Here is a 72,089-nt window from a genome sequence, read left to right as displayed (position 1 = left end):
CAATCAGAGATCGTTTGCCGGTGCCTCCCATAGAGTTCCCGACAAGGGTGTAGTCGCCAACACAAATAGGGAAGAGTAGTTGAAGCTCTTACCCTCGTACCGCTTCCTGTGCTTCTCTTACTTGCAGCTCAGCCCTTAGCATGAACCAAGCTCTGATACCATGAAAAGATACAAGGGAGAAGAGAGCTTGAGCTCTTGCAAGCACACACACACTCACAAAACCCTAAAAGAGAACACACAAGGTGAGAGGCTTAAAATCTTCTTCTTTTTCACACAACACTCAACACACCATATACAAAGATAAGAGTACACACAATATGAAAAGGTACTCAACCAAATACATACTAGGGTTCTCTATAGTGTGAACCCAACTAAATGAGCTGGCGCTATAACTATGCCAGTCTCTAGAATGGCTCTCACACTGTCATTCCACTAGCCGCATATCACCCATGATCTCACCAACCATGCCAGTGGTGTAAGTGTGGGACCTATCCCCCAGGCAGGTCATCATTGTCCACCGCCTCACTAGATGAGCTCGATATCTCAACAACATATACTAGAACCTTGTATAAGCTAATTGCCTTCAAAAAGCTAAATAAGGTATTAGTGAGGGCACCCTACTTGAAATATCCTAACTGGGATCTAATTTTCCATGTGCATATTGATGTGTCCATATTTTCTATTAGACCACATTAACACAATTTTAGGAGCACCACATAAACTTCCATATGACCTTAGTCGTCCTCGATTCAATGACATTGAATACAAATACATCACCACTAATGAGAGATGTTTTTTTCTAAAAGAGGGACTTCTATTAAGTATGAAAAATATACAAAAAGAGATATTAAACCAAATAAATCTCAAATAATTAGATGCCTTATGCTACTAACAAGGTCCCATATGAGTGGTAGTGAACAAGATGCCATGATCCCACTCTCTCATAAACTAGCCACCCTCGTGATCCCAAGTGGCCATGAGGGTGTAGATTATATCACTCCAAATCTTATAAAACAAATAAATCTCAAATAATTAGATGCCTTATGCTACTAACAAGGTCCCATATGAGTGGTAGTGAACAAGATGCCATGATCCCACTCTCTCATAAACTAGCCACCCTCGTGATCCCAAGTGGCCATGAGGGTGTAGATTATATCACTCCAAATCTTATAAATGCATTGTGTATTAAAAAAAAAGGTGCCCTTAATGGTCTTAGTGCATCTAGCCTTCCAAATGTACTAGGCTATAATGTTAGCAATAATTTCCCTTGCACTGTCCAAACTTTGTGCACTTTATGCAAGTGGAACGAATCTTGACTCTGATAGGTCTTGAAGACAACACCACCAAGAAACTCCATGTCTAATCATAATGTCCCAAGTTTGTGTTGTTCCCCTCAAATCTCTAAGTTTTGAGCATAATTTTGTCAACCAAATAATAGCTCTAAAAGAAATATAAGCATCCCTCCTCATCTGTAACATGTCATCTTCAATAATACTACATGCCCATGAATTTATGATCTTTTGTGATGTAAAAATATCAACAATTTTAATAAGCCAGTTGTTTCCACTTAGAATCCTAGAATTCTGAGTCCAAATTCAGAATCTGCGTGCGATTTCACCCTAATATAGGTTTTTATAGCATTCAAAACGGACACTAGATCAAGCCTATACGTAAATTTTTAGTTATTTTCAATTAAAATACGACAAACTTAAACCTTAATAAATGCACGACCGAGTGTCTAATTGACAAATGGTTAGCACTCCTATGACCAAGGAGATACCCCCGACACTTTCACTGAAGAAAAATTTCTGCACCGCCAGGTGCTCCAGCATACATATCGAGGCAGACGCCCCAAATTAGGGGTCCTTGCCCCAAAAAGATATCATACACACACTCAGGCACCTGCACAAGGACCAAAGGCTGACCGCCCTAGTGTACGGTCCACATAGACCACCACGTGGATGCCCATGCTGCCTCTAACCCAGATGGTACATGCATACCATAGCTTTTGCCCACGCATAGGCACCACTCCTTTCCCCAAGCTCATGCAAACCATAGGCCGGTGTACTTTCACTGTACACCGTCCTTTGCACCCACACTTTGCTCTCCTTTTTCCTACACTCGTACCTGTACCTATATAAACTCCCCCAGCACCTCGTGGTCGAGAGACCCCAGCACACTACTGTACCCGTACTTGTCATTCTACCAGCGTCTGCACCTAGCTCGCCGCACGGTATTGAACCACCATATTGTACCCACCGACAGCCTTCCAGCAAGCCATTTTCACCCATCTCCAAGTAAGACCTCTACAGGATATTTCTTGCCTCCTCTCACCCTTGAAGCTAGAGTGTCCTTAGCTGCTCTCTCCTCCCCCCTCCCCCCCACCCCAATTAGCGGTGACTTTAGTAAGGGATTTTAGTCTCTTAGAGGTGATTCACGCCTAGGGGGTTTTTTGCTCATAACTTGAGCAAACGAGCTCCAAATTGTGATCCTACTGAAGCATTGGATTCTTGGCATCACGATCTACAAGAAAGCGGGCAGAATGGCTCCTTCATGAAAGCACCAAAATATCACCTCGAGAGATGCGCACATCAACGAGACTCAGGAAGTTGCTCCAGATGCTCCCCCATCTCTCCCCTTGGGAGTCCCACAAAGAAATAATGACCAGGTTAGCTTGGTCATCGTTTAAAAGAAGATTTTTATTTATTATTAATCTTTAATGTTAACTTTAAAGACATTAAGAAAGAGATGCTATTCTTCTTTATACCAAAAATTCGCGATGAAATTGTTGTTTTCTTAAGGAAAGTGATGAAATCTGTCATGTTCTAAAATCCATTTTGTAAAGTGTTATCTTGATTGAGTTAAGAAGTATAGGTATATTCTTCTCCACCTCAATGCTAATCCTGTTTCCATGCTTGTGTAGCCGAGCGACGATGTTAGCAAGGCCCAGAGTCGACCCAAGGTATCCCTCATACCATTGGGAGAATAAGATTTCGCCAATGGAGGCGAATACTATGGTGCTGTGCCTAGTTCTGCAGGCCCAGGCTAGTGCGGTGAATAAGCCCTTCCTAGCACGTAGACATCCCTCTATGAGGAGTGGGAGGATCAAGCAATGGAGCCTGAGAGGGCAACAGGCCAGCCTTAGTCCTCGCCCAACTGCCAATGATGAGGTGTATGGTCCCATAGGGATTGCCTAGTCCGTAGAGGCTGGAAGGCCAAATTCTAGATCATCGGTAGTAAAGAGCGTGGATTTAGCTATGAATAATTTTGAACATTGTACCTATTTTTTTAATACTTGTTTGTAAACGTTGTGTATTATTGATAAAGATTGTTTAAGCGAACCATGTGTAAGGCTTTTAATTAAGGAACTTGTTTATTTATGTCAAACAATGTGGTAGGATTAATTAGAAAATAAATTGATGCGTGGGTTGGGTGGAAAGTGGGAGGATGGGATGCCCTGACGGTAACATCCTACGGATGGGTGGACTCGATTATTCAGGTAACTTTCTAATAAATTAATTAAAGCGCTATGTTCGATAAATAAATCCCTCGGTAACCCTACTCTAGAGGACTAGGTCAGCGGCTATGCCTTGCATAGATAAGGAAAAAATGGTTGTTTCTAGAAGTCAAGAATAGAGGTTGCCCAAATTAAAGTCGAGAATAGAGGTTTCCCAAATTAAAGTCGATCACTCTATGAGTAGTTTGATTTTAGAAACCCTTTAAAAATACCAGGCTCCCCCTATGAGATAGAACTAGGTCATACCTACTAATCGTATCCTTGTATCTTACATGTTCAAGGTGTCGATAAGTAGGAAACTATCCTAAGACTTAGTAGACTATCTTAAAGGTTTCCCCTATGTAGGAAGCGGGGGACCTTCCAAGTGGTATCAGAGCCGATCTTAGTTCCTAGGACTTGTTAATAGAGATTGTTTTGGAACATATGTTTTAGCTAATGCTGATTTATAAATTAATTTACTAGAATAATTTGAATTAGTGATTGAATGATTGTAGGAAGCGGGTGACGCCTACTCAAGATTCTTAGTCTTCTAGTGCATTTTCCAGACGGCATGTCTCTCTCCAAATTTCGAATTCCGTGATACTATAGTGCAGATACATGAGAGATTGTCCCTCCCTCATACCTCTCATATCCAAAGAGAGTGGGGTAGAGATCACCTTTGGAATCGCAGGCCGAGGTATTTTTTCATCAGGGCAGACCGAACTGGGAACATCACCACCAATTTAAAGCGGATTCGTTGGATCCAAAAATTGAAGATGGTCCATTCATTTTGGTTCATGGGTACTCCCAGGCTTGACAGTTTTGTAACCATAGATGGGAATAGATGGGAATCATATACCACAGGACCACTAGGTATATGACCAAGTAATGCAGGTCTTACCGCCACCGACAGGGTAGCCATTTTGGGACACATCCCAATCCAGAGTCTACCACCCTTACCGTCAGACTTTCATTTCTTAGAGACTACGGTGGAACTCCCATATTTCACCTATGTGAACCGCTCCAGTCTCATGTCTAGTTGAGCCTATGATTTTTCTTTTACGATAAATAAGACTAATTATATTAGTCTCAAACCTTTGTAATAAAACTTGTCCTTGTAAATATTTGATAAATAAAATGATTTCAAAAGTTTTACTTTTAAAAGCATGAGCGTAATGTAAATTATGAGTCTTGTAATCCTAAAATTTAATCGATAAATAACCAAGACGATCAACCTCCACTCCCCAATGCATTGTATATGAACGTCCAAGAGAAGAAGTTCCTGCTTAAGCAAATGCAACCTCCCTCCTTTAAGGGGGAAGGTTCAAAGATTGAGAAGGATGTTGAAGTTTGGATCAAAGCAATGGACGATTATTTCTTAACTTCTGGTACTGGAGCGGAAAACCAGTCCATGCTTGCACGATTTCGACTCACCGGGGATACTAAGCTCTGGTGGAAACAATGGTTCCGTGACAAAGAATTCACTAAACACTCCCAAACCTAGGAGGATATCAACAAGTAGGCTATGAAGGAACGATATCTCCCACCTTCTCATGAATCCATCGAGATGAATGAATTTTTAGTCTCAAGCAGTTCAGCTTAACTTTGGAAGAGTACTATTCTAAATTCATCACTCTTCGGAAGTATGCCCCGGCCATGACGACTTCTCAGCAAGTGGCTCATTTTTGCCAAGGCTTGAATGAACCCTTGGATTCCCACCTCGAAGCAGTGAGACCAAGGACATATTGCAAGATGTTCTTATACGAGCAAAGCCTCTTGTGAAAGAACTAAATTCTAGTAAAGCCAAGCCTTAGAAGAGATCTTACCCCAAAGCAAACCCTAAAGATCAACCTTACAAGAAGCCCCAATAGAATGCTCCCTACTACAATCGAGGGCAGCAAGCCAATTCTTTTGTTCCCCACTCATATGCTACTTCTTCTAGAGAGGCCCCTCTCTGTTTTGAATGCAATGAACCAAGACACTTCAGGGTCAACTATACCAAGCTAGTATCATCTCTACCTGAAAGTGGTAGATCGAATCAAGGCCGTGGAAAGGTGAAAGGGGTGGTGGACATGGCAGAGCCCGCATAACAGTTGCTTGCACTACCTGTGCTATAAGCGAAGAACCAACTCTAGAGCTAGCTGAAGAAGAACATGCCACACAGTCCATGTGGTAGTAGAACACCAAGGTCCAAATCAACAATTTGGTGTTATTCAAACCCTAGCCACTCATCACAATAAGGCATTCCAGATCTGTGGCAATACCCATTCATTTTTTTCTCCAAGGTGTTTACAAAAATCAAACTTGAGTCAAAAACTAGCTAGAAGAATGGAACTAGCTAGTGTGGGAAGGAAGTAGTATCTCAACATTATGTAGGAAACCTTGAATTCGAATTGGGTAGTGAGCAAACGTGTGGTCATTTTACAGTCCTACCATTAGGAATTTATGATGGGATCCTTGGAATTGACTAATTAAGTGCAAACAATGCTAGTATTCATTGTAGCTAGGGGGAGCATCACTTTTAGAAATGGGCATGGCCAAGTAATATCGGTTCAAGGAAAGACCGGTAAACCTAAGTGTAGAGTGGTCAAGGTAAAGTATCTTCTCAAAGGAGCACGTAAGGAACAACATATTTTCCTAGTTAAACTTAACAAAGCTACTGAACCTAGTAAAGAAACGAATTCCTCTTGGCTTCAAGAATTCTCTGACATCTTTCCTGAGACGAGTTCATAGGTTGCCACCTCCTTGAGAAGTCAATCATGAAATTGAGGTGATCCCTAGTGCTCAACCTATCTCAAAAACCCCCTATAAAGTGTCTCTTCCTAAAGCCATTGAACTTAAAGAGCAACTTTCCCAACTCATTGAGCAACTTTCCCAACTCATTGAGCAATTATTTGTACGTCCCAACAGCTCTCCTTGGGGAGCACCCGTTCTTTTCCAAAAAAAGAAGAACCGTACTCTTCGACTCTGCACCGAGGTTAAATCAAGTCACCGCCGTCAAGAATAAGTATCCTATCCCTCACATCGACGAGCTTCTTGATAGACTTCATGGAGCTAATTTTTTCTCAAAAATAGACTTAAGGTCTGGTTATTATCAGATTAGAGTCAAGGAAGCAGATATACCAAAACAGCTTTCAATACCCGTTATGGCCACTATGAGTTTACTATAATGTTATTCGGGTTAACCAATGCTCCTACAACCTTCAACCGCCTTATGCAAGATATATTCTGTCCATGAATTTGTGCTTGTTTTCTTTGATGACATCTTAGTATACTCCAAGTCGGTTGAAGAGCATGAGGAGCATGTGCGTAGAGTTCTGTAATTGCTACGTAGACTTAAACTCTATGCCAAGAAGAGCAAATGTACCTTCTTTACTCATCAGATTGAGTATCTTGGATTCATTGTCTTCCAAGATGGTATCTCGGTAGATCTCGTCAAGGTCAAGGATATATTGGAATGGCCACCTCCTAAATCAGCTCGCAAAATTCGTGGATTTTTGGGAATCACGGGATGGTACAGAATTTTCATCAAAAATTATTCCTTGGTAGCTGCACCCTTGACGGATCTTCTTAAGAAGGATTGCAAAATAGCGTGGTTGCCAATCCATTAAGTCAGCTTTGATAAGCTGAAAGCCATTATTACCTCAGTGCCAGTCCTGAAACTTCTTGATTTTACCAAGGAATTTGAGGTTGTTACTGATGCCAGTAGTCTAGCACTTGGTGGTGTCTTAGGACAAGAAGGGATACCAGTGGCTTATACTTCTCAAAAGCTAAAGAAATATGAAGCAAATTATCCCACCCATGATTTAGAGCTCTTAGCAGTTGTTCATTGACTCAAATTATGGAGACATTATCATATTAGAATTTTGAGTCCAAATTCAGAATTTGTGCGTAAGTTTACCGTAATATAGGATTTTACAGAATTTAAAACGGACACTGGATCGAGCCTATACGTAAATTTTTAGTTATTTTCAATTAAAATACGGCAAACTTAAACCTTAATAAATGCACGACCGGATGTCCGATTGATAAATGGTCAGCACCAGGGAGATACCCCCGACATTTTCGTCTCAAAAAAAAAATTGCACTGTCGGGCGCTTCGGCACGCATATCGAGGCCAGTGCCCCAAATTGGGGTCCCTGCCCCAAAAAGATGTCATACACACATGCGAGTCTAGATGTAGAAATATAATAATAATCTCTTAATATTGTCATTAAGTTGGAAATTCTTATAGATAAATCTAGTTATCTAAGGTGACATGATAAGGGTTCAACAAGTTTCTAGTAAAGTTAACTGGAGTTCAAGGTCTTAGACTTCAATACAATTATCACTATCTCAGAAAGTGTTTAGATAGAATACAAGGCCACTAAATAGTGAATGGGTCAAATTCATCATCACTTTGTTAAATCCTACGTGGCAAAAATAGATGGGTTATATAGGTCTAAGTCTAAGATAGACTTTCTTGGGATCAAATGTTCAAAAATAGTATATACATCTGGTCAATACTATATGCTTTTAGAGAAGTAAGAGATCAAAAATCACTAATAAACAATATAGGAAGGGATAGAAAGCCCTCTGGTCATTGTGCTATAAATTCAAAAATGCCTTGTAAAATCAATTATACTATGTGTAAAGGCCCAATATAGTTCCTAAGACTAACACAAGTAGAACTCTAAAAGGTCAGTAGAAATATAACCAAACAATAGTGAAAATTTAACCTCAAATATTCAAAAAGAATTAATATAGAGAAAAAAGGGATTTGGATGCCCCTCGATCATGTCGCAAAATCTATTAACTTTCTCTTGAATAGGTTGGTGGTTAACTCCTTGAAACTGTGAATTGAGCCTATATCTGTTAAGTATTCCATTGGGTGGCCTTAAACTATGTGTAGGCTAGGCCCAAGCTATAAAAATACTAAAATATGCACAAAAATAGCTTCTTTTGTGCATTAAATGTATATATTTTATCTTGAATAATAAGAGCTTACATAAGGTTTTCCATAGAAATGATAATTTAAGAGAAAAATAGAAATTTGAATAATAAGATCTTGCATATGGTTTTCCATAGAAATGATAAGATCTTGCATATGGTTTTCCATAGAAATGATAATTTAAGAGAAAAATAAAGAAATATGAATGTGAGAATATAAATGCAAGAATGGAAAATTTTCCCTTATCTCTCACTCGAAGTGATGAAAGAAATTTGATGCCTTGTCTTGAGTCGAGAAAGCCTTTCAATATGCCGTGATTTGTGCAAGGCTGACAAACAAGAGGGGTGATAAAATACTAATCCAAGTCAAATGGTACAACTTGCGATAGTGTCAATCAAAAAATAATTGAGTCATAGGTAGAGGAGTAAAAGGTTATGTTTTCTCGGATGCCATAGAGAGACGGATGAGAAACATGGAAATCGGTGATATTTCCTTCATTTTGTGAGTTCCCAAAACTTTGCGTAGAAACCTTCTCCTCTTTTGTTGGCCTCCCACTTGTGAAAAGGTAAGATTACTTGGGTTCAAAATAATAAATATATTTGATATTGAAACCTTAAACCTTGTGTTAATCCCAAAATTATGATTAAGAAAACAAAAACTTACCTGCGAATAAAAACAAAATTGGCACCTTTTGCTTAGGGGATTGGGCTCCCTACCGCTCAATCACCAAATCCTCATGTCTTTGCTCACCAAATCCGCATGTCTTTGAAAAAAACAAATTTGGCACATTTTGCTTAGGGGATTGGGCTCCCAAATCCTCATGTCTTTGCATATATGAGATCTCCAAGACATTGTTAAACACCCTATGTAATCAGATCTTGAAGAGGCTCCTTGCTGGTCACCAAATCCTCATGTCTTTACATCAATGAGACCTCTAAGGTATTGCTAAACACCCTATGTAATAAGATCTTGAAGAGATGCTCTATAACAAATTTTGTTATGATGAATGATAGGTGTCATTATCTTGAAAGGAAACATCATGTATTAAACTTATAGAAGTGTTGAGCGAAGCTTTTTGCATCGTTTTATCCAAAGGTCCTTCCCTTTCCTTCTCCTTTGTTTAAGGGTCTTCCTTGTTCCTTGTAACACTTCTTATCCTTTTCCTTTTCTCAAACGGGACCCTTTAATCTTCTTGAAGGGAATAATCAAAAACTCATGAAATATATCAAATATTAAAACAACTACTTGAATTAAATTGAACATTAAAGCATATGACAAAAGATAAGGCAAGAGAAAGAAAAACATCACCATCAACACCATGCTGGGTGCAATCTTCCCCCCCCCCTGTGCGTGGCCTTTCCCCACACAAGAGTATTTTTATTATTAGCTTTTCCATCAAAAATAGGCCATAGCCCCCAAAAATATACAAAGTGTGCTTTTAGAGAGCACAACACTCTTCCTCAACAAAAATAGAGTGTCCCAAAAATATGGGCTAGGGTAAAGCCTTTAGGCTTTAATAAATTCAACATCATAAATGTATCTTTCCTAAAGTTCAAAATGGAAAAATCAACTACTAAGGTTACAAGCTATGCTTGTAAAAATAAATGTGATGCACATAAGAAACATTCTCCTCAACATTATTTATCAATCCTCGTAATCTTCTTGATCTGAAAATATAAGCCCAATTAATAATTAAATTAATCCCACAAATATTAAACAGGCACAAACCATAACCAACTCATGACTACCAGGCGTAAGTACTTCCAGGGATCACCCTGCCAATACAAACCTAATTGAAATAATCATAGACGGCCCCAAGCATCTGTCATATACCGCACATATTAATATTTATAGTGGTGTCACCCACGATATTAACCTAGCCGGCATGATGCAAGAGTAACCTAGGCGTCCCCAAATTACTCAAGAGAAAAAAATAATATTCTTAACGAGGACTTAAAATATATTCTCATAACATCCCTCTTGCTTGAGTTTGCAATTGTCCTCAATTGCAGGTTTGCTGGGTTTGAAAAGAACGAAGGATCTCAGGATAAGCTCGAAAAAATTTCTCGGGCATCCATTTTGCATCTTATTGAGGATAGTTTTTTGAATGTCAAAAGATATTTGATTAACATGGATCATAACATTTTCCTTCTCCTTAGTTCAAGGGTCTCCCTTGTTCCTTATCCTTTTCCCTTACATTTGCCAAGATTTATTTCCCCTTGAAATTGGCCAAAGCTCTGATACCACTATCAGGATCTTGGTAGCAGAAGTCTCTTACACTTACTTTTAAAATTATAATTTCACAACATGTGAAAATAAATCAATCAGAAATCACATAAAAGCGTGAAAAAAATTAATGCAAGACAAAGAATTGGGTGCCATCTAGTGCTATCTCCTCCCCCCCACCCCCCAACGTGAGGGACTCGACTTCCCACATGCGGGTATTTTTTATGTCTTCCAAAAATAGTCCAAGGATCCATAATTAGATTTTCTTACAAAATCGGGCTTTATGAAAATAGCCATAAGCCTTGTGCCATAAATAATTGCACTCTTATGTGCATAAAATATAAGATGCCCCAACTGTACATCCATATAAATTTATGCCTCAAAAAACCCTTGATCCTATTGCTAAAGAATCTAAGGAAGGAATGGGTGACTGATATAATAACAAAATGTCATCATGTGGCTAAATATATGAAGAAACTCCACATGATGTCACAAATGATAAATATGTGCTATGCACAACCCTGCACTCGTAGGATGCCCTATCGAATCCATGATAAAAAATAAGATGCCTCCATGAATATATAAATGTAGGTGGGTTGGTGATTATTCCTCCTATATAAATCTAAAATTATGGAAAATGGGGTGAATGCCAATCATGTTTAGCAATTGGCCAAGTGTAGATTATCCCCTATTTTTTCCTTAAAAATGGGGTGAATGCCAATCATACTGCTCATCAACAATGGCAATCATGTTAGAAACATACAATGAATTAGACTCACAATCAATCCCAATGTGACATCATAAAATAGGCACAAACATAAACACTAATAACACTAGATTAGTATGTAACACACGGAATCACTTTCAATACCAATAATACTAGCATGGTCCCAAATGTGCATACACCAATAAAGCTAGCCCATTAGTATTTAATATGGAATCACCCATGATACCAACGCCCGCATGGTGCAATGTTATTTCAAGTGTCCCCAATCTACCAGAGAAGGATCTAGCCAACACTATGGTCCTTTATATGCATTCATAAACACAAGGATCACTACCCATACTTTTGGCACCCACCGCTTGATTCTCATCTCGAAGTTAACATTACTTTTAGAGGGTCTCGCTCAACACAACAAACAACATTTCGACCCTGGTAATGCGTGTTCATGTAAACATGTCAAAACCCAATCTCCTTCATATATGAAATAAGTTTAATTATATCCATCACAAGCAGCTTAGGTCTTTGACAAGGGTTTATAGGACCCGAAAGACCTAGGTTCACATGTCCATATATGAAATAATTTTAATTATGACCATCACAAGTAGCTTAAGTTTTTGACAAGGGTTTATAGGACCCAAAAGACCTAGGTCCACACATCTGAGTTTTCTCTAAATATCAATAAAATTTGTGCGGTTTGGCTTCCTTTTAAAATTATAAAAATTCTGACTCCTTCCTTAGAGTGAAATCAAATGGTTCTATATCCAACAGTAAAAGATAGTCGATCTAGTTGTGACCATGGATATTTGGTTTAGCCTTGTAAAATAAATAGAGAAATAATTACCAATGACATATAAAAAATATTTAAAATGTGTAAAACAAACACCCTAAATTATAAAACAAATTCAGTAATTACAATACTAATTAAGAAGTATAGATAAAAAAATTAAATTACATGCCAATGTTTCTAAGTAGAATACTAATTATAATACTAATTAAGGAGTATAGATAAAAATTCAATAATTACATTACTAATTACAACGTATATAGATAAAAACTTTAAACTACGTGCCAATGTTTCTAAGTAGAATACTAACTAAGGAGTATAGATAAAAATTTAGTAGTTACAATACTAATTAAGGAGTATAGATAAAAACTTTAAGCTTTAGGCAATGTTTCTAAACAGAATACTAGCCACACAATAGGTTGACTTGGCATGTTTAGGTTAGTAAATGCCTTTTGCACTTCTGCTACACTTGCTCATGTGAGTGGAAGAAAACAAGCTTCCAAGTATCATATATTGTGATGCTCTTGAAAGACTCGATCACTTTCTTAACATTCAAATAGATATACGTGTTATCATCATTTATGCTATTTACCTTTAGCCCATACAGAATGTCTATAATGCCTAAGATTGAAAGGACAAGGAGACACAAAGTTTGACATTTCTTTAACTTTTCCTTCATGTAGACACCAACAAATTTGCAAAACATCAACAGTCTCAAAAAGTTATGTTGAGATATTTGAAATGTTTTGAATCAATACTATCTCTTCTCTCCTTTTATTTTCTTCTTTGGCCTAGCTCAGATGTTCCTACTCAATTAGTACACTCTTGATGGTGACTCTTGGGTCACTAATCCAAGGGTTCTTGAAAGTTAACCACTACAATATGAAGATAAACAAATGTAACATACTAATACTCCTTTCAAATTTATATAGTATTAAGAAGATGAACAAATGTAACATATTAATACTCCTTTTAAATTTATATAATATTAAGAAGATGAACGAATGTAACATACTAATACTCTTTTTAAATTTATATAATATTAATAAAAACTTGGCAAAATTAATAAAAAGACTAACATACCAATTTTGAAAAAAGGAAAAAGAACCATTCAAAATTTGACAATTCACTACTCCTTGGGTGAAGACTCCATACCCCGTCCGAGTCTTTGTTGTAATTAAGTTTTTCAATCATCATGCGTTGCGTATGTGTAAATATGTCTTTTGTCTGTAAGATGTAAACAATTAACCTGAGATTCATCCAAATATACAAAATTTTAAATTTAATGAAAAAATAATAATATTTACATCTTAAATCTATTTCTCATTTTATTTAAGGATATCTGTCCATATTTCTTCATTGATAAAATAGATAGGATTTTTTTTTTCACATATCCCTTGCATTGCATGACATGGTGTAATCTTCATGTCTATTGTGGCATGGGTTTCTTCCTACTTTCTTGAGAACCTTTAATATTTGTACCTTATGGTGAGTTAATGAGTTTTTTACCTTTGATCTCACCTGCCTCCCAAACTTGAAGATTTCCTTGCATATCCCAAATCGTTCCCTCACAAAATGCAAGCTGAAAGGAGTTATCATAGGCTTTTATCCTACCCTTTTAGTTTGAACCTCCCTTTCCTTTTTTCTTTCTCACCAAGCTAACTTGATGTCATGATCTTATTATGAATATATCATCAATTTTCTTACCCTCTCTCAATTGTTTTATGCACTCTTATGAAAATAGCACATTCTTTGATGAAAATACATCTGAAGCATATCACTGCATCTATATTATGATCCCAATCTTCTATACTTATAGAGTATGAAATCCAAGTCCATATACTTATATTCATCATGCATGCAAGTGTGCAAGGAAGTGTAAGAAAAAATAATGATTTAAAAGCTCTTGATAATGTTTTTGATGAAATTAAGGCCTTTTCCATTTCTAAAAGCACAATAGAGAGAGAAACATAATTAGCCAAAGAACATTTTTGAGCTGCGTTATTACTAGTGGTTGTTGAGTAATAAAGTTAAATTATTCATAAAATTATCATAGTGATGTTGAGGCTTTTAAAAACCAACAAATATAGCACATCCAAAGCTCCAAAACTGTTAATTTTTTGGAGCATGACCTTCTAATCAATACAAAGCAATATTAGGTAATCCCAATATAAAGTCCAACATTGTTTTACAAAAGGTGGGTTTTGCTACATGTGGGTAAGCGTCTTTTATGGTAGGTCGGGTGGTAGGGGAAACTATGGTAACTTACAAAGTGGATAACACTTGTGAATGTATCCTTGATGCCCCTCAGACATTGTGAGCATTTTTTTTATCATATATTGAGTCTTTTTGGAGGAATACTTTAATCCTAAATTGTGTAGTTAAGGATTGTTTAAAATGTCAACCTTCATATTAAGTAAAAATATATAAAAATATGAGAACAATGGACTCTTCATACGTTATTTTTTAAAATCATGGTTGAGTATTGAGTATAAAGGTTGTAAGGTTTATAGATGAGGATAGTCTAGGATTAACGTACTAAGTTTACGAGCATTAGAGAATACAGATTGGACATGATTTTGTGGAAATGAATATAGATCTTGGTATTAGGTTTCAAGAATGGAGTGTAGTGTTAGATTTAGGTTAAAGATTGAGATTAGAGATCTCGGTAGTGTTAGGTTAAAGGATTGAAAGAGGAGAAGATATTAGTGTTAGATAAGACAATTGAGAGTGGGAGAAGGTGTTAGTCTTAGGTTTAGAGAATAAAATGTAGTGTTGGTAGAGGATTGAGAGTAGGAGATAGTTCTTAGTTTTTGGTTAAATGATTAAGATAAGGAGGAGGTCTAGTGTTAAGTTAGAGGATTGAGAGTAGGAGATAGTTCTTAGTTTTTGGTTAAATGATTAAGATAAGGAGGAGGTCTAGTGTTAAGTTAGAGGATTAAGACTGAGAGTAGGAGATATATATTGGTTTTTGATTAAATGATTAAGATTAGGAGGAGGTTTGGTGTTGAGCTAGAGGATTAAGACTAGAAGGTGTTGGTGTTATGTTTTTACAATTTAGTGTATTGTTTGATTTAGATTAGAGGATCGAGAGAAAGTGATATATCCTAGTATTATGTTTAGATAATTGAGAGAAGTTGATACACCTTAGTGTTAGGTTTAGATGATTGAGTGAACTGTTTGATGTAGGGGGATTGAAACAAGGATATAGATCTTGGTGCTAGGTTCATATAAATAAAATAAGTGGGAGAAAGTTTTGGTGTTAGGTTAAGAAAATTAAGAGTAGTGATAGATTTAAATTAGGGGATCGAGAGTCCATTGAGATAAGGATATAGTTCTTGTTGTTAGGTTTAGAGTGTCATATTAGAGGATTGAGAACTTAGGAGATCTTAGTGTTAGGTTAGAGGATTATGAGTAGGAGAGCTAGTGCTAGGTTAGAGGATTAAGAGTGGGAGGAGGTGTTGGGGTTAGGTTAATAAGGATTGACTAGAGTGCTAGATTTACGTTAGGGGATTGAGAGAAAGAGAAAGATATTGGTGTAATTTTAGAGAATGCACTATAGTGTTAGATTTAGGTCAAAAGATTGAGATTAGGAGGTAAAATTTGGTGTTGGGTTAGAGGATTGAGGAATAGGAGAAGGTGTAGGTGTTAGGTTAGAGGATTGGGAATAGGAGAAGATGTAGGTGTTAGGTTAGAGGATTGAGAATAGGAGAAGGTGTTGGTGTTAAGTTAAAGGATTAAGGCTAGGAGACCTTAGGTGTTGGTGTTTGGTTAAAGGATTGAGACTATGAGACCTTAGGTGTTGGTGTTACGTTAAAGGATTGAGAGTAGGATACCTTAGGTGTTGGTTTTAGGTTAAAGGATTGAGAGTAGGAAACCTTAGGTGTTGCTGTATTAGTGTAGTGTTGGATTTAGGTTAAAGGATTGAGAGTAGGCCCGACCTTAGGTGTTGGTATATCAGTGTAGTGTTGGATTTAGGTTAGAAAGGATTGAGAGTAGGATACCTTAGGTGTTGGTGTTAGGTTTAGAAATATAGTGTAGTGTTGGATGTAGGTTAAAGGGTTGAGAGTAAGAGATATATATTGGTATTATTGGTATTAGGCTAGAGGATTAAGAGTGGGATAATGTGCTAGTGTTAGGTTTAGAGAATTGAGTGTAGTGTTAGTGTTAGGTGAGTGGGATAAGATGTTGGTGTTATAAGGTTTAGAGAATTGAGTGTAGTGTTAGTGTTAGGTGAGTGGGATAAGATGTTGGTGTTATAAGGTTTAGAGAATTGAGTGTAGTCTTGGTGTTAGGTTGGAGGATTAAGAGTGGGATAAGGTGTTGATGTTAGGTTTAGAGAATTGAATGTAGTTATAGGATTGAGAGTGGGATAAGGTGTTGATGTTAGGTTTAGAGAATTGAATGTAGTTATAGGATTGAGAGAAGTGTTGAAATATATGATGTACAAGTGATAAAGCGTGAGAGAAAGAGGTCATGTAAGTGTGAACACACCCTAAATAAAGAGGTCATGTAAGTGTGAACACACCCTAAATAAAGTGGAAAAGGGATCTAGGGTTGGCCCAACCCTAGCCCTTGGTGGACCCTATATAAAGGGCAGGAGGCCTAATTTTTTGTAACACAATCAAGACATTCATAAGGTGAAGGTCAAGCCAACTTTGGAGTGGCTGAAATAAAAGGTTACATATCAAGATCACTACATATCATACCTATGTTGCTTGTGTCCACTTTTTTTCATAGAATTTACACCTGCATTTGTTTTCATAGAATTTACACCTGCATTTAATTTCATAGAAAACATTACATATCAAGGTCACTACATATCATTGCCTCTTTTGCTTATGTCCACTTATTTTCTCTTTTAAGGTTGATGTTGGAACTAAGCATCGTCATTGGACCGGTTGCCATCATCATTATCACTTCTTGGAACACCTACATGAGAAGATGTTGCGCTTACTAAGTTTCTTTGCATCCCTAACACAAATGAATCACTAATTAAAAATGAGACTAGAGACTAGCCAACATGTCACATGAAGTGTCAAAGAAAATGTCCTTGGGAAAAACATCCCAAGACTTTCCATAGAGCACCTCTATAGCTTTGAATATCCATTCTTAAAATTGAGGCAAGAGATTATTCTTTCCCACAAGACCTACAATCCACTGCCAATTATTTAATATCCATTCTTAAAATTGAGGCATTCTCGCCCATGAGATCTAGGATCCATCGCCCAATATTGCACTACATCCCAAAGGCATGTTGAGACCATAATCAAAGATTATCTTCCACTCTTTACACAATTCCAACAATCCATATATTACTTCCACATGTGCGGTTTAACTCCATTTGCAAGGCATTTTTGGAATAAATAAACCCAATTTTATTACTTGGACCTCGCATGTGCTATTGGCACTAGCATGTGGTGTGCCCCACCAATAGGACCTTGGGTGTAGAATCACCCTAAGAAGTGGATTCCCTAGCACCTTCAACATGGGTTTCAAGTGTCCCACCACCCACAACCTTTCCAATGGGCATCTCATCACCTTGCACAATCCCCACCTACCTTGCTTTGAAGAACTTCTTTACTCATGACCCCTATTCCTTGCTCCCTATAAAGATAATTTTACAGGACCATGGTACATGGAGATTAGATTATTCCACAAATTAAATAATAGAGGAAATTAACCATAACATCATAGCATAAATCAAGAGCATAAATCAAAGAACATAAGAATCAAAGAACACAAGACTGGGTGCAATCTCCCCCCGACGTGTGTGGCTCCACTCCCACACTCAGTATTTAAATCATATTAATAAATTTAGCCCTTTGAGCCATAAATAACACAGCTTTTCCAAAATTGGGCTTTTTACAAAATTGAACCTTAGTCCAATGCTTTTAAAGCATCTCATAAAAAATAATCCTTGCCCAACATATGTACAATGGGCCAAACCATACAAAATTAAATATTTAGCACACATGTGTATTTGGCTAGATAATCTTGTCCAATGTCCACCTTGGTCGTCTTGAGCCCATGATCTATACTCAACATAGTTCACAATGTTAGATCACAATTACTTTGGAATCACTACAAAAATAATTATAACAAATGGAAATCATTCATAACCATGCTTTACATGGGAATCATGCATCACACATAATTATTTGGATTCACTCCCATGGTAAAATATTTTAAAAAATCTCACTCCTGTGATAGTCCTCCCGTTTGAGAAGAACAAGCGTCCTCAGTTGTAACTATCAGCACACGCAAGTGATCAAACATATTAATTGTTCCCACATTGGATTCACTCACAATGTCATTATGTATTTAAGTGGATTCCCTTTCACAAATCCTCACACGCATCACACGTGCCTTAGAGTTGATCGGATTCACTCACGATCAAATTCACAAAACCTTTACACACGTCACACGTGTCTTAGAGTTGATCAGACTCACTCACAATCAAACTCTTACATTAGATTCACTCATAATTTTTTCATACGCATCACACGTATTCACAAAGTATACCACACGTCTCACACGTGTCACAGCTGGTTGGACTCACTCACAACCAACTAGGGTCACCCTTAGTACATTAGATTCACTCACAATGTTTTCATACGCATCACACGTATTCAAAAGTATACCACACATCTCACACGTGTCACAGCTAGTTGGACTCACTCACAAACCAACTAGGGTCACCCTCATCAAGAATTATTTTAAAAGAGTTGATCAGACTCACTCACGATCAAATTCACAGAACCTTAAAGTTGATCGGACTCACTCACAATCAAACTCACACACATTGGATTCACTCACAATGTTTTCATACGCATCACACGTATTCAAAAAGTATACCACACGTATCACACGTGTCACAACTGGTTGGAGTCACTCACAATCAACTTAATCACAATACTCACTCACAATCAACTTAATCATAATACATGTATCACACTTGTCACTCACAATCAACTTAATCATAATACATGCATCACACTTGTCACACTTAGTTGGATTCACTCATAACCAAATTAATCATACTTGGGTCACCCAAGATATTCTTTTTACTTATTGGATCACCCAATAAATTAATTACCATAACATTCCCTCTTGTTCGGGTTGCAAACTGACCTCAGTTGCGCATTTATTCACAAACACCAACACAAGTATCTCTCACAAATACCAACACAAGTATCTTTCGTAGACACGTGGTTAATCTTGTTTGAAAATAGAAAGAGAATAATTTGAAGAAAGTGTTTTAAATGAGGTGTTAGAGTTTACAGGATGAATGTGAAATAACAATAAGTTACATACATTCTTCGGTCGAAAAACATATGTGCATCATTGTTAGTTCACCCAAGTCTTGATAGTGAATGATGTAATATGTATTCCATGCGCATAGAAAGTACATATCAATCATTAAACTATCTTGACCAATATATTAGAATTTAACTATAAAATTAGACAATGTATAAGTATGAGTTTTAGGCTTACCTCTCTAGTGGTAGAAATCATGGTTGAGATTACCCTCTTGTTTAGGTTGGTCGCCCTTGTGTTTATGTCCTTTGTCGCATCTGTAGCATGTAATCGCACATGATTTTTGATCTCCATTATTAATTAGTCTTCTTTGCAGCTTCAATACTCTTTCCATTCACTCTAGTGGTGGACCATCGAGCTTCTCTGCTTTATCTTTGTGCTAAAGTTAGGCTTATAATGTGTAGATCAAGAAGACGAAAGAATATGAGAATCTGTCACGATAGTATCCCTCGAAATTCCAATTTTCTTCTCGCAGTATATTGCTAGAGAGATGACATCGTTAAGAGAACGAGGATGAAACATGTTCACTTCTGCTCTAATGAGTGGCTTGAGACCTACTATGAACTCTCTTCTTTGCTCTTTCTCACGCACTTTCTCTATAGTTTGAAGTTGCAATAAAGTTTGCCAAAATCTGTCAATATAGTCTGATATGTTCTCCTTTTCGAGCTGTCTAAAAATATCCCATCGCTGTCTGGCTTTACTCTTATATGATGGAGGTAAGAAATCCTTTTTGAGCAGCTTTTGGAATTCTTTCCATGACTTGGGTTTACGTTTGCTCTGTCTAATAACATTCCACCAAAGAGCTGCACTATCTACCAAATGATTAGTATTAATCTTATCTTTCTCAGAAAAATTTTCTCCAAAAAAATAATCATCAAGTTGGCTCAACCATGCGAGTATGATATGTGCATCCTTTTTTCCATCATAATCCTGAAAAGTAAAAGCTTTTCTACTTATCTTGTATTCCTTTCGAGACTCTTGAGCTTTGAGAGTAGCTCGCACAATCCTTTTTTAATAGGGTCGTTTGTCAGAATCCAAAGAATCAGATTCGAAATACGCACGCCTTCGCTTCTTGAGAGTAAATCTCCACTCGAAATCTTCTCTTTGCCTTTTCTCACTCAATACTGAGCTTGAAGTGCATTTACTTGATCTTAGATAGTAGGTGGTTATGGATAAATTGCCATTGTAAAAGAAACAAGTAAAATATTATGGAATTGCAGAAATAAAAATAGAAGTGCAAAACTTATCTCACTCCCGTGTACTTCGAAAGAAGGGTTGTTCGAAGAGCTCGAAGTTGATAGCATCCCACGAAGAATAAGTATAATAATCCGGTATGCTTTGATGTCAAAAATTCAGAAAAGAGCTCGTTTGAAATCACTTCGAAACATCTTCAAAAAATATTTCTCATAAATAATGTCCAAAATCTTAGTTGCAAAAAGCTTTTAAATAAATATTTATTTATTCTTTTTTTTGAATTATGGCCCTTTTCTCTCCTTTGAAACCTTCAAAAGTCTCTTTTTTTTTTAATAAGCTTGTATATATATAATAATTATTAAAGCTTTAAGTTATAAAGATTTTTAATGTTAAGCTTTATCAATTATTATAAGCTTATATATATATATATATTAAAGCTTACATTATACTAAGCTTATTTAAAAAGCTTATCAAAAAGCTTGTAAAGAAGCCTGGCCGTCCAAGCGCTACGCTAGAGCGCAAACCGAATCGTCCGTCGGCCTGCCGAATTCGTGGACGGAAAACTCAAGAGGCCCCGTCCATTGAATTGGAGAGAAGAGGGAGGATATATATTTATATAGATATGGCTTTTAATTTCTTTCTGCAGGCTTGGCGCTTTTATTAATTGAAAAGAAATAAGAAAAAATTCATAACCTCCCACCCACCCTTGATTATGGAATTCAGACACTCTTACTGCTTTCGCAAAGAAAGGTGGTTTTGGGAGAAGAAGAAAGGTGGTTTTTCTCAAAAGGGTGGCTTTCTTCTTAGCCCTTGATCAAATTCTTGATCTAATGGTCCACAAAACTCACATAATCATAGCTTTTTTGCCCAAAGGCTTTTCATACCTTCTCTTCTTTACCTCTTGGATTTTTGGATGAATTGTAATACCTTCTCTTCTTTACCTCTTGGATTTTTGGATGAATTGTGTCCTTGTCTAAAGCCTTGTACTCTTGCTCCTGCACATTCTACTCTTCCCGTGCAAGTATTTTTAAATTTGTTGAAAAGCCTTCAAATTGCTTCAAGCCAATAGCCTTTGAGAAAAAATCAATTTCTTGATTTTTTTTCAACTCTCCATGACCAAATTCAAACCTTGAATTTTTCGTGCTCTGATACCATTGTTTATGGGACCATGGTACATGGAGATTAGATTATCCCACAAATTAAATAATAAAAGAAATTAACCATAACATCATAGCATAAATCAAGAGCATCAATCAAAGAACATAAGAATCAAAGAACACAAGACTGGGTGCAATCTCTCCCCGACGTGTGTGGCTCCACTCTCCCACACGCGGTATTTAAATCATATTAATAAATTTAGCCCTTGGAGCCATAAATAACATAGCTTTTCTAAAATTGGGCTTTTTACAAAATTGAACCTTAGTCCAATGCTTTTAAAGCATCTCATCAAAAATAATCCTTGCCCAACTATGTACAATGGGCCAAACCATGCAAAATTAAATATTTAGCACACATGTGCTTGGCTAGATAATCTCGTCCAATGTCCACCTTGGTCGTCTTGAACCCATGATCTATACTCAACATAGTCCACAATGTTAGATCATAATTACTTTGGAATCACTCACAAAAATAATCATAACAAATGGAAATCATTCATATCTATGCTTCACACGTGAATCATGCATCACACATAATTATTTGGATTCACTCCCATGATAAAATATTCTGAAAAATCTCACTCCCGTGATAGTCCTCCCGTTTGAGAAGAACAACCGTCCTCGATTGTAACTATCAGCACACGTGAGTGATCAAACATATTAATTGTTCCCACATTGGATTCACTCACAATGTCATTATGTATTTAAGTGGATTCACTTTTACAAATCCTCACACACATCACACGTGCCTTAGAGTTGATCGGATTTACTCACGATCAAATTCACAAAACCTTTACATGCGTCACATGTGTCTTAGAGTTGATCGGACTCACTCACAATTAAACTCTTACATTAGATTTACTCACAATGTTTTCATACGCATCACACGTATTCACAAAGTATACCACACATCTCACACGTGTCACAGCTGGTTAGACTCACTAACAACTAACTAGGGTCACCCTTTGTACATTGGATTCACTCATAATGTTTTCATACGCATCACATGTATTCAAAAGTATACCACATGTCTCACACGAGTCACAACTAGTTGGACTCACTCACAACCAACTAGGGTCACCCTCATCAAGAATTATTTCAAAAGAGTTGATTGGACTCACTCACGATCAAATTCACAAAATCTTTACACGCATCACACGTGTCTTAGAGTTGATCAGACTCACTCACAATCAAACTCACATACATTGGATTCACTCACAATCAAACTCACATACATTGGATTCACTCACAATGTTTTCATACGCATCACACGTATTCAAAAAGTGTACCACACGTCTCACACGTGTCACAACTGGTTGGACTTACTCACAATCAACTTAATCACAATACATGTGTCACACATGTCACACTTGGTTGGATTCACTCACAACCAAATTAATCACACTTGCGTCACCCAAGATATTCTTTTTACTTATTGGATCACCCAATAAATTAATTACAGTACAATAATAGTACATTAGAACCCATAAACTCTAAACCCATACAGTCTAAACCTAAACAAGATAGTATATGTTAATAAAATCCATGACATGGGAATAAATGGAGGATTCCTTCTAGAATGCCCCTAGGTTTGGGACCCTCCTTTCCTGTGTGTAGACATGTGAATGGTCTTCTCCGCTACCTTCCTGCCTTAGAGTTGTTAAAATATAAGCACGTCCCCATGGTGTGAACATGCTCTTATGGCATGTGGTCTAGGTTGGATAAGACTAGGAGTAGTTTGTATGGTTACACCTCACCTCAACAGGGATTGTGGATAACCATTAGCATCTATAAAATGCACATGGTAGCTTGCCTTTTGTATCAAGTTGAAAATCAATAATTGACAAAGATCTTTATTGGTTAACTTCTGTCTCTTGATGAGCACCTTTTTTCCTTATCTAATATTCTTGTGGTGTACACAAAGAAGATAGGGGGCATGCAAACTCTCTCTCTCTCTCTCTCTCTCTCTCTCTCTCTCTCTCTCTCTCTCTCTCTCTCTTGGCCACACAAGTCGGTTCTATCTTCTCTTGCATGTGCTTGCTATACAGCCATAGCCTCATACACACACACACCCTTTACCACAAAGCTTCCGTTATGTACTCACACAAATTCTATCATGGCATCTAGAGTTGTGTAAGGGTCGGTTCTATCTTCTCTCCTTCTCTTGCATGTGCTTGCTATATAGCCATAGCCTCACACACACACACACACACACCCTTTACCACAAAGCTTAGCTGATGCTATAGAGGAGTAGGTCTTGTCTTGTTTGACACTTGTGATGCTATAGAGGAGTAGGTCTTGTCAATGAGAGAAGTGTCGGAAGTCAGTCTGATAAGTTGTGGGTTGGATTGTAGTTTAGGTGTTAGTTGAGGGATGTATCAGGTCAAAAAGGTGTCAGCTATTGTCTGCCTTAGGTATGTGGAGCTAAGTCCTTGTGGGATTTGAGGTATTTGAGGGATTGGAGGTGTCAGCAAACACTGGGGTGAAGTGTTCTGAGTTAGATCTAATTCAGGTGAATCAGTTGGGTCAGCTAGGTCAGACTTGAGTTAGCAACAGTGTGTTGATAGGTCCAATGAAGCCCTGGGGAAAGTATTTTGAAGTTAGCTGGGTTCGGAGGATATCTTTGATTGCTTAGAGGACATTCGTCTAACTAGGGTCAGCAACCAAAATCTGAATCAGTTTTTAGTCAGCATCTGATCAATTTGTGTTAGTTGGAAGTGTTTTTAGTCAGCTGGTGGTCAACTAAGGTTAGCTGAAGATTTGGAAGTGAAGATCAGAGCTCTTGGAGGTCAGAGTTGACTTGGCAGGACAATTAAAGTAGTCAGTTGGGTTAGTTTGAAGTAGTCAGCTGGGTTAGTTTGAAGAGTGCTCAGGTATCCGCCTGTGTCAGCTAAAGATTAGGGAACATCTAAAGCTGAGTGGAATGGTGCTTTAATTTGGTGTTTTATGCTGGTGTTGTGGGGGTGATGGTTGCTAATTTCCTCCTCACAGTGGTGTGGTAGGATGAGCTATAGAGGCATGTTTCCCTGACACATCATTGTTTTGGTGCCCCCACTGAGGAGGGCTTTGAAGCACCCTTCAGTCTGTTTGCAGGTCTGAGAAGTTTTTAGCTATGGAGATGGCTGCCATGATGACATATCCGGTGTTCCGTGGTCATGGTGTGGTGAAGATCGAGAGGAGTTTTGGAATTGGTAGCCTTCACCTTTGGTAAGGATAGAGATGAAGATAAGTTGATTTGTTGTCTATGTTGCTGAAGGGGGATGCTAAAAGGTGGTTGTAGACATGGAGAGCCTAGCTCAACCAGGGTCAGGCATATGAAGACATCAAAGTGGCTTTGGTGCAGCATTATAAACAAAGTGAATCCCTAGATGCTCTATGGCAGGAGATTCATAATTTAAAGTATATTCTATCTTATGTGTTTGACATATTTGTGGACCATTTGACTCAGTAGATGGAGAATTTGAACTTGAATATGTTTGCAAGGAGGCAAAAATGCCCCTAGGGTAGGCCACAGGGATGGACTGAGAGGTAGGGAAAGAGAAGGACCAAACATGAATGTCCAATGTTTCTCAACTGTATGGAGAGGGGTTATGTATCTCCTTAGTGCCCTTACCCCAAGAGGATGGGAGCTTATATTTATACTTTGCCACTCAGAAAAGAATAAAGATAGGATGCTAGGAGAGGGGAGGAAATGCCAAATCAGCCCCGGTGCCACATGTTCAGCGCAGCCAAAAAATGGTCCCACATAGAAAGAGGTGAACCTAATTGGAGTGGTTGATCGGTATGATATGGCTAAAGGGAAAGGAGTTGATTCAAGAGAGTAGTACATCAAAAGAAGAAGATGAGGAAATCAACTATACAAAAGCCTCAAAAACTGAAGAAGTCAGTTCAGAAGATGATGGGGATAGCATGGATTCCTTCACTTGCACGACATCTCAAGATATGCAAGATACAGTGGGGAGTTTTGGTTCTGAGGTTTCCAGAGTGTCATCATCTTAAAGCAGTAATGATATGTTGACTGAACATGATTCTAAAGATCTTGAAGAGGTAAGTGGTTTGTTTGAAGTTATTCCTATGGAGGGGAAAGAAGATGAGGTCAGTGAGACATAAATCTGGAAAGGAGGGATGTCAGTGCAATAGATGGATGCATGGGTGTTGGAGAAGAGTTGTGTGGTATTATTGGCTTGCTTTTGATGAAGACAGAAACATTAGCAATGATGATGAGTCGTCCAGGTTTGGAATGGGATTTAGTGTAGAGGTAGGGCCAGAGGAGCCTCATGTTGGTATGTGGGAAGGGATGCCCATTGAGATGGAGAGCCAAATAATGTTGTTAGATTGTTCATCCGGGAATGGTAACGATGAGATCAATGAGAATGCTAGTGAGGAGATGCATTATGAGGCTATGTCTATGGGTATGTACCCATGTTACGAGGATGTTGGTACATGTATTCCAGGTGAACAAGCCATAGATGAGGAGTTCGTTTATGGACTGGGATATTGATGATTTCAGTGAGAATGATCTAGAAGTGGAGCTTGATCTAGAAGTGCAGGTGAATGTGCAGCATGCATGTACCAGGATTGCCATGCTAAGGAGCAAGTGTCATATCCTGCCTTTGGTTGATGATGATGTTTGTGAAGATTTTGATGATGTGTTGGATGCTTCTATAGACTCCTCTGCTATGCTGAATCCGACTGTTTTGAAACCAAGTGATTCCATGGGAATTTATGAGAGCCTGCTAGTGCTTAATGTGCCATCAATGTTTATGGGTGGTGTCTTGAACATACAAGATAGTCAAAAACTTGCTGAGAACTGTATAGATGAAGACATGATGTAGGAACTAGCCCTGCACATGCCATTTGATCCAAGAAGGCTGGAGCATGTGGAGGTGATGCACGGCTTGAACCCTCATTTTGTGTTTGATCCACGTGGCAGGCCACACTCTGTAGATATGCTAGTACAGAGGATAGGTTTTTGCCAAATAAGTGGTTGATCAACGAATGCTCTAACCAAGGAGGGTTGGACAAACTATGATGGGTTTTTTGCGTCAAGATCTTTGTGCCTAATATATGTGTCCCACCCCAAGAATAAGAATAAGCGCATCGTGTATGGTTAGAAACCTTAGGAATAAGGGGATGTTGCATGGCCACCTTTATTATAGAACTAGTTGTTGTCAACACTAGCCAAAATAAGAAAGAGCTCTTAACAAAGAAGCTCTCACGGCCCATGGAAAGGTAGCCCTCCAGTACCACAGCCCAGAATGCCTCCAAATTCTGGAGGAGGCGGAAGTCAAAGCAAAGCTGGACAAGGTTGGTTTGGGGAAGATGGTGTACATACTCCCAAGAAGTATCGACACAAAACTCTATGTAGAATACCTTAAGACCTACAACAAGGGCACCAAAAGTGGAACCATCACCAAAGTGAACGGCACTTCCGAGCAACTCCTCATCACAGAAGATCTCATACGAGATGCTCTGCAACTTACACCCACAGTCAAGGTCCACGCACACGCCATTGACAAAATGCCTCTGGCTGCAATGCTCAAGAAACATTCTTACAACTCAAAAGGGGCAGAGTACGAAAACATCCACGATGAGGCTACGAAAAAAGCTTGCAGGGCCATGTCCTTGATGCTGCAGGTGAAGCCCGTGGACAGATACAAAACATCCAGGATGAGGCTACGGAAAAAGCTTGCAGGGCCATGTCCTTGATGCTGCAGGTGAAGCCCGTGGACAGATACAACAGGGTCACCTTGAACAGGATTGCAAAAGCACATGAGAAGAAAGAAGAATATTGGGCATACTATGTCCATAAGGAGATGGAGCACTACTTAAAGGCCCACCAATCCAAAATCTGTAACCCATACCTACTCACATAGGTTCTCAATCACGTAGCAAAAAGGCCTCTCAAGGAGCCCAAACTAGAGGAGCACATGCAGTTGGCACTACTACCAGACCAACCCAAATTAACAGAAAGCTGAAGATATGCAAGAAGGGAAGGCTATCTTGATGGAGACCCAGGAAATCATGAAGCAAATCAAGAAGGGGTGAAAGAAGAAAACAGATAAGAAGATGAGGGGAGTGCTTCTAGATATAGCTGCTGAGTCATAGAGATTAGAGGCAGAAGTGGCCCAAGAAATTCGCACATACCAAGAGGCAATTGCAAGAGACCACCACTCTCAGCCAAGCCACACATGATCCCCTGTAACAAATTACTCCTCCAACAAGCCCAGCTTAACTAATATTTACAGATCTATCTCCTCTCAAAGAATCAACTCTAGTAGACACGCCAACAGAGACAGTGCCCGAACAAACGACACCAATACAGGCTGAGGAACGACAAGGCGTTGAGGCGACCACAGCTCCAGTACAAGAAACAAAGGCCCCAATTGATGCAAGCAAAAGACAAAGAACTCCAGAGCCATCCAGTCCAAGCAAGAGAAGGTGGTTGGAAGATGAAGTAAGACTACCCCAACTGGCCTCCCTACAGAACATAGACTCAACAATTCTTGCAGGAGACCATGGAAGGACTCGATGAGATGCTCAACCAACTATAGACTGGGCTGGAATCAGAAGCAAGCACAAGTGCAATGTGGGAGCAAGAACAAAAGGTCTGGCGGTGCCACCTCCTGACAGCGCACATGCTCCACAACCATAACGCCGCCCTCTGGAAACAGGTAAACGATGCATCCACATAAGTGCAAAAATTAAAAGCCAACTTGGAAGCAGCTAAAGCTACCCATAAGGATGTCATCATGAAGAGCTTGAAGGCCACAAAAAAGCAAGAGAAAAGGTATAACACCTTGGAGAGCAATAACATGGTCCTCAGCCAAACAATCGTGTAAAGAATCAAGGAGAAGGTGGACCTCAACGCCAAATTAGAACACGAAAAGGAGCAGCTTCAGAAAGAGGTCACCCACACAAAGGAGCTCACTACACTTCAAAAACACCAAATACAAGAGCTCCAAGCCAATGCCAAGGCAAAAGAAGAAGATCTGCAATGCCAAATCCAGCAGCTAACATCACAGCTAAAGGCAGAGGAGGAAAGGGCAACCCATTTACAACACGAAAGGGAACAAACAAACAAGGCCCGTGCGAAAAAGATTCGAAAACTTAATGAAAAAATAAGTGCAAGCTAGGCCAAAGTACAAAGAAAAGAGTTGGCACATCAAGAGGCAATGGCATAGCTTACACAACAACTACACGACTCTCAGAGACTAGTTGCCCAAAGGCTTCAGCAAATCATCGAAGCTCAAGAAAGAGAAGCAACGGCCAAGCGCGCCCAAGAAGACGCGACCAAAAGATTCGAGGAACTAGATGCTGCAAGGATGGTCCGGGAAACGGCAATTTCAAACCTCCTTAGCAACACTGACTCCCGTCTATACAAGATTTAGAGCGTCGGTTAGTGGTACAAGATAGAAGTCAGCAGCCGGATCCTAATAACGATGATCTCCACCTCCTTCCGAGTTGGGTCAGCTCTGCTGCTGCCAGTAACTCCGCGAGCCCTCCTCAAACTCTTACCTTGTTTTTGTCTACACTAATACTCTCTCTACTTCAGTATGACATAAATCTATCTGAAGATATAGGCCTAGGAGAACTAACCCTAATTAAACAAAATACTAAAAGAGATGCTGATCCTACCATAATAATGGGAATTTTGTAGGGAGACTTAGTATTAACTAATTCCCAAGACATCTTTTTCTACCCTTTACATCCTATAGTGCTAAACCTTCGTAATTGGTGTCGCGTTCTCCAAAATTTCAAAATTCTTGACAACAGTGTCAAAAATAAGACATGTTTGTCCCAAATGATCAACTACTGCTTTCGAAGGTTGAGGAAAGCACACCCTGTGCACATGAGAGGCGGCTACGCCACCATAGTAACCAATGAAGGGCAACCCAGATTGGAAGACTTTGGCATACAACCAAACTAGAGAAAAGAGTACCTTGCAATTATGGAATACAGCCAAGTGTACATGGGCGCGCCACCAACACTGCGGGTGGATCTTTTATACATGCCAGTTAAAAGAAGATGGACACAGCTGGAATTTCAGGAAGCCAAAAGGCACGATTCACATGTTTGCTACAACTTTCCAATTTTCATACCAGCAACATTTGCAAGCATACAGGAGCAAAGATAGTAAATGCTTACATGGATACGGGCATGGCACAGAATTCCAGACCCCGGAATTGTGGCTAGCGTCAGATTTTTAAAATTGGTGGTGGTGCTGATAGACCAACCCAAGTAGCCCTACGATGGGTATGAAGCAAAACACCTGAAGTTCGACATTAAACCAAGGGACATCTGACAGGGGTATCATGCTTTACTCTACCACCGACTGAGATGTCTTCCAGGGTACATGCATATAACATTCAAAGACATAGTGGATACAGGATTCAAAGATCCCACTCAGCATTCCGACGCAGACTCAAAAAGCTCCAATCCAGAAGGAACTTCTACCGACATAAGTTCGGTGACTAGGTCTTTAGACCTCGATAACAGGTTTTGCGGACAGAACCTACATTAGGAAGGGGGATGTTAATTCCATTTTAGATTAACAAACATGATCCTCCAATTGAGGACATTAATAATTGTCATGAAACGGCACTTGAGAAGCTCTTCCTTGTGTCTTGAGAGAGATTGTGAGAGAGAGAGCATTCTATCATTGTTCCTCTTCTATGCTTGTGTGATTCATGCTTGTGTGGAAGAGTGAGAGAGAGAGAGTGATCGAGCAACTCTACGATGACAGCGTGGAGGTGGAGCTTGGAGGTTGGAGCTTAACAAGCAAACTTGGAGGCCTCAAGGGACTCAAGTTCAAAGCATTGGTAAGTTCCCGCTCATCCTTTAGGTGAATGTGTTAAGTTCCTTCTTGGAGGTGTGGTAGCCCATAACAACATGTTCTACCCACGATTAACAAATTGGGTTGAATCTCCCTTGGTGGATGAGTGTGGCCCCTTGTACCACTCACCCATATTTATATGCTTTCTTTTCAAAAAGATAACTTTTAAAAAAAAAGCATAGGTGCCTTTAAGTTTTGGAATGTAAAATCTCTTTACAAAAAATACAATAAGCTACAAATATAAAGTCTTGGGCCTACCAAAAGTATAAATATATACAAAGGTTTGAGGTCTTAACCTTACAAAAATATTAATGCTAAAATATGAAACCATAAAAGGTGTTTAAATGGCTTCCAAAATATCTCATAGTGTTCCAACACATGTTCCACCTACGATGAACAAATCATTCACCACGCAATCATCACCTATATCCAAAATAATATTGGTCATCGCACATAGATAATTTAACATATTAATCCTAACAATATCATACAAGTGCACACAACTGATTAAACACATTAATCCTTGACATGATACGATATCATACCGGCACACAACTGATTAAACACATTAATCCTAGTAGATGATATAAATAAAAGACACATCTAAAATAAAATGTCCCAAAATATTCTTAATGAAATAATGGGTATCTCCATAGGGGTTATGACTAATATCTCCATAGGGGTTATGAAATAATGGGTATCTCCATAGGGGTTATGAAATAATGGGTATCTCCATAGGGGTTATGACTAATATTCACAGTTTCTCCTTTAGAACCAATAAACAAGGAGCTTTAGATGAGAATGTTTAATAAGCTTAAAATCTTCCTTTCAAAGTCCTCAAATATAGTCATCGAAGTAGCAAATAGATGAAGTGCTTGGGCACATAAAATTATCATTTCTTAGATCACTCCCTTTCTTTACATCAATAGTAACCTCTTTGATGCAATAGTAAGTCTTAAAGGGCTAGTTAACAACTTTTCTCCAATGGTTTTAAGCGAGCTAAGGTTTGGCACCTTATAAGAATGGCCCTAGGAAATAAGTCATTTTCTGGCTCTCTAATTGACCCAATAATACTAAGAAATGCTATTACATACTCAATGGTACTAGGACCTCTATACTAAGGAACCAAACCTTATTTTTATTACATGGTTAGATGAGCACATAAAATAGTTTTTACAGTTTTGAGCTATGGAGAGATATGACCAATTTTTTGACCATCATAATATTGATTTTGCATGGTTTTAACCATCACCATGTCTCCAAGAGCCCTTTTCTTGTTGGCATGGGAGTTGCTGATTTTGCATGGTTTTGACCATCTCCATGTCTCCAAAAGACCCTTTCCATGGTGAAAGGGTCCTAGAAGGCAACCCTTTCCCCATGGTGAAAGGGTCCTAGAAGGCAACCCTTTCCATGGTGAAAGGGTCCTAGGAGACAACCCTTTCACCAGGGAAAGGGTCCTTGTAGGCAACCCTTCCATGGGGAAAGGATCCTAGGAGGCAACCCTTTCACTAGGGAAAGGGTCCTTGTAGACATGGGTGATGTCAAAACGAACATGATGATGGTCAAGTAATTGGTCGTAACTCTCAAACTAATGTAGCTTAGATTGACAAGTTTTAGAAAGAAAAAATGATCTTATTTTTGTGCTCTATCCAACCATGTTATAAAAATAAGATTTGGAATTCCTCCAAGGACCCTTTTATCGTCACCAAAAGTGCCCTTGAGGTCATGATGCTAGGTTAGTCATAACTCTAAGACCATAGCTCAAATTTTTCATACTCTCCCCAACAATATAATCAAAACATTTATTTATTTTTTGGAAAGACAGAGAGAGATGCTTTATTTATTTATGCTAAACATGAGCATGATGATGATGATAGTTGTGTTATTAATTTTGCACAATTAGATGAGAAGATGATGATGATTTTATTTCCAAAGTTAAGTTCTTTGATATTCATAATTTCTTTAGAAAGTGGTGGGTTTTTTAATTTTGCATGATGTTGTAAAGAAATGATGCAATTTGTTCTAAAAAAGTGGTAACGTTAAAATAATTAATTCTACACATGCAAATGAAATAATCATCCTTTAAAAAAATATGATAATCTCAACAATGACTTATGAAATTTATTTGGATTTAAAAGGATATTGGTTGACCATTTAAACAAATTTAAAGGATCGAGGAACAATAAATTAAAGTTTAATTGTAAACAGTATACTCTCAAAATGCTTGAATATTTGAAATATAAATAGAGAAAGTATAGCAAATACTTAGCTTAGATATCATGTCAGTTGGTTGCAAAATAGTTGATTGGACAACACAAAATATGCATGCAAGAATTTAATTAATTTACAAACTGGTAAAGAGTAATCGTAAAAACGAAGACTTAGCTCATGATTTGTGGGAGCCGAGTCTCGATGGTGAATGACAAAGCAACGTTTCCTGTCATTGCTCCAAAGAACTAGCCATCTAAAAAAAACTTCTTCAAGGGGATTGTTAAAAACAAAATATGCACTTTTAAAAGCGTTAATTATATATACATAGATAATCAAACATTAAGCACTAATACTTAATTAAGGTGCCATGCTGCTGTGCACTAACCGAAAAATAATAGAATATAAGGTTTTAATCAAAGAAAAGCTTTAATCAAAGCTTTATTATTACAAAGCTTTTTTTTTAAAAGCTTTTAATCTAAAGCTTTAAAAAAACAAGTTTTCTTGTGGCTAGTTGTACCATTTTTCAAGGGAAATGGTACATTGCATAATCTTATAATGAGTACGCTTGGAAGAAGTTGCCCGTGCTTAGTAAATTTAGGTATCCCTTCACGTGCCAACACACTCATATGGCTACATTTAGTGTCTCACATGCACTAGGACTAGACCCCGAGTTTGTATGATTCTAACTCCACAGCACCAGTCATACGTGGGTAGTACACTAATCGACCAACTCTACTTGTCCATAATGAGTGCCAACCCACATGCATGAGTCTTTTTACCCTAAACATATAATTTTACTATTTATACATGATGGACCGTCGTCATTATTGTCTACAGACACCCTACCTACATGAAGTCCCTCTCAGTGGTCTACTCTAAAATCTATGCCATCACCATGGTGCTACCAATTTGCCTCACCTTCCCCTCTGGCTTATTGTAACACATGCTCACCTACTATAAAAATCTTGTGTGATTTCCTGCCCATCCATACTTCTCAATAGAGATATTATTTCTACAAGCGTAAAATGGCTACTGGTACTAATGTTAATACCTCCTTAACTAAGGTAGCAAGCGTAAAATGGCTACTGGTACTAATGTTAATACCTCCTTAACTAAGGTAGCAATAGGTAAAAGTTATCATTTATCTTTACTCTTGACATGGTTAACAATTGTTCATTTTCTTTGATGCTTTACTGCAATACCTAGAAAATTTAGTACATTAACAAATTCTTCTAGATGCATGCAGATATAACACGAAGATGAGCTCTTAGTAAAGCTTTTTTGATGAAAATTTCTTGCTTTTCATTAAAACCCGTATAGTAATTTCAACTCTGCTTATTGTAATTGTTATTAATTTTTAACATTTTTACTTAATTTGTTAATTCCTAATGTTTTCTCTTTCCTATGGTAAGTCTTAGCCAAGCCTTGCCTTGACACCATAAGATCATTTCTTTTGAGCATGCACACATGCACGTGCGCACACACACAAAGTTCCCTTTAAGCGGTTGCCTAAATAATGAATCTTGAAGAAATACTTTGAAAGCATTGTTTTCTACATTGATTACCAATATTTTGTCCACAAGTGTATGATTGAGGTCGATTTTAGGGTCCTTAGGGGTTGATAACATGGTTTTGACAAAGACAAGCATTGGGTGGCAAAACCATTCCATTCAGTTATAGCACTTTTTTTAAAATAATGGCATAGGTTAAAAGCTTTTGTTGTTTCCCAATTAATTTAATGCGCATATATAATATTATGTTAGATTCAATAACCTTGAAAGTTCTATAGTGTTTGATAATGTATGTTCTTGTATATTGAGATTTAGTTAATGTTGGAGTGGGAAAGAGGAAAATAAATTATCTTTTGTTTCACCTAAAAAGGATCAACTAAGTTGAAAATTCATCTAAGATGGGGATAATCAAGTTCAAGAAAATGGTGGTTGGTAAACAATAAGAATTCACTCATCGAATTGACATGTAAAATTGAAGAGAAGGGAGGTGAAATGTAACATGCAAAATTGATGTAAAAGGGATTTGACAAGGAATGAGAAGAATGTGAATGTAGAGAAGGAATATTTGTATAAACAACTTGTGTGAGGAAAGTAAGTGGGCGAAATCAATGACATAGCAACTTTTAGGGTGGGGAAGGTGGGGCACAAGTCTTGCTCAACGAAAGCAAGGAATGCATATATCCCCGAGACCTTTGATATTGTTAAGATGGCAAGATCAGCCTTTATGCATGTGGGCAAGATTTAATAAAAGGCTTATTAATAGAAAAAAGGCATATCAAACAAGAAAAGGGAAATTATTCCACCACACAATCTTTCTTGTACACGTACCATTTCCCATGCCCATCCTATGTAAGGCATAGTCCTCAAGCTTCAACTTTATCGGCAGGTGAAAAGGCAAATTATTCCACCACACAATCTCACTTGTCCACCAACTATTTCCCCTGCCCATCATAGTTCACAAGCTTGAGCTTCATTGCAGACGAAAGGGCAAAGTGTTTGAGAAGCAACGTCATGTGCCCCTCCACTTGGTCAAGCTCTCTCACATCATGTAGATAGCGCTATCAAGAGGGCTTATTGTTTACTTGGCTTAAGGGACATAAGAGACTTAGGGTCTTCACATAATAGATTCTTGTGAGAGCAATCAAAAAGACCGATGGGGAAGGCTTGTTGTCCTTTACGTGCCAACCCACTCCCATTGTATGATTTGTGAGGTTTTTAACAAGCAAGGCATGGCATTTAGAGCTTTGGACGAACAGAGGTATCTTGTCCATCCATCATTCATGGACAGAAGTGCTTGTCTGAGTGGGTGTTTTCCCTCCAAGGGAGCAAGAGAAGGCCTTCTTTGGAAATTAGGGATGGTGGAGTTTAGGCCGGGTTCATAATGGTCGAGATAGGGAGGCTAGAAGGGTTTAGGCTCTGGAGGGCCGTGAGTTGGCACACCAGCTCAGTCAAAGCCATGCATGTCCACTAGATGATGTGAATGTGCCATTTGAGCAGTAGCAAGGTGACTGGACGATTGGAGTTTTATTCCCATCGCCACCGTCCTCGTGCCACTTTCAGTATGTGAACCTGCCCTTAGTTTATAAGCAAGCTTTAGAGGTGTGTGGTGCATGGTGCTCTAGTGGAAAAGGTGTTTTAAATAACACTTTAAAGATTGTGTGGGGGTAAATTCCAAGTCAGCACCGATTTTTGACACGCAACACGTCGGATAGCTTGCCGATGTGGACGCCGCCACGTCGGCATACTTTTCTTCAAAAGCCGGAACTTTCTTCTCACCTTCAATCAAACATCTTTTCTTTTTCATGCCCACCAGCCTATTTGCTTTGCTGCTGCTGCCGAGTCTACGCGCTTTGCCCTTTCGGAATCGCAGAAAAACAAAGGTATTTTTCCCAACAGACTCTTCTGCTAGGGTTTTTTGCAATCGATTGAAGCACATGCGCTCTTTTAATCGATTGTTTTGATGCTTTTTCTGTGGTTTTACATCGAGGGTTTTTGGGTACTGATTAATTTGAGAAGTTTGGTAAGAGTTGGGTTTTCTGCTAATAACTGAACATTTGGAGGGCCTACAGGGTTGCATGCGTTGTTAGAAATATTCTGTTCCTAGTTATAAGCAGCTTTAGCAACGCTGTGTAGCTGTGCAAGGGTGCTGTTTCTTACGCTTTCACGTTTTTCAGGATTTTAAACATTCATTTGGGCGGGAAGACTTTGTCCAGGAGGTACGCATTTTCTTGGAATGGGTTTTGCAAACGCATTAATCTTTTTTGTTAATTCTTTTGCCATTTCTTGAGTTTTTTTTAATAAAATACGATAATATTTGCATCATTGCTCTTTTGGCCTAAGTTTTTGAAAGTCTGTTCAGTCAATTGGGTTAAATTTTGATATGTGAAAGAGTTGTAAATAATAATTTTAGAATCTTTTAAGTGAAGTAGGTTGCCCTTCAAATTTTGTATTCTGGTTCCTATTCTTGATATTTTCGGTAAATAAAAAATGGCATTTTTTATATTTTTTTCCTCCAAATATTATGGCTAGTATGAAGTAGGATTGGGCCAGTTTTGTTATATTTTTTTCTTCTGAAAGCTTGTTTATGACCAGACTTCTGTTGCCAAATTTTTTTTTTATAATAACGAAATCTCAGAATTGAAGCAAAGAGAGTGATTGTGCAATCATTACATTTTGCACAGCAGTGCACGCCTAACACGCACCGTCCGTGCCGTACTCCACGAACAAGGGAGCTACTCTTCTTGTCAGCCACAAAGTTTAGCAATCCCTGCCTTTAGATTTGATTCTGGTGTCAACATGAGTCACGTGTTTCGGGAGATCAATCGGGATCCGGATTCCGATGAGAAGTTCATCCTTGTCACTGGTGGAGCTGGCTACATTGGTAGTCATACCGCATTACAGCTCCTCGAGGCAGGCTACAAGGTAGTTATCATAGATAACCTCGACAACTCCATGGAGGATGCTGTCAAGAGAGTTGCAGATCTAGCAGGGAAAAACGGGCATAACCTGTATTTTTTCCAGGTAAAGAACCGGTTCTAAAATCTGAACTGCTGAATTACATATATATTAGTTAGAAATATTTATATAGTTATTTCAAGTGAGAAAAATTATAAACGTATATACATTTGCTAGCCAGTTGATATTGTGCTAATTCTTTCTATCTTTAGCGGTGCATTTGCCCTATCAACTACTTATTTGCTGTATTAATTCTTTCTATTTGCTACTTCCCTTAGTGCTAGGCTTCATTATGGCTGAGTGTGCCTTGCATCTCCAGAGGTTTGATAGAAACTCAGTACGAAGGGCTTTGTGTGAATATATGCTCTTATGTGTGTGTGTGTGTGTGTGGAGTGTGTGTGTGAGAGCATATCTTGATACAGAGTTCTACACCCACTATTGGACACTGATGACGTTAGTGGGGATGTCGTAGTATCTAGTCCATACTATGCATAATGGAGTTGATAGTTATATAGTCTTGTGGGTTGACTACCATGAGTATGTAACATGCACGTTCCTAAAAGGTGAATTTGGGCATGTTCCTGGATTCATCTAGGTATATATATATATACATTTAAATATCATACAAGTACATTACATACAATGTACATACATACATCTTTATCATATGTATGTATGTCATATATATACAAGTAAGTATGTATACATGTATCTGCTTTTTGGACACTCTAAACATAATTTAGAACTTTGTTGGTGACGTTTGCAGGTAGACCTGCGAAATAAAGACTTGCTGGAGAGGGTCTTTTCTATGGTCAAGTAAGCATTTATAACTTTTTAGGAATAATAAAAACTACAAAGAGTCTTGGACAAAGTAATGGAAAAAAAGAAAACAAGAATGATCCCAACATCATAGGATTAGTTGCATTCCCCACACAAACACTCCACATACGTCATTCCATTGTCTATCTTAATGCCATAGTCACCAAGCCAAATTCTTTCCCACCTGAGGATGGCATAGGATTGCTCCCTCAAGGATGGTGTAACCTTTTATTTGATCAAATTGCTTAGCCCTGTGAAGATGGCCAACTAAAGTTTGAACATTAGAGTAGGTTCCATTCATGTTGGTTATCAATGCTCCACTCTTATATTGTAATGTCCGGTCTCCAGCTAGTTCATGTATGTATGGTCCCTATGCCATGGCTAAGCATCCTGAGCGCTTGGACATGTCCGTATCCACACACAATGGTGGCCTAGAAAGCCATATGGTATAGAGATGGCTTAAATAAGATTTGGCACAATGTCAAATAGGCTACATGGTAGATTGGACCAGTGTCCCATAATGGTCACATGTGGGGTTGATAGGCTTTACTCCTGGACACTTTGTTCAAAGGTTGTGGGGCTTAAATGGCGCCCAAGATGAGCTCGGATGGGTGGGGTAGGTTCAACACCGTGAACGGTGGCGTCGACTATGACTATGACCATGTACCAACGTGGTCTAGTCATGCCTACCCCACATCTCCAGGCCTTTATAGAGACACTATTAGCTCCACATAGTTTATCAATCATGATTGCTAGTTTACTATTAGCATATAGTCCCTCATCTTAGCAGTTTTAGAAGCCATCGAAGCTTCCTTCATAGGAGCACATAGGTGTGGACCTTGGCCAACCATTTTATCACATTATTAATATAGTATTGTTCTCTATATGTTTTATTGTGCAATTTGAGTTTAAACTTTTGTACTACGAAAGATCCTACTTGTGAGGGATTTGTATACACCACACATTGTTTCCTCTTACATGGTACCAGAGCTTTAGCTTGGTACAAAGCTTCTTTGCTAGTTGTTGTCTAATAGAGGATTAGGAGAAATAATTGCTTCCTCTAGGCCTCATCACTGCCTTTAAATGTTGATGGGAAAGCTCAACGACACTAATATCCTCTTTGAAAGTTCAAGCTAAAGGTTATCCTTTCCTCCTATGAGATTTGGAACAATTTTATCAATGTTGATGTTCACCCACCACAGAACGGTGGATTCATAAAAGAGCCAATCCATCCGGCCTTGTATCCTAGCGAGGGGTCTGTCCCCGGTCTCTGGGGGGAGCCTCTTGAAGTTGGCCCACTCTCCCAAAGACAGAGCGGGTCCTCCATATCAATGGCTGGCGGAACCTCTTCTCATTTGGCTTGAGTTGACCCCAAGCTTTGATCAAACTGGTAAGAGACGGGTTGCGGGCTGAAATCCAAGCGTATAGGAAAGCCTTCCAGGGCTCACCCCCTCGCTGAAGGCCTTGAACAATGAGCGTTTTGCCCAGAAGGGCTCTGATCAATGATAGCCAAACTCTCACAATCTCGAGGCTGAAAATTGTAACTAAGAAGCTAGACAATCTTGCAAGGGGGTTGGATCATAGTCACAGGGGACGGAAGGGACGAGTGCTTGGAACGGAGGGACGCCGAAACGGGACGGACCGGCGACAGGGACGGCAGGGGACAGACGGACGTCCCCTAGGAAGCGTCACTCACAGGGGACGGGGATGCCTCAGGAACGGGGACACCGGTGGGGGACGGCTCTGTGGGGGGACGGCAGGGAGCCGTTTATGGCCGTTTATGGCTGTTGGCTTGGCCGTTTATGGCTTGGGCCTTGGCCTTGGCCCTTGGCCCTTGAGCCTTTGAGGCTTGGTCCTCTCTCTCTCTCTCTCGCCCTTGAGACTTGCCTCTCTCTCTTGTCTATCTATATAAGAACAAGCCTCTACAAGGCTACAAGCACACACAACTTTCAAGCTTTCAAGCTTCTTCTAGCTTCCAACTTCCAAGTTCCAAGCCTCTCACACAAGGCCCGCGGGCTGCCGCCCTACTATCTAGACTCTCTCTCTCTCTCTCTCTCTCTCTCTCACCTCTCCCTCAAGCCTCTTGAGTCTTCCAACTTCCAAGCCTCTAGGCTCTAGGCCTCTCTCTCCCTCTCTCTCTCTCTCTCTCATTCCTCAAGGCTCAAGAGTCAAGCCATCTTCAACCATGGCATCCTCCTCACGTGCCGGGGCTTCCCGTAGAAGGACATGGGATGGACATGGTGGGAGGAGGTTAACTACACCCCATCTGCTCATGGAGGCGGTTCTCGGCCATGGGTATGCAAGCTTTGTCCGTACCGGCGAACGGGTGGCGTTGACAAAGTGCGAGCCCACCTCTTGCATGAGAGTGGGCATGAGGTGAGGTTTTGCACGAATGTCACGCCTGAGAAGAGACGGGAACTTCTTGACAAGCTTAGCGTCTACGAGGCGGTCGAAGCGACAAGAAGGACACCACGAGTGGCTGTGGATCCCGCGACGATGGGGAGAGGAACTCAAGCCTCTACAATGGAGTCATGTGGTGGATGGGGATCGTGCACACCATCACCTTCACCATCAAGTTGGAATGTTACTCCATCCACGACGCCGGCACTCTCCATCTCCACGGCCTCTCAACCATTACGTGGCCCACGATGACAATCTACACTTGGGGAGAATTGGAACCCCAAGTTGAAGGAGGAGGTGGATATGGCGGTGGCCCGCTTCTTCTTCCACGACCACATTGCCTTTCAAGCGGCTAGGTAAGTGCAATCGATCATTGCCAATTCATCATTCATGTTTTCATCATCCTAGTCCCCTTCTCATTAGTAAATTACTTTCTTGAATAGGTCGGAATACTTCAAGGTCATGGTTAAGAAGATTGGGGACTATGGCTCAACCTATATGCCCCCCTCATTCGAGAGCTTGCGCACTACATTGCTCGAGAAGGAGAAGCGCATTGTAGAGCAAGCGGCCGACAACACAAAGCGGCAATGGGAGAGGAACGGAGTCTCCCTCATATTGATGAGGCAAGGGCGACAAGCATGAGGAAGAAGAAGGCCCTGCTGGGGTCCGCCCATAGTAAAAGAGATGCTTGAAGTCCTGGCACGTAGTGGAGCCTCAAGACTAGTGCCGTGCGGCTAGCTTTAACAAATGCATTGAATATGCTATAGCTAGATGTGGTGCAGGTAATGCCATAGCAGATCCGTCTTTTTGTGTTATCAACGAATTGAACGATTACAATCTTAACCTAAACCTTAATAACCCTAAGGATTGATTCACACACCAAATTTACAAACCTTCAAAATCATGAAAGTTTTCACGTGAAATTCGCATGGGTCCTCTACCTAGCTACGGCCAAAATGAGTTGTATATTTTTCTCTCTCATGTGCCCTGAAATAGCGGGCAAATATAGGCTTTGGTGGGAAAGCCATGGATGTTGATCATTAATTTTTGAGACGGGTGCCCTGCCCTTGCATAACGGTTTGTAAAATCATCTCATCCAGATTTACGAGGGCAACCGTGCCCGAGCCTGCGTGCTCAAAACGAAAAAAATTTGTAATCACCCATTGGTATGAGGGTTGCCCTGCCCGAGCTCACCTAGAAGCTCGAAATGGTTGTCGTGTGATGTGTGCATGAGCGATGCACGTGTGAGGTGCATGCATGCGCATGGGTTGGTTCCCACTCGAACTTCCATGTTCAAATCGGACTCAATGGTTCTGCTATGAGCGAGTCGGCTCAAAATGGACTAGGTGTCTAAGATGGTAGACACGCGCACACATGTTTGGTTGATGGACACTCCAATGTATCATTGAGGGGGAGTGTTGAGAGGTAGCGATTGCGGTTGTGCAATGCTACATTGATATGGGTGATGGGTGAGTTGTGGAACACCTCGATTAAGAGGGGGTGTTGAGAGATGTAATCGCGGTGTTGTGTGTATGTGGGAAAGCACCCTAAAGGTGCAAGATATTGTGGCAAGATAAGAATGCCACATGTAATATTGAATGGTGTGTGAGTGTTGACCAAAAGAAGTGGAAAAGGGAGTGCCACATGGATGATGACATGTAAAGTGGGATAAGGCTAGAAAGCCTATATCATTGTATGGTTCATTTGTAATATGCAATAGAACTTGTGTTGAGTGTGCAATCTCTCTCTCTCTCTCTCTCTCTTATGGAGTTCTTAGTGTGGTTTAATCCATTTTAATTATGTTGCTTAATCTATGTCTATCACCATGATCAATCCCATTTTTTGGATTCTTAACATTTTGGACTCTTACCATGAGCCCTTTGGGCTGAGATTTTGTATGTTAAGAGCATTTCTTATAAAAATGATACTAGGCTTCATTATTAGGGTCTCAAGTGTATATGCATGGCTTGAGGGTAATGGTCATTACCTTGTATGTGGGGATAATAAAGCATAGTTTGAGATCTATATGATAAGTTTGGCATAGATTTTGCCACGTGAAATGGTATGCATATGTGAATTTAGTTTGGGTTCAGTTCTTACCTGAAGATTGTAATTAAATTGGGCTGTGGACCATGGACTTAAGACCTTGATGAGAAGGTCATGGTTTTGGTGCATGTTTGAGTGTTGCAAGTGCATTGCTTGTGCATAAGTATGGAGTTGAAGAATGTATATTCTATGTTCTTGGGGTGCATTAGGAGATAGACGGTTTGCAAGAGTAAAGGATCAAATCCTGCTGGCATAAAGATTGCAGAATTAATTTCAAGGCAATTTGTGGGTTTACTGGCTATGAGGATTGATTATTGTTAAGGGGAGAGAAGACAATGGAGCCGATCTGGACAGTGATTGAAGGCCAATCTTTACAATCTAGGGGTTGCATTGTTAGCCATGGATAACACTGTTACTATCCAGAGGAGTCCTTGAGTGATCAGGCTACCTCTTATCTAGCAGCCTCAGTTAGTGAAAGCACCGGATAGTGCACCCCTGCTTGTCCACCAGCATTTCAAAATGTGACAGTATTACTTGAGATGCTTTTAAAATGAGGTTGCTTTCTGCTCCAAAGAGGATTCATCTTTTGAGTGCAGCAACCTTCATTGAGCTGCTTTTGTGATGTGTGTATTATTGGCTGGGGAAGGTTTGAAGTACACACATTGATTACTGTCCTTTTCTGCTAAGGAAGAAAGGAGAAGACCTGTTTGCTGCAGGAAGTTTGCCTAAATCACTGTTCCATGGAGAAAACTAGCAAACAAGGGAAGGTAAAGAAAGATGGGAGATTCACAGCAAAGTGTTAGCTCAAATGAAAAGGAAGGGAAGAAAGTTGGCTTGCACAAGACACAAACAGAAAGGGGGTGGACTGTGGGCAGGGGGCAAAAGGGTGGAGAATTATGTATAGAGAGGTGGCAGACGGCAAGAAAAATTGTAGGAGCCTTTAAAAAGCATGGAGGATGAAGGGGGCCAAAGCATTGCGGCAGCAAGAGGGAAAATTTGAAAGAACAATTTTAACAAACAGCATGTAGAGAGAAAGGAAAGGAGGAAGGGGGAGAGGGTTGTGCTGGCAATACTAGCAGGAGCATGATAAGGGAACTAGCAAGTCCCTTTTGCCTTTTGCCTTGTGCATGCCCTGACGTTTCTGGCTATGTGTGTGTTTGCAATGATGACAAAGGCTAATCAAATCTTAAAACGTCTCATGACCTGTAGGCTGTTATTCTGGCAGGTTCGATGCGGTTATTCACTTTGCAGGCTTGAAAGCTGTGGGTGAGAGTGTGGCCAAGCCATTGTTGTATCATGGGAACAACCTTATCAGCATGCTCAACCTCCTAGAAGTTATGAATAACCATAGCTGCAAAAAGGTGAGGCCTTTATAGGTTTCTTTCTGCTATTAAGATAATGACTGCATTCTTTGTTTCTTGTTATTCTCCATGGGCCGTCGGGTCCACTCATCACTGCTTACGCATGCTGCACACTGGGATCCATCCGTGCTCTGTGCTTATGATCTCCATGAAACATGGCAGCTTGTATTTTCTTCGTCTGCCACTGTTTATGGTCAACCAAAAACTGTTCCCTGTACAGAAGAATTCCCATTATCAGCTACTAATCCATATGGGCGTACCAAGGTATCTAAATGTATTGCATGTGTAAAGAATGTCTATCTCTTGGGTGCCATTAATGGCTTGATGGACTTATACATGGACATGCAGCTATTTATTGAAGAGATAGCTCGTGACTTACAAAAAGCAGATCTTGACTGGAAGATTATCCTTCTCCGATACTTTAATCCAGTTGGAGCTCATCCCAGTGGGCTGATTGGAGAGGATCCGAGGGGAATTCCAAACAATCTCATGCCATTTGTACAACAAGTGGCTGTCGGCCGGCAAAATGAGTTGGCAGTTTTTGGAAATGATTATCCCACAAGGGATGGCACTGGGGTATGAACTCTCAATTACTCATTTTTTCTGTTCTTGAAATACATTACTCCCTTGTAAAGAATAAAAACAAAGTATAGAATAAGATGAATATCGGAGAACAATGTTACCCTTTTTGTGTAGTTCACTGAACCTGTGCTAACTCTCCTGCTTTCTTCCCCTTCTAAATGCAATGCAGCCTTAACGTTGCAGCCCATGCAGCTGTGCACTGAGCACCTCTCTCCTGTAGTAATCAGGACTCTAGAGCAGGTTATGACGTACAAGCTTTTGAGCCTCTTAGCCCTTTCTTTTGGGACTCCTTCCATGGCTGCTGTTTCCTTGACCAAGAACAAGTTTTCAGCAGGGGGGTAAGTCAATTCTTGACTTGTGGATGAGCTGGTTATGGTATTCATTAGGAAGCCTTGGAAAGCAAGCTAAGAAAGGTATCAGTGTTTTGAGAGAAGCCTTGGAAAGCAAGCAATAACATGATTCTGGTCCTTCAAGAAAGGTATCAGTGTTTTGAGAGAAGCCTTTCGAACTCCATCTTGCATGCTTCATGCTGTACAAGCTGGATGCTATGGTGTGTCCAAAAGGTGAGCTTTCTGGTGTCTTGTTCAACCCATGGATCTCCTAAAGGAAAAACCCAAGTGATTAGTACAAACCCCCTAAGAAGGGTGCAGGCTAGCTCACCACCCCACTGTAGGTCCTCGTCCGCAAACCTCCCTTGAGCCAGAGGCTAAGGCTCCAATCCCACAAACCATGCCAGTCAGCACTGGTATACCACAAAAGCCTACCTGTTGAGGCCTTCGGCATGACCGTCCATGATTCATTGAATCCAATCACGTTCCCGACGGTAATCCTGGTCCATCACAGACCATAGAGTGAATAACTCTTTGTAAACAATAATAACCCAAGCCTTACTTCTATAGTGGCTATTGTTGCTGTAAATAACGGTCCAGTCATAAATAGCCAGTATACTTGGTATTATTAACCATGAGCCTTGGCCGCTTGTATTAGCTTCCTCTAATCCTAGGGTACTGGATTAGACCACTAATCCTGAAGATTAGTACTAGGTATGCAACACTTGTATTGGTGCGGGAAGTTAAATCTTTGAGCTAGGAAGTATTCGCTCCTCCCATCAGTAAAGAAAGATATATGTCCCTGATGAGAGAAAAAAGGAGGGGGGACTCCCTCTATGGTTCAAACTCCACCTTGCATGGTTCACGCTGTATGAGCTACATGTCATGGTGTCTTGTATTGATGCCGAAAGTTGGATCTTTGAACTGGTAAGATTGTGTTTCTCTTCCCATCCTCCCATCAGTTAAAAAAAGTACATCTCCCTGATGGTGTCTTGTATTGGTGCCGGAAGTTGGATTTTGAACTGGGAAGTATTGCACTCCTTTCCCATCCTCCCATCAGTAAAAAAAAGTACATCTCCTGCATGAGATAAATTTCTAAAAAAGGAGGGGGGCTCCCTGGGATGGTACCTGGGATCTGCTACACTGCTAGGCTGCTGATCATCTCCCAGTTAAGTAGCAGGATGTGGAAGTAGCCCAGTGAGTCACGGGCAATATTGCAGTCATCGTCTGGTAGGTGAAATGTATTGCCAAACCTGTAGAACTCTAAGGATAGGGCCCGACATGTCCTGGGTCAGCCAATGTTGCTGGGTGTGGGGGGTGATGCTTGTCCAAGGTGGACAGGTCTGCAAAGGAGAAAACGGGGTGGGGCTGGTGCGCTGTAGGGCCCAGTAAGGTCCTCCTAGGTGAGGTTCAGGTGTCTTATCATGGTCAAAGGGGAAGGTCTTTCAGGAGACTGAGGACAGGGAGTTTGTCAGGGGAGAATATTGCCATCTTCAGGATTTCATTGTGCTTTTTCTGGTGGGGAGGTTGACTTTCTTTTTATTTAGCAATATTACCTCATGCCAGGTGCCTACAAGATGGTTCTTTGAGCTGAGACTCAGTATGCTCGTGGGCAGGGAGGTTGACATTGTCCTCCTCTAGCAGTCACCTCATGACATGTTCCCACAAGATTCTTCCAGTCTTTGGTTCTGGCCACGAGTGTAATCAGGGGTTGTGCCTGCATATCTGTCGTTGCCCACGTGCCACAGCAAGTGGTAGATTTTGTGGATCTTGTCAAAGGGCTGGGAGACATCCTAGGGAGGCAAGGTCAGAACATATCAAAGATTATTAAGCCAAGGGCCTGCACCCTGCAGTGGATATCATTGTTTATGGAAATTCACTGTTTTTGTAAGGTCAGGACCATGGAGATTATTGAGCTGCAGATTTTGACCCGCCTCTGCACTGGAGATGCTTTGATGGAGATCAGTCAACGAGCATGCAATGAGCAATGTATAGTAACAATGGAGTTGTGATTTCCATTTCCTAATGTTTTCACAGCGTAAACCCCACTAATTTTCTCCACTATGTTTTGATTTCTCAAAATTTCTACCTAAAGTTTCTCCTCTTTTTTTACTCAAATTTTGCTCCTCCTTTTTTTCTCTTTCTAATTTTTCTTTTCATTTGTATTATATACTGGTAAAGGCCTTCTGTTTTCAAGCTATTTCCATTTCCTAGTTTCAGACCATTTCTGTCAGCCGTTGCTGTCCCCATTCCCCTGAGTCCATTCACAGAGAACTCGAGACAAGGTATGGGGTTTCTTTGTGCTAGATTTTGGTTCTCCTCCAGAATCCACTAATATCCCCAAAGGAAGTAAGTTTGTTAGAATATGATTTATTCAGTTATTCTGTTATCCTGCTCAACCTTCTGGCATATCTGGTGGCCTGTTAGGATCTTTTCATGGGTGTCAGACATTCAAATAGATCTGCCATTGACCAAAAGGAAAAGTCCTAGACATCTGATGCTCGCGCGACTTGGTGACATGCCCGTAGCTCGCTGAAGCTCCCGCCTCCACCCTGCACTGCGCGCCCGCCTGTACGCCCCCCCTCTCTCTGTCGCCTGTTCGCCTCCCACCTCTCCGCCTGTTCGCCTCTTCACCCCCCGCCTGCCTTCGCTCCCCTCTTCTCGCTGCTGCGCCCCCTCCTGCCTCGCTGCTGCGCCTCCCCCCTCCTCGCCATTTCGTCCCCCCCCTCCTAGCCGCCTCTTCGTATATTCGCCCCCAACCCCCTCTTCGCCTGTTCGCCCCCCCTCCCCTTGGTCGCCTGTTCGCCCCCCACCTTTCCGCCTGTTCGCGCCCGCCCCCCTTCAGCAGCGCCCCGCCTCCCCTCCCTTTCGCTTTGTTGCCGCCCCCCCCCCCCCCCCCCCCCCCCCGGGCTTCTCCTTCGTTTTCCCCCTCTCCCTCCTCTTTCGTGCTGTTGTTCACCCCTAGGGGGTTTTGTTTTTCTTCATTTTCATCCGGTCTTCCGCCTCTTTGGGTGCAGCCCGTTTCTTGCAGGTTTTCCGCATTCGCCTCGCCTTCGCCTGAGCTTCAGACTCTGATGGAGACTCCTCCCGCCTCGCCTCAGAGGGACTCACCCGCAGCCCCCTCGCCCGCCCCCGAGGACATCCCCATCAGGCTTTCTCTTTCACCGGAAGAGGAAGCGAGCCTCACTGCAGAGGTGGAACGCCTCCAGGCTCATTCCACCATCTGCCGTATAGTCGGCACTCGCCCCAGCAGAGGGGAGATCAGGGATCTTCTTCAGGCTCGCCTTCTTGCAGATGTGGGCAAGATCCTGGATGTACAGCTCCTGGGCCAGGGCGATTATCAGATCGAGTTCGAGGCCGCCCAGAGTGTTGCCAAGGTCCTTGCCATGAGTCCTCTGGACATCAGGGGTGCTCGGGCTTTCTTCAGACCTTGGCAGCATGGATTTGACCCAGCAGCGGCGGAGCAGGGAGAGCGCCTCTTCCATATTACAGTTTGTTTCCCTGGTCTCCGCCGGGAGTATCTTCCGCTCCTCCCCAGGCTCGGAGCATTGGTGGGCTCGGTACTAGAGACGGGCCCCTCAGCAGCTTCAGTGGTGGCCAGAGCAGCTGGGCTTACTTCGGTCAGAGTGTTGGTGTCTGACATCTCCTCCCTTCCTAAGGTCATTCAGCTACCTAGGATAGGGGGGGGGTGGATAGATCAGAGAGTGGAGTTCTCAGGGCTCCCGAACCAGTGCTTCATTTGCAGGCAGGTCGGTCATCTGGCCAAGGCCTGCCCTCGCAGGAGACCTCGACCCTCACCACAGCAGCAGGCTACTGATGGCCCGCCCACAGATTCGGCTCGGCAGGCTGCCTCAGGGATACCTGCTCAGGCCACAGAGACCTCGGAGTGGCAGCCTGGACAGGGGCGCCGCCGAGGGAGACAGCCACAGCAGCACGCACAGAGACCGCTGCAGTAGTAGCCACAGTCTCAGCCTCACTGGGTTCCCGTGAGGAACAGCTTTGCTCCCCTTCAGGAGGAGACCCCTGCAGCGACCGAGGACCAGGAGATGCCAGCTCCCCCTTCTTCACCCCCCCCCACCCCCGTCCCCTCCCACCGCCTCGCTTCCACCTTCGCCTCCTCCCGCCCCCGCTCCGGTTTCGGCAGCGGCTCCCTCTCCACCTCCCTCGCCTCCCCCTCCGCCCGCCTCACCTTCCCGGGAGACCCTGGCAGTTCCCTGGCGCTCACCTGCAGTCCGGAGAGCGCTGAGCACTGACCTCGCTCGAGCATCACAGAGGAGACCTATGCCGATTAGGGCCTCACGGATTTCATCTATCCGCAGTCGGCTGAGTCGCCTTGGCATTAGACAGCGCTCGGAGGCCTTTGATTATACCTTTACACGGCTTTTTGGAGCAGAGGGCCCCCATGAGCCAGCACCCATTCGAGTTCATGTAGTGATACCTCCGGCCCGCGGGGAGGAGGCACTAGACTCAGCGGTGGCCTTCTCGTTCCCTCTATGTGGACCTTGTGATCGGGAGTGGACTCTAGAGCTCGCTCTCAGCACTTTGAAGACTCAAGCAGTTGAGTTTTCTCACCACATGAGCGATCTGGAGGTGACTGATGTGATAGGCCGACTTTGGGAGTTGGCTCATTTTTTCTTGGATCCCGGGAGTGTGGATACCTCAGGGATTCGGCATTTGGTCGTGCGCATAGTGGCAGACTTGGCACGCAACCCTGGATATGTGAGTATACACGAGGTTTCTCTGTCAGAGCAGGAGGCAGTCGCCACGGGCCACAGCCACTGGCGCCTGATCCGGGATTCTTGCAGTACACCGGGTGGGCAGATTCGCAGCCGTTCGGATGGGGACTACTCTCCATCCAAGCCGCTTGCGAAGGCCCGCCGTACGGCTGAGACAGCATCCACCTCAGCAGGGCATCCATGAGGATCATCTCATGGAATGTACAGGGCCTTGGCGGAGCACACTTTATACGCTATCGAGGTTGCTTGAGGCAGGAGCTTCAGAGATGCCTGGTTGGTGGCAGCATTGACATTTTGATGATGCAGGAGCACCACTTGGGTGAGAGCAGGATCCGGAGATATGGTTCAATGATGCCTGGTAGATGGGACACTTTTTGGTCTGCAGGGTTTGGTCCTTTGGGTGGACAGGGAGGAGTATGCATGGTTATTGCAGATCTATGGCGGCAGGCCATTGTGGATCGAGGGATCATTGTGCCTGGTAGAGCACAGTATGTCATTCTGAGGATGCATGATGAGCTATTGGGTGTGCTCAACATCTATGCGCCCAATCATGCTAGTGCCAGAGCAGAGTTCTGGACTCAGGTTACAGATGCATTGCCAGAGGCCGCACATTGGTGTGTTGGGGGAGACTTCAACATGCTTGAGGACCCGGCAGATAGGGTGGGAGGCAGTCATGTTACAGTGCACGGCACGGAGCTTGCAGCTTGGGACCGGTTTTGCATGTCACTGAGGATCACTGATGCATGGCAGCATGGGGCTTTCTCCCGGTCTCAGGACAGTCTTAGTTTCTCTCGGTCGGATCGCCGGCAGGGAGGGACTAATCTATCACGGATTGATCGCTTTTATGTGGACGACTGGTTAGGGGAGCGAGGGGGCTCCGTCGGCATTCTCGCTGGCACCTCATTTTCAGATCATGCGCCAGTTATATTGACATTGGAGGAGGGGACACGGGAGCCCAGCTTGCAGTTGAGGATCCCAGAGAGGGTACTTGCAGATCCCAGTCTCGCTGAGGACATTGAGAGAATCTGGCATGATAGTCAGTGCTCTGACCAGGATGCAGCGGGCCAGTGTGCCCAGGGACTCATTGATCTTAGCTCTTTTCTACACGCTGCAGCTTTGACACGATTGGGAGAGATTCGCGAGCGGGAGCAACGGCTGAGACGCAGCCTTGCTTCGCTACAGCGCCTTCAGGAGCAGCAGCCTGCATGTGAGTGGGTGGCGTCCCAGCTGAGCCAGGCACGCCAGGAGGTTAGAGAGGTAGAGGAGCAGAGACATGAGTTTTACTATCGTCGTCAGGCCTCTCAGTGGACGCAGCTTGGTGATAGAGTGACTGGGGAGTTTTTTGAGATCACTGGACCCCGTCATGCGCGAGCAGGAGTCCGCCAGCTTGGTAGACCGGATGGATCGATAGCTACTGAGCTCGGGGAGATCAGAGCCATTGCCACTGCTTTTTATAGTGACCTGCTTTCAGCGGAGCCAACCACTGAGGATCGAGATGTTTGCAGACAGACTGTGTGGGCCCATGTGCAGAGGAGGGTCACAGACCATATGCGCACAGTTCTAGGTGCGCCTCTGTCAGAGATTGAGCTTGCCGAGGCCTTGAGGGTCCTGCCGCGACATAGTTGCCCAGGGGAGGACGGACTGACGCCGGCCTTTTTTATGCGCTGTTGGGACCTTTTGGGGCCAGGCCTCCGCAGGGGCTTTCAGCATGTTTTGGACACTGGGGTGATGCCGCAGAGCTTTTCAGAGGGCTTGATCTATCTTATCCCCAAGGGGGAGGGAGTATCAGATGACATTCGGCATTGGAGGCCTATTACGATCCTCAATACTGTCTACAAGGTCTTAGCAAAGGCCTTGAGTTTGAGGATCCAGCCCTTCCTGGGGGAGTTGATTCATGCTACTCAGACAGGATTTGTCAAGGAGCGCAGTATCCTTGACAACATCTTTACTTTCTGGGAGGCGACGGCCCGAGCTAGGTTTCTTGGCGAGGACTTGGTCGTGATGCTTCTCGATTTTGAGAAGGCATACGATAGAGTTGATTGGGGTTTCTTAGAGGGCACTATGCTTCGCCTGGGCTTTGAGCCAGGATGGATCAGAGGGGTGGCAGCTCTGTATTCCACAGCTCGCAGCCAGGTGCTGATTGCAGGAGGTCGGGGGCCGAGTTTTGAGCTGACCAGATCAGTCCGTCAGGGGTGTCCTCTCGCCCCTTTCCTTTTTCTCTTCTTTGCGGAGGCTATGAGTATGTATTTGACGGCAGAGGAGGTTGGTTTGAGAGGACTTCAGCTCCCAGTCCGGGGGGAGGACCTGCTTGATGCTGAGTTTGCAGACGACACGGGCTTATTTTTGCATGGCCAAGAGGCCAATCTTATTCGGGCAGAGCAGTCGCTCCAGGTTTTTAGTGCAGCTTCGAGAGCATTGATCAATTGGCGCAAGACAGTGGCCTTTTGGATCAGTAGTGCTCCCACTCCGGCATGGAGCCCGGACCCCGGTTTTAGATGGATTCCTCCAGGCACAGCAGTGCGGTATTTGGGATGCCAGATTGGCCTCGATTTGTCACCTGAGCAGCAGATTGCCCCGCTTCTTCTGAGCATTCGGAAGAAGCTATTGTATTGGAGTACAGCTTGACTATCCTTGGCTGGGAGGGTGGTGGTGGCAAATCAGGTGCTGTTAGCGACCATGTGGTACATTACGTCTTGCTGGATTTTCTCGAGCTCTTGCATCAGCCAGGTTCAGAGGCTGATCAGGAACTTTCTGTGGTCTGGGCGGGACGGTCAGCCAGCTCGGGCAAAGGTTGCATGGGCAGTTATTACACTTCCGCTGGCTCAGGGCGGTTTGGGCATTATAGATCCAGTCGATCAGAGTAGAGCCTTATTGGGGAAGCTTATTGTTCGGGGGTTGCTTCCAGGCGCTGAGCCTTGGAAAGAGCTCCTCTTGCAGCGACTGCAGGCCCGGGCTCCCCCTGCAGGGGGTACTTGGGCACCAGAGATTCGCTGGATCTTCATAGAGATGAGGAGGACAGGCCTCAGTAGAGGATGGGAGGACAGATTTGCTTTGAGTATCCTGAGAGCTTGGGAGCTGCTGAGACCGGGGCTCTCTCAGCGGCCTCCTTCTTGTGTTGAGGAGCGGGCCAGGCAGCCGCTCATCTGGAGCCCAGCGGTTCGTACAGAGCAGGGTCATATGCTGGGTTCTCGACCTCGTCTAGCCTGGGGACCTTTAGCGGCAGGCCCAGCTCGTAGTTTTGGAGACTGGCAGGCTTTCTGCAGTCTACCAGAGGAGACCCAGGTGGAGAGGCTGGGTCACTTCAGAGGGGGGTTGATTATGAGGGATGATATTCAGGAGGCACTTACAGAGGAGTGGTTCACGCCTCTCGAGCCTGTGGCCCCACGGTGGATGGGAGCCTTTACACAGTTGGAGATCCTGATTGCTGTCAGAGCTAGCACTGAGGATGGCAGATGCCTCTATTATGAGATTCAGGATGAGGGCAGACTCCAGAGAGTGGAGGTGGAGTCGCCTTTGGTTGCAGAGTGCACCTTTCAAAGGATTCGGGTAGTGGCTGCCGCTTCTCGGAAGTGGCATATTGACCCCGACCCTGCTGATGTGCTCCCGGATTGGCGCATATGGGCATATGTAGCGCGCCCTTGGCCCGGCTACAGTGGGACCCCGGGGAGTACGAGTGGCATGATCCTTATGCATCCCTTGAGGCCACAGAGATCACCTTTTTCCAGTATACTGTTCGGTTGGGACGGCATATTTTGACGGCGAGGAGGACGGTTTCTCCAGCGGCAGCGGGGCATTGGCGATTGCAGGGACTATCACAGGAGTTCCTTGAGGATTTCTGGGCTCGGCTCTGGGCTAGTCGACAGGCCCGCAGGATTTCGGCTTTTCAGTGGCTGGTCGCCCACAGGGGCTCAGCAGTTGGCACTTGGCTTGTTTACAGCGGTCTTCCGGCGGCCTGCGTCCGATGCGGCCACCCTATGGAGACACAGAGACATTGCCTTTGGGACTGCCCTCAGGCACAGCAGATTTGGCTGCGGATGCTACGTATTCTGGCCCCCCTCTCTCCAGAGGGTATGTTTACGTGGGGTGCTGCTGCTTGGTCGACTTCGTCAGGGCCTGCTTGGGCTATGAGATGGAGCAGGGCAGTCAGGCCATCAGATTTATTAGGGGCCAGCCTCGCCTGGTTCCGGCACCGGATTTCTCGTCCGCCAGCTGGACACAGGAGAGGGATTTACGATGGGAGCTCCTCAGCAGCCTCACCATCTGGTTCACCTGGAGGGCCCGGTGCTTTACGGCCTTTGAGGGGAGATTAGAGCCACCAGCAGAGACTGTTCGGGGGATTTGGCAGGAGTTGATCCACACCCTGCGAGGACAGTACGACCGCATCCGGGGAGACTCGGATGAGGCGATCTTACGGCGCCAGGCCTTTCACACCACTTGGCGCTGCGGCCCGTTCTACACCCTACACACGGGATCCCCCCGTTGGCACTACAGGCCACCTGTTTGGCTCTTCCCCCCCCCTATTGTATGATTTAGCCGCTCAGTTCTTTAGACTGATGCTTGTATTTTGCAGCACCTAGGGAGAGTCTCCCGGGCTGCCATGATGTATTCACTGCTCTTCTCTCTCTTAGGAGCAGGAGAGATCTTTTGTAGCCCTACGGGCGTTTTTACATAACTAATGAAAGGATCTTTTCTCGGAAAAAAAAAAAAATAGATCTGCCATTAAGGCTTCAAAGCATTTTTGACAGTCTTCTATGCATGTAAATTTCTTTTGGTGTAGAATCTTAAAGAGACTCTTGCTTTTCTGATAGTATTGAAGGATACGATTCTAAAGCAATATAGTCTTCTTAACAACTTTTTCAGTTCGCTTAAGGATGTGGGTCATGTGGATATGTTTGTGCCAGCCGCTAAGGTTGGGTCCAATTTTTTTTCCCAGGACTATGGCACAATGGCCACTTTCAGAGAGGGGTAGATTAACCCATTCCTCAAGCAAATCATGTACGACCAACAAAACTTAGCAAAGGCCCCGTCTCAGGTTGAGCAGCAGTTTGGCCTTTTCTTGCAAGCCTCTTAGTTTTTGTGTGGTATTGGTACTTGGAGCTGTCCAGCAGGTTTGGCACTTGAGTTCTCATTGTCTTTCTGCTAGAACCCTAGTTCCATTGCACTTGGGTAGCTGATGATTGCACAAAGCCTGTATTATGCACTACCCGCCTCTCCCTTATCATATAGATCTGGTACTCATGACCTAAGTACTCAAGACGAGGCATTTTCGCACACTTGCCAAGAGATGTGGATGGCACTCCATGAAGTCTGGTGTATGCCTGCAGGTCCTATTCTGTGAATTCAGTTTATGACCTATAGCATGCTGTTCTTTCCGGTACATTTATGAACTTTAATCAAACTCTATGGATTCTTTTCTTCCAGTTGTCCAACTATCATATTTTGAAAACATGACTGTCGTGAGCTATACTGACTCTTTGACTCTTAGCATTGTTTAATTTCAGCAAACATTATCTTGCTTAAGGTAGCTTAACAGTATGATTCATTTGATCTTTTTTTTTTCGGGGACAGGTACGTGATTACATTCATGTAATGGACTTGGCTGATGGACACATTGCAGCTCTTCAAAAACTTTTCACCACACATGACATAGGTGGTGAGATTTTCAGCAAGGTGTTAATAAAAATTTTGTATTATACCTTATCTAGGGTTAAAGTGTGTACCCCTGTCTCCCAAAAGCTGGCTATACTGGCGGTTTTTTTCAGACACAGTTTAAACATTTCTTGGCTGAGACTCAATGGTTCACAAATGCTAATCTCACAGAATTCCAAATGAGACAGGCACATACCTCCTCCGAGTTGTAGAACCCTGGCTTGAGTCCATGAAAAAGCCAACACAATCATGCACGTACATAAAAGTAACACCAACTAGAGGCAAGCACAATCTCAGCAGAAAATCATAGCTCCAGTGGAACCTTAGGCACAAACCATACACGTACTGTTCAAACCCTGGTGCCCCATACCTTTGGAGGCCACTTTCCAAGTTTGTGGATAGAGCTCGGTCATAGCTTGAATTGGGTCCTAGTCTCCACTCACTCGAATAGGCTTGGAGTGCATAGTTAAAGCAATGTCTAAAAAAAGCAGTCTCAAGTCACTTTGCACTCAAACCAATAATTATAGACTCAGTAATATAGTTAAAACCAGTTCCTTGAGGTACTTGCCAGTCTCTCTGCTAAGGCAGACCAGCAAAGGAAGTTTGTGGGGATGTAGACCACTTCTGGTGTGGCTGATGCCAAGCTCAGTAAGGACAGAATCCATACTTGTAGGCCAAATAACTTCAGAACACCATTGGTAAGAAAGGCAGGCATGCAAACGTCTTTGGACAGTGGGGATTAAAAAGGAAAAGAAGCATTGAGATCAAAATGGGTCTGGTTGAGATTAATCTGCACTGCTCGGGTTTTTTTTTTTTTTTTCAGAAAAGAGACTTCTTTCAAGTTATATAAAGATCTTTACAAAAAAAGACATGAGCTGGAGGAGCCCCCTCGTCCCTGTGTACTGTGCAAAACCCCCTCCCCTCCTGTGCTCTGCCGCGGGCTGCGCCCCCTCCCTCGCCCTGTCGTGCTGCCCCCTTCCTGCCCTGTGCTGCCCTCCTCTGCCACTTGGCTGCCTCCTCCTTCAGCCTACCAGGCATTAGCTCCCCTCCCCTTCTCCTGCGCTGCCTCCCCTCCCATCTGTACGCCTTCAGCCCCCTGCCCTCTTCTCCGCTTCCGCGCCCCTTCATACTCCTTGCACCGTCCTCCTATCTGCCACCGCTTGCTTATCCTCGTCCCCTTCTTGCTTCTGTCCTCCCTTCCTCCTCCTCCTCAATCTTCCCTTTGCCCGCCTTCTGGCTCCGCCTCCTTTTTCTCCTCCTCCTCATCCTTTCCCTCTTTTGTTTCCCCCCCCGGCCTTCGTTGGTGTTGGAACAGTTTTTTGGACAAGGTTTTGTTCTTCTTGTGGCTTGGTTCGCGTGGCTTTTGGTCCTTAACCCCCAGGAGGACTCCATGGCAGCCGCTCCGATAACCCTGACTGAGGTCACCCCTCCTTGCCCATCTTTTTCTGAAGTGGACCTCCAGCTCCTCGCATCAACAGTCACATCCTTGGACGCCTCCACCTTGGTTTGCAAGATTGTGGGTAGCCGTGCGGTGCGCGAAAACTCAGGGATCTTTTGCAGGCTGGCCTCATCGCTGAGCGGAGAAAGATTACTGATATTCGTCCTCTTGGGCGCAAATACTACCAAGTGTAGTTTCATTCACCTATGGTATCGGATTGAGTCATGCGGCTGAGCCCCGTCGCACTACGAATGGCCCAAGCCTTCTTTGCGAGGTGGCAGTGTAAAGTCCTCACAGGACTATGCCCATGGATTTTCTGACATAGAACCATTGTGGAACAAGATAGAGGACATACCTGAACGTCAAATACAATGCAATGACCACGATAGATTGTGGCTAGCAACTTGCCACCCAACCGTGGGTTCAATACCTCAAACCACCCCCAAGCCTGAGGTTAGATAGTCACTGATGACTTCAGAGTAGCATCGCATACCACGAGACACTAGCCACCCGTTGACAGCTCCATGGCCATTAGATCCTACACGCTCTATAGTAGCCCCAGGCTACCACGTGGCTCCTTGATCTCTTGTGTGTAATAAGTGACCCCAAGGTCCCTTAAAGTAATAACCCCACTATAAGTGGCCCGCTTTTATTTATGAAGCTTTCATGCTTTATTTATAAGCTTTTAGCCAATATTTATTAGCCCTAGGCTATTATTTATAAGCTCTTAGCCAATCTAGACCTCTTCTTGCTAGCGCCCTTAGTCCACGTGTGAACCCTCCTTGGCTAAGCCTTAACTCTAATTATGGGTTAACCCTAACCCTAATCCTAGGTTAGTCCACGTGTTAATTCCATGTGTTTTGTGCCCTAGCCCTAGGCCGCGGGATGTAACATACTTTCCCCCTTAATTTAATGTGTGTCCATGCGAATGCATAAGGAGAAAAAGCTTCTATAAACAAATCCTCAGATCCGAACATCCATCTATAGCATCTGCCTAAGTCTACTGCCTCTTATCTAAGCCAGAATGTGATAGTTTCACCAGAACAACCCAAGTACAGAATTATAGCACAACGTGTCTATCATACCAAACAGTATCTTGCATTAGTTGTCGGCAAATACTAGTCCACTTAATGCAAAAACAAGTGTCATGTGGCGCCTTTAGTACAATATTCCAATCAGAAAATCTCCCCTATCCAATCCTCATCTAGACTGAACGAAGATCATAAATCCAGACTCTTAGGAGTCATCCATCATGCTTTGAGTCATCCCCTGGAACATAACCATTCCGGATGCCCATTAATCCTTGAGTAGCTTGTCATCCCTTGGAACATAACCATTCCGGATGTCCATTACTCTTTGTGTAACTTGACTAGTTTATCGTACCACTCTTTCTCTCACTCCCCTAAATTGGGAATGAACATGTCCTCATGTAGAGGCCCTACTTCCAAAAGCAAATAAGGAAGAAAAACATAATCAACCCCTAACATGTTTGTAGCTACAGCCCTTCGAACAAGTGGGATTCCATGTGACTCGAAAATCCTAAAATCAAAATAACCCCATGGAACATCCGTTCATGCGAGAGTATTTTTGACCATTGTGATTCATGGCATATGTCCACAAGGTCAACAAAGAACACGCAGCTCTAAATCTGGAACGTGCAACCTGGTCTTAGGCACTTAGTCCTAGATAGAGAAGTTTCAAACTTCTCATCTCTCTCATGTACAATTCCGATGCATCAAAGTTACTTGGCCATCACGAGAGAGTGTGTGAGGAATCACCCTACGGGTAACATGTCACGCTTAGACAACCAAGAAAGTTCCTTATCTTGTTGTCACTCATAGACTAATACTGCCCATCATAGTTACCATAGATTAACTATGCCCAAGCATAGAGCGTTCTAGATCAGAAACCCACGAAGCCTTAGGAAATCCTACATGAGAATACACTCTGGTGTCCCATACCAGGAGAGCACACCCCATATAAAATCCCCGTTGATCATAGGTGAGATGGCCAACTTCTCCCCCTATATCAGACCCTTGAAGCAACCAAATTCCTCTCTAAACACCAAGGTCAAACCTTAGGTCAATTTAGAGAATCAGTCTAATTCATGCAAATTGAAGACCATATTCAGGCCCCAAAACCGTGTCCTTGGCTCCTATAGTCAGCTCCATTGGCTACTGTCTAAGGTCCACCTCCTCGTCTTCCTCCTACTCAGCAGCAGCGTACTTGGGATGCTAGGGATACTCAGGCCCATGCATTGATTGCTCTCTCGTGCCGCAGGCATATCATTCCGCACATTCGTTCTTGCACCATTGCAAAGGGTGCTTGGGATACCTTGGCGGCGTTGTATTTAGGTCGCAATGAGGCTCATGTAGCTTACCTTCGGGGCAAGCTTGAGACTGACCGCATGCTTGAAGGTGACTCTATCGATCAGTATCTTATGCATGTGAAAGACCTACGAGAGCAGCTCATTAACATTGATGATGAAACCTCCCTCATAAATTTGACGGGCGGTAAAACAAACACTCGCACACAAAACACTTCAACACCTTTGAGGACCTGAAAGGGAAAACAAACAGGGGGAGCTAGAGTGCTCTTGCAAACAATACACGGACACCGATTGGCCCCAAAACGCAGTGGTGCCCCTTGCGGTATTTCCACTTCAACACCTTTGAGGACCTGAAAGGGAAAACAAACAGGGGGAGCTAGAGTGCTCCTGCAAACAATACACAGACACCGATTGGCCCCAAAACGCAGCGGCGCCCCTTGCGGTATTTCTTTACTTGATTAAATTTGAGTACAAAGTACAACTTGTAGAATCCTCCACCAATAGGATTCCATCACAGCAAAGCATTCCATAGAGAAGACACACTTGTACGACACCTCCCTGCTTGAAAAGGTCTTCTCCATCTCTACTATGGATCCCACAAACCCTTTCCCAAACAGCAGTAGGGCTGTACCAAACCATATGTCCTTCCCTATAGTCACAGCTTGCATGTAACCTCGAGAAAACTATAACCTGTTCACATGAATCCAAAGACATGTTCTCCACATGAAACCAAAGACTTGTATTCGATAAACCATAGACCTGTATCCATAAACCATAGGCCTGTTTCCTCGTTACCAAAGTCCTATTTCTTCTCGAAAGACCAATGTCCTGTTTCCTTGACAGATAAATCCACATATGCACCATCCAATCACGGTGCCAAAAACCTAGAGAGATGAATACACACAGGTCCAAGATGAAGAGCAACACACATCTCTTCCAAGAACATCGTCCTGTGCATGTGTAGCTTGATCCTCTGCATCCTATTCTCGTAAACAAAACCTGCTTGCGAAGAGAGAGAGAGAGAGAGAGAGAGAGAGAGAAACCCCTTGGCTGTTAGCCCCTCGGTGCCTCCTTCAGCTCACCTCTTTCCAAGAGAGAGATAGAGTCAAGTGTGCTGTTCAGCCCTTGCGTCTTTGTGGCCACCTGCAGTCCTTTTGGCTCCCTGACTGGCTGTAGAGAGTCTCCTGCCTGACGCCCACCTGGCTGCCTGTTGCTGCCCGACTGGCTGCCCGTTGCTGTCCGACTGATCTCCCTGTTACTGGCTGTAGCCCAGCCGCTTGGTGTCCCTCTGCTGGCTGTAGCCCATGCGCAGCAGCACCTGGCTGAAACCCTTGCACAACAACACCTGGCTGAGGTCCACTCGGCGCCCACAGTCCTAAGCAGCCCTGTAACCTATGTGCGCAGCAGCCCTGCAGCCCATGCATAGCAGCACCCTGCTGTGGCCCATGTGCGCGCAGCAGCCTGGTCACCCTTGTGCGCAGCAGCCCGTAGCTTATGTGCGCAGCTGCCTTGCTTGAAGCCCATGCGCAGTAGCCCTGCCTGAAGCCCATGCACACAGCAGCCGCCCTGCTCTTCCACACGTGCAGCCTCCACACGGCAACCTGCATCAAAGGGATGCGCCCGCCGTCACACCATGCGCCACACGATAATGATCCACACGGCGACCCCCCTCCGCGATTCCACCAACCTTCGCCTTATAAAGAGACGATGCGCTTTCTCAAAAACGCCAAAAGCAAGAATTAAAAACGCATGCCCATAATAATACTTTTAAATCATCAAAGGTTTAAAAAACCTTATAAATTTTGAAGTCCCTTTTTGTCCCCTTTCACACTTGGGTTGGCCACACTTATGAATTTCCTTTTCATATCCATTGATGCCTGTCCACACTGTCCATCCCGTGCCCGTGCCCGTGCCCACCTGCTTGTTGTCCAAAGGGAAAAACTCAGGGTCGTAACATACCCCCCTCTTTAAAAATAACAAGCGTCCTCGATTGCACTCAATAACACAGTAAGCATCCAAAAGATTCCCCATATGACCAAAGCAATGCCCCTCCAATGCATCTGGGTGATGAAACAATCATCCTGAACAATAAGGTCACACTGTCACGTCAAAGTGACAAACAACTCTTTCTTGTTCCTTCAGACCTGCAGCAAAAGTCTAAAACCAAGTGGAAACACGTAACCTATGTTAGCCAAAAAAACAAAACCATGCATCATTCTACATATGACAAACATATGCATGACACATATATGCTTTCGCAAACAATATGCTCTTGAAGATGCTCTACCCTCTCCAAAATAACAGTCTCAGGGTTGCTCGCAAGCCTTACACCCATGTATATCCCGTAGGACCCACGACTAATGGTACAACATGAGCATATGAAAGCACTCAATGCATCTAAACTATACATCCACGAAATACTTCCCACATATGTCTCATGGCTATCCCGCACAGGAGTCACACTCAGTGATGCATCCATGAACATAAAAAAAGTACTTGATGTATCATACCAATATACATGCATCTCATCCTGTCATGTGCACAGTGTGTATCTACCGTGTGCTACACGCACACAAGACTGGCGATCAATACGTATGCAAGAGCCCCTAAGATGCTAAATGGATGCAGCTCTCCGATCCTCCGGAAGACTCTTAAGGGTCTGCAAGAACTGTGTATGCACATCTCTCCCATCTTGACCACTGCATGTAACAAGATGCACCAAGTGGCCGACCGGCCTCATCCTTGATGAACTCGTTCCACATAATAGGTTGTCTGGGACACAGGTTCTATACCTTCTTCTCTCACTGAGGGGCTTATCTATCTTATCCCTAAGAGTGGGGATAAGACATTGATTGGCCAGTAGAGACCTATCACCTTACTTCGTACTGCATATAAGATTCTTGCTAAGATAGTGAGCATCAAATTACAGCCAATTTTGCAAGATGTCTCTACCAAGCCCTGAGCCTTGGAAGGATTTTTTCTTGTCTCAAATTTTCTGTGTTGGGAGAGATTGGCTGCCCAGGACACAGTTTTTGTTCACAGAGGCTGATATCAAGGCACCATCTTCCTCTCTTATTGTAGCCATTGTCAGAGCATGGAGAAGCATGAGACCATTTTTGCGACAAAGGCTTCCTAGATCTTTGGATGAGGCTGACCCCCATCTCCTGGAGAACCGATGTGATCTCAACCCCAATCTCATTCCAAGAAGTAACGAAAAAAACAGGGGAGAGGCCATCCTCCCCTGGACACTTACCATGAGGTAAGGCATGAAGAGCATGACTCAACTCCTGCATGGAAAAAGGGGCATCCGGAACGGCACGCATCTCCTCATTGATCAAATGTGGCAATGTCCTCTGTGCCCTATGTCTCAAATCAGAGTGCAGCTCAGCACTAAGAAGTTGGCAATAGAAATCAGTGGCAATCTGTCTAACCATAAGAGGATCTGAGTGAAGAGTGCCATGTGAATCTTGCAATTGCATGACACTATCTCTGGTACGATATAGGCCGTGAGTAGCAAAGAAATTTTTGTTGCATCTGTCACGCATTTAGGTCCAAAAGGATTCTTGGGCATGGTAATGGTACTCCGCACGCTGCTTAAGAGAGTGACCAAGTTCTGCCCTAACCGTACACAGAATCTGCAACCCATTCAACGTGATAGCTCTACATCTAAAAACAAATGATCAGGGATGCGCACATGGGGTGTTGATCCATGGCGACTTGGATCTCTAATGCATAAAACCACTGGGCAATGATCCGATTTAGAGGTGCTTGCAGCAATAAAAGTATGCTCCCCTCTATCGAGCACCCAATCATCCACATAAAATCTGTCTAACCGTGCATAAATACATCCTGCATCCCTTCTCCTATTAGACCATAAATAAAGAAGAGTGGATTGTCTCCTCGAAATGTCATCCTCATGCCAACAATCTCTTCCATGAATGGAGAGTATAAACCTCTCCCAAGACGCTCTTTCAAGGGGATGCACCAAGCCCTCATGTCCACCTCTGTTATCCATTGGCATCTCAACCATGTTAAAATCACACCAATGATCCAATGGTCTGCAAGAGGCATCAACATAGTGAGAGATTTTCAACAGACAATCCTCTCACCTCTATGGTTAGGAGCATAGAGGTTGAGAATACCAATGCGTGTAGTACCCTACATAAGAAGGATCCATTGCGCCCTCGTAGGCAAAATGACACCATGTCCAATGATGCAAGGCAAGACCAAAGCTGAAACAGAGATACAGACACCACCTTTGGTACCAATAGCTGGTGACCAAAAGGTGTGTCCCGAGAGAAGCATGCCTGATCTCCCACACTGATTAGCATCCAGTTTATGCTCTTGCAGGAGCAATACATCCATAGGTCCACCTGTGACTGCACAATGAAGCTGAGTTTTGACACATTGTTTCCGCCGATGCGGAAAAAAGCCGCAAGACCCTAAATGTTCCATGAGACAATCCTCACAAGGACTCAGAGTAGGAACGACCAGATCTCGTGGTCGATGACAGACCCCCTTTAGAGACGGAGGTACATCTCGCATAGGTAAGGGAGGGAAAATCTGACAATGAAAACCTTACCTCTCGTTCCCACTCCGGGGAAAAGCTAGGGCTGGTCCTCAAATCTAGAGAACTACCATGACAAGGCGATTGCGCAACATCATCCTCGAGGATTCTCTGCATCTTCACTATGGAATGGGCTTGCCCTTGCATAGTTACTTGGGGCATGGTTACTTGGGGCATGGTTGCTTGGGCCACCGAGGCTGAGGCAGCCATGGCATATGAGGATGGTGAGGGACTGGCATTGTAGGTTTCTCATCATCGGATCTTGACAGCTCCAATTCCGGTTCCCTCTTGAGTTCACTAGACGCCATGCTCTTGCTAGAGATGGAGACTTGCAACAGTATTTGTGCGTGGCATATTTGGGGAGCTCATTGTAACGAGGTCATTGAGGGTAGTACCCCCACCCCACCAAGGAGTCCATCTGGAGCATATGGCTCAATATCGTTCACACCCTCTATGGACGTTGGAGGAAGCTTCAGGGTGGCTCTGATCGCATGCAAAAGTGCCGCGAGGCCTTCCTGCGGACTTGGCATCACGGCCCATTTCTCAGTCACTGGTGTTGAGCCCCCCTGTGGGTAGCCTGCATGGCTGTTCTTTTCGGTAACTAATAGAGGGATCTCTTCTCGGGGCCACCACCCGGGGGGGGGTATGGGGGGGGAGATCTCAACCAATCAGGGGCACTTTGCTGCTATAAAAGCCCTGTAGGAGTGGAGGAGAAGAAAATACCATGTTCCACTCTCTCATAAATCTTCTGTGTTTTGTTTGCGCAGCTCTAGATGATCCCTGTATACAGGCCAGGTGGCCAAAAGAAGTACACTCCATATACTGCAGATACACTAGGTGTCATAAACATGAATACCCCCCGAAGGCCTCTGAGCATCTGGTCTTCCAGATATGCCATGCCATGAGACTAGCAATAATCTCCCAAGTGGTGTCAATACTCAGCGGAGGAGGTGTGTATCGTAACTGAGGGATATCCTGAAGCAAACATCTCTGAGCTATGCCCCGACGGACAAGAATAACAGGATCTGCATCACTACCCTCAAAAAGAAGCTGTGGGCTAGACTGAGTCAACCATGCAATAACATCCCAAGTAATATATAGCTTGGAATTGGATAGTTGCCCATTCTCAATGCTTGTACATTATGTTCGAGGTGTCCATTGTTTCTAGCATCCATATAAACTAGTAATTCTGGAGCTTATGTCACAACTTGTGTCATGTTATTAGCATTATCTCTTGGCGCAATGATCATGCATTTGTCATTTTCAACACCAGCGAACAAAGAGCTGCAGCCTGCAATACTTTGGCAACCTAGAACACTGAAGGGGACATCTACTTTGGATATCTCACTTTCAACATCAGAGAACATATGCAAGCAACCTGACGTCATTTTGGATATCTGAAGAGCTTGCACCCATGCAACCAAAACAAAAGGGAGCAGAGCTACAGAAGGACAGAGCTGGACGGAAAGCCGGGAATGGATCGTGTCCCGCGAGGGGCAAGCCATGACCCTCAATTGCCCCTCCGCACCCCCTCGGCAGACATACACAAAGGGAATCAAACTTGAGGAGATGAAAATGGGCGTTACTCTGGGATGGGTAGGCCCTTATCAGAGAATTCAACAAGCCATGATACTTGTACCTGGCTCTAACGAGCCTGTAGACTCTTAGCTTTGTTTTTTCCCACTGCCTGATGAGGCCTCGTTCTCTCTCTCTCTCTCAGAAACATGTAAGCTTAGTAATTGATGATGTGCTAACATGTTCAGCTTCATTTGTTGATTTTTCATCAGGTTGCACAGTCTATAACCTAGGAACTGGGCGAGGTACTTCTGTGTTGGAAATGGTTGCTGCCTTTGAGAAAGCATCCGGGAAGGTGGGTGTGTGTGCGCGTGTGGCTTAATATTGTAGAGGCTTAATCTTCGAGCTCTCTTATTTAAAAATGAGTTAAATGCTGTTACTCCTAGCAGAAGATACCTCTAAAGTTTGTTGACCGTCGGCCGGGAGATAGCAGCGAGGTGTATGCTTCGACTGACAAAGCTGAGAGAGAATTGCACTGGAAGTAAGACTTCACCAGCTTCGTGATCTGATAGATGTTAATATGAGATCTTGGGATCCTCTCATGACTGAATTCGCATATTGTCTAAAAAAAATGTGATGTTTATTGGCTCTTTACATGGCTAAATAATGCATAGAGTTTCCTAACATGTGATGCCATTGTTGCAGGGCTCAATACGGGATAGACGAGATGTGCCGTGATCAGTGGAACTGGGCCAACAAAAATCCATGGGGCTACAGGCCTCCGGAATCAAGAAACTAACAAGATGTTAATGCCTTCAGATGCTTTTGATCATTCTTTCACTGTGGTATGATATGCCAACTCTCACAATAGGACCCAAAAAACCCAATCCAACCATCATACAAGTGATTGGTTTGCTTTCTTCCAGTAGTGGTATAAAAAGAACCGTCATTCTCAGATTACCTTGCTTAATGCACACAAAAATATGAGGTGCTTAAGTTCTGTAAGGTGATTATTTTTTCTTGAAAAACGGCTCACTTGGGCAAATTGGCTTTCACCACAGATTGATTAGAGGAACACGAGACCGTGGCTGTACCACTGGCCTGCAAGTATACTTTCATTTTGCATCTTAAAGCTACTTGATATGAGTAAGATGTGAAACTATAATGTTTTACAAATATTAAGGTCCACCTTGACCACACTTACGTTACTAGGACCTAAGTATTATCCTTGTTACGAAGAGTTGTTGCCATGTTTATAAACTACCATAGTACAACTCTAGACATTTGGAAGGTTTCTTTATAAACTACCATAATACAACACCACTATCAAGGATCGCTCCGTACAAAAATTGATGATAGATTTTTATTCATGGTGCATTTTCTTAATCTATAGAATTGGTTTATGATTAGCCCACTGTGGTACTCAAGTAGGCGACAATATCGTGTGTATATTGTTTACTTTGATGTTTAAGTATTATCCATTTTATTTGATGATGTTTACAACGTGCATACGCTTGCTCCAAACGATTTACATATACACTATGGTTAGAAAAATTCACATATCTATATATGTTATGATATTACATCAATACTTATGTAATAATTTCAATACGAGTGACTTTGATCTCAATGATTTGCAAAGAATACCAAATTCCATATCAAAGCCACTATCTTACTTGAAATGCAGTTTACCAAGAATGGACCTTTGACACGCTAGTAGTAACGTCAACACGATTCCTTATGTGTAAATCGACCATTAACAAAAATTCATTGCGATCTTGGTGAGTGGGAGAGTGGATTTAATGCAACCAATCCTATGAAGAATCAGCCTTTTTTCATTATCCATAATGTCAAGCGCTTGGACAAATTCATAGGACTTGCACTTGAGCTACATTGGGAGAGCTATGACATCACCCCATTGATTCAAAAGAGATTTTGGCACAGACTTTGGCACTCATACAAGAGGAGCTAGATCTCCAACTTTTCTTACATGGTGGCCTTTTTGGAGCACAATAGTGCAACATTGCATATGGGGTGTAAAGCTACTCAGCTCTATAGGTCAACTTATGTCCAAACTGAGGAAAGATGCCATTCATGTTACTTGGGGTGCTATTGCTTGGCTCACTCAGTCTGGTCCACAAGTATTTTTTGAGGGTAGAGATCTGGACACCGCCATAATGATATGTAGAAGCACGGCCCAACAATGCATATTCCTCATACATAATATAGACCACCTTTGCAGAGGATTGATACTTTTTTGGGAGCTCATTACCAATATCATAACTTGGTAGATTTGAAGGGCCAACAAGAGCTTGTTGAGAAGATCATTTATGCTCAAATGGATAAGCATGAAAAGTATCAAAGTCTTCAAAGCCTTGGTTGAAAGCAAGCAAGGCATGACAATAGTCATAACCTAGCACGGTTGAAATTGGAACATCAGCCGCCGCAAATAGAGGTGGAGATAAAGAAAGGAAAAAAACACAATTGCAAACAACCTTTATCAATGATCTCTCTCTACTTGTAGTATCACACAACATGGGCAAATGCCTATGCTAGCTTCCTAGAGCAAAAATTTCACACGTGCTAAGAGCAAAGAGCATGAAAATGAAGTGACGGCATTGGAGATGGTGGTTGAAAACCTTCTCATTGTAATTTGAAAAGGGAATTGACCATTTTGAGAAGGTATTTCTCTATAAATTTTTCAAAGTATAACTAAAACTTGAAAATTTTGAAAAGGATTCTTCTCCTTCTCCCACAAATTTGAGTAAGCTCTGCACAAATTTGAACAAGTTTTGGGCTATGTTGAACCTATTTTTTCCTCAAACCTGCTCCGTAGCTACCCTCAAGGCTATTAGATGCGAAGAAGATAAATGCAATGTCATTGAACTGTAGAGAAGGGGAGGAGGCTGACAACTTGTCATTTTTTAAAGCAAGGATAAGGTTTAAAACCATAATCTAATATTCAACTTGGCATAAAGTGCCCCATATAAGAGGTTGTTCACATGGAGTATTTGGAAAATGCTTAATGATGTGACCAAGTGGAGTCACATACAATGTAAGGTTCCAAGGTGAGGTGAGGTTTGACTCTCTACCACCTTGGAGAGAGAATGTAACAAGTGTGAGGCACATAAAGGCCATTAGAACCATGTTTTGGTGTTTATATCCATATTCGTATGAGGGTGCCTTGCCCAGGCTACAAGAGCCTTAAAATGGATTTTTTTCCAAAAGAGGCATGCATGTATGCATTGAGTTGTTTCTATGAGAGAGGCATGTTAAGTTTATGTGAGCGTAGGGAAGTGTCCAAATATAAAACCAAGAGGAGATGCAAAAGAATTAGTGAGAGGGCAAGAAAGTGCTCCTAGATTTGTGGAATAAGACACCAAGGGGGAGTGTTAGAAAATATGGTGTGTGATTGAGGGGGGAGTAATGGGCATGTAGTATCTCCTCTCAATTTAGCAATAAGGGGGAGTGTTGAGAGAGACAATACACATTTAGTGCAATGCAAAATTGTAAGGATAAACATGTTAATAATAAAGTCAAATGGAAAGTGGAGAGTGTAGAATGTGGATACATGGTATGGAAGGTGGAAACTTATAGAGGGATAAGGTGGAAAATTGTAAGGATAAACATGTTAATAATAAGGTCAAATGGAAAGTGGAGAGTGTAGAATGTGGATACATGGTATGGAAGGTGGAAACTTATAGAGAGATAAGGTGGAAAATTGTAAGGATAAACATGTTAATAATAAGGTCAAATGGAAAGTGGAGAGTGTAGAATGTGGATGCATGGTGTGTAACGTGGAAACTTATAGAGGGATAAGGACACACCACATATTAAAAAGGCTTTCCTAGAGGCTATGGATATCTATGTTAGAAGCCTCTCATTATATGGATGAAAGCATAGTGCAATACATTTTGAGTGTGCTCATCATTGGTGTCCACGTATCTTTATTTTGAGCCTCCATAATCTAATTACTCTCATTATGTGTGGCAACACTCTACTAAGCCTATCCCTAGCACCTCAGATTATCAACATATATGGGTTGAGGATATGAGTGTAAGTCTAAGTGCTAGGGCAAGTGCGAGGTGAGAGAGAATGAGAGTGCATGAGTTGGTTTGCAAGCATGGGAACGAGAGTTGCAATTATGAGGAGAGAAATGACAAGCCTTTTCCACTCTTATCTCTCCTCTTCTCTTATGGTCTATGCTCCCTTGTGTGTATTCCTTGAGGAACAATGCAATGGAGGAGACCTCTCTCCCAATGGAGGAGACCTCTCTCCCAATGGACTCGTACAAATCCATCTTCTAAGTCCATTATATTTTCTTACACCTTCTTTAGTTAGCTCTCCGTGTATTGTGCTTCACTTCCTCTCATCTCCTATATTACATTCACTTCTCACTCCTAAGTTTTTTTGCATTCAAAAGCACATGCTTTTTTAGAATTCCTTATGTGCTTCAAGAGTTATTGGAGTGCTTCTAGTCCTTTAAAACTATGAGGGATCCTAAAAGTACATTACCTTATATGGATTTATAGTATAAGTACCTCAAAAGCACTATAAAAAAAGAAATGTTAAGGACACTCCTCTTGAGTCCACCTTACCTTGCTTTCATTCATTTAAGAATCTTGCTTTGGTGCATTGACACAACTGAGACTCTGCATTGGTGATATCCCACTTGTAGTCTTCCCTTGATGGTAACGAGATTCAATATATAGGTGCTTGATCATCCCATTGACTAATCTAGTTGTTGAATATCCCTTGATTGAGTTTTACTTTCTGCTCTTCTTCGTGAACCTACTCTTTGTGGCTTCTTAAGAAGAAGTAAATCCTACACACCTTTAGTGGCATATCAGTGTTGAACTTTGGCCTTGCATAGGTACCATTGTTGCTTTCCTTGTCTTGAATGCTAACATTATGTTGTTGTAATGTCGTTTTCTTTATTCAATACTTGATATTTTTTTCTTGAACATAGATAATGATAGTTGTTAACCACTTTGATGGTTAACATGGTTTCGCCCGCACGTCCTATTGTAAGGTGCTTTGCCATCTTACTCGCTTGAATGGGCATTTATCTTTTGTAAGAAGAGGTTAGATCATATAAAGCAACCTTACCATGAGCTTAATTTCAAATAGGGAAAGTCTAAGGATTTTATGTACATACTTTGTTAAGAATAGTAATAGTGGCTGGACCGTTTATATATTAGTCTAGTTTGAAAGCTAGTCACTTGTAATATAAGTCAATTTTAGCCGGCCTAGTGTGAAAATTAGTCACTTTTATATAAGTAAATTTTGACAATAAGCAATACACATTCATTCCTTTGCAATAGAATACTTGCAAGCTCTTCTCGTCTCTACTCTTGCTTGTATTTTATTGCACCTTGCTTACTCATCAATGGATGCATCCTAGGTAGGTTTGATTGTAGGCTAGGTAAGTTTTCTTGTATGTTATTGCATCTTGCTTACTCAGTGATGGATGCATGCTAGGTAGGTTTGATTGCAGGCTTCTCTCTTCCATTAGCTTCTTTCCCATTCCACCTTCTCTAAGAGAGGACCATTGTAAAGGTTACCTCCTCCATGCCTCCATCCAAGCAAAGGAAGATCTACCTTTACCCCCATAGCCATGGAGAATTTTGATGTGACAATGGAAACGTGTCAAAGGAAGCTCTACCTTCTTCCCCATTCCACCTTTTCTAAGAGAGGACCACTATAAAGGTTACATCCTTCATGCATCCATCTAGGCAAAGGAAGCTCTACCTTTACCCCCATAGCCATGGAGCATTCTAATGTGATAATGGAAACTAGTCACTTTTATATAAGTCAATTTTGATAGCAAGCAATATACCTTCATTCCCTTATAGTAGAATACTTATGAGCTCTTCTCTTCAACTATTCTTGATTGCTTGTATGTTATTTCACCTTGCTTATGCATCGATGGGATGCATGCTAGGTAGGTTTGATTGTAGCCTTCTCTCTTCTATTAGCTTTTTTCCATTCCACCTTTTATGAGAGAGGACCACTGTAAAGGTTTTCTCCTTCATGCCTCCATCTAGGCAAAGGATATGTTTAACCCTATAGCCCTGGAGCATTCCGGTGTGACAATGGAGTGAGGACACGATGACCATGGAACATTCTGGTGTAGCAATGGGGAGTAAGGATGTGATGGCCAGGGAGCATTCTAGTATGACAACAACGGAGAAAGGACACGATGGTGGATGAGCTAGTGCACCCACATCAAGGAGTTGCATTGTGCCTTGAAGGCAAAGCCCAATGACATGATTCGACAAGGCTAAGGTAAGGTAAGAGCTCTTGACCTAAATATATTTGGCACCCTCGAGATGAGAACTATCCTAGGGCTTAGGTCCATTCTTCCATCTAGCCCAATACTCCTTAGTGTTGATTAGGAGGTCACACTCCAAAAAACATATGGTTTTGGAGCTTTTGGACACATTAGTTTTGTTGCTTGTTATTTGGTTTTGAAGCTTGTTTGCATTCTATTTTCATATCTTGAAAGGAGAAACCCTAGTTTCTTGGTCAAAGTTCATTTTTATTCATGTATTTGATATTTTTTTCATACATTGATAGCTTAAAAGCAAGCAAAATTTAATTTAAAAAACAAAAAAAAATGCTTAAAAGCAAGCAAAATTTAATTTTAAAAAACAAAAAAAACACTTAATCACGTATATAACCATAATTAATTAGAATTTGAAACCTTAATCATCCCCATCAAGTCTAAAAATCTCAAAAAAACTTCAGAAGTAGGCCTAACCATCTCTCGAATCATTGAGAGATGTGAGCTCACGGTTCCACAAAAAGTAGGCGCGAGTCTAGCTAGACATGAGTTTGGACACGTGAGCTATAAGTCTAGACACATGAGTCGTGATCCTATAGGTGTGAGCCTATAGACCTGAGCCTGGAGACATGAGTCTAGAGGTAGGTATACCTAAAATTATACAAGTCAATTAAAAAAAATTCTTTGA

General features: G+C 42.4%; 1 protein-coding gene across 5 annotated transcripts; it reads left to right on the top strand.

Annotated features, from left to right (window-relative positions):
* The first annotated feature begins 36,175 nt into the window (after positions 1–36,175).
* LOC147630481 (UDP-glucose 4-epimerase GEPI48-like) lies at positions 36,176–66,312 on the top strand. Of its 5 annotated transcripts, XM_086810365.1 has the most exons (12): positions 36,176–36,269; positions 36,564–36,605; positions 37,074–37,410; positions 38,111–38,160; positions 43,835–43,970; positions 44,133–44,234; positions 44,319–44,546; positions 55,186–55,267; positions 65,388–65,470; positions 65,565–65,656; positions 65,821–65,960; positions 66,177–66,312. In XM_086810365.1, the coding sequence occupies exons 3-11, from the start codon at positions 37,186–37,188 to the stop codon at positions 65,912–65,914; spliced, it is 1,092 nt and encodes a 363-aa protein (XP_086666491.1). In that variant the 5' UTR covers positions 36,176–36,269; positions 36,564–36,605; positions 37,074–37,185; the 3' UTR covers positions 65,915–65,960; positions 66,177–66,312. The 5 variants fall into 5 exon arrangements, with proteins under 5 accessions (XP_086666491.1, XP_086666489.1, XP_086666490.1 ...); XM_086810363.1 differs by having other exon boundaries at positions 65,821–66,312; XM_086810364.1 differs by having other exon boundaries at positions 36,180–36,269; positions 37,033–37,410; positions 65,821–66,312.
* Positions 66,313–72,089: the final 5,777 nt, after the last annotated feature.

Source organism: Cibotium barometz, chromosome 16, assembly GCF_041138505.1.
Source record: "Cibotium barometz isolate CiBa-2024 chromosome 16, ASM4113850v1, whole genome shotgun sequence".
In the NCBI taxonomy this organism is placed as follows: Eukaryota; Viridiplantae; Streptophyta; class Polypodiopsida; order Cyatheales; family Cibotiaceae; genus Cibotium; species Cibotium barometz.
Note: the sequence above shows the minus strand (reverse complement) of the source record. Positions and strands in the feature narration are given on the sequence as shown.

Excerpts from the sequence above, each read along its gene's own strand:
- LOC147630481 (XM_086810361.1), top strand. The coding sequence starts at position 37,186 with ATGAGTCACGTGTTTCGGGAGATCAATCGGGATCCGGATTCCGATGAG. Across the intron at positions 55,271-65,387 it reads CACCACACATGACATAGGTG|GTTGCACAGTCTATAACCTA; the intron begins GTGAGATTTTCA and ends ATTTTTCATCAG. Across the intron at positions 65,471-65,564 it reads TTGAGAAAGCATCCGGGAAG|AAGATACCTCTAAAGTTTGT; the intron begins GTGGGTGTGTGT and ends TACTCCTAGCAG.